The sequence below is a fragment of the Lemur catta genome, chromosome 1 (genome assembly GCF_020740605.2).
Source record: "Lemur catta isolate mLemCat1 chromosome 1, mLemCat1.pri, whole genome shotgun sequence".
NCBI lineage: Eukaryota > Metazoa > Chordata > Mammalia > Primates > Lemuridae > Lemur > Lemur catta.
Window position 1 is genome coordinate 127349613 of NC_059128.1, and position 72089 is coordinate 127421701.

A 72089-nucleotide genomic window follows, 5' to 3' on the forward strand; every position below is an offset into this window, starting at 1 on the left:
ACTCAATTGAGCCATAATTCAGGAAACTCAATGGTCTGGACGTGCCAAAGCACAATGCATCAAAGCACATATGTGCTCCTGGCCACGCAGAACAGGGCAGGGAAAGGGGGGGGGATGATGGCCCCCCGGGGAGAGAGAGTTTTGCAAAGCTAGCGTTGGGGGAGGCGGTAGCAGGGGAGGGGACAGTCCGCCGGGCTGACATGTGTGTGTGCACGGGCAGAAGCAGAGTGAGGCCATCGGCTGTGCGGACGCCGTGCTAAACAGTCAGTGGCGGGGAGTGACCTTCCGATGGAGTCCCGGGCCCTGGCACCAAAATGAGGACTGGGCATCGCAGCCCAGGGGGAGCCTAATGCACTGGCCCCAAATGTTTACCCAACTGTCTGCCTGGTGCCTGAAATCCCCACTGGTGGGCCCAACCCTTCAGTCCCCTGGAAGTCAACTCACATGCGTTGCTTAGAACTGTCGCTTGCTGGCGTTAGGTAGACTCATTTGCACTGCAGAATACGAAAGAACGGGTCACAGGACAGCGAGGTTTTGTCTGGGGACGTGACTGAGGGTGCACTGTATGGTGAGTGTCCTAGTGGCCCTTAGGGGCAGGGGCCAGGTGGAGGCCACTGTGAGCCCCAAGGGGAAGGGGCAGAGCACCGTGAGCTGGGAGAAGAGTCGGGAAGGTGAGCTGAAGAGCCCTTCTGGAAAGGAACGGCTTGTCAATTAGAAAAATGGACCCCTCATCTTTCTGTTTCTTGTTCTTTCTCTTGCAAAAGGTGAAATGGCGCTCATGTGAAGGAAACAAAAACAACACAAAAGCTGACTTCATAAATGCCTTTTCTAACTTCCATCTCAAGCCGTTATTCCTTGTACCATCTGCAGGATGTTAAACAGGGCCCTGTCGCAGGGTTGTTGGAGGTCTGCAGGCAAGAGGTGACAACTCTTCCACCTTCTCCCACGCACCATGCAAGGGGCCAGGGCTCTAAGCGGGGCTTGCAAAGAGGCTGTGTGAGAACCAGATTTGAAACCCTATCTTGACCTTGGCCTCTAGGCTGTCTGAGGAGGGGGAGGAAGACAGATGAGTGAAGGGGGTTCGGGGCCTGTGGGGGGCCACAGTGAGCTTTTTGAAAGAAGAGACTGGCCAACGCAGCTGGTGGCAGGAAAGGGGCAGAATGAAGAGCCCATGGGGAGCCACTGGGAGCCCACCATGCTGAGCCTGGTGCAGGTGCCTAAGAGTTGGTCTTGGTTGATTTAGGCATTCAGCATGTTGTGTGCAGGGCCAGGAAACCACAGTGGGGAGAGGCTGGGGGTGTCGGGACCAGGCAAAGAGAGGAGAGGAACCTCAAGTGGCTCATTGGAAGAGGGACTTCACTTAAGCCAGGGAATTGCAGGGAGAAATCCCAGCAATGGAAACGGAGCAGGAAGGTGGGCAGGGTCTTCAAAGACCCACAAGGCACCCCACAGGGACAAGAGTTCAGTCCCAGAGAGAACCAAGGTCAGCCCATGGCAGCTCAGGACCTCAACCCTGGAGGGCTGGAGGCAGCCCGCTGAGCAGGGCCAGGGGAGGTGAACACATCGCGGAGGACGTGGAGATGGAGCCACCCACCCTTCCCACGGCAACCGTCACCCCAAACCAACCCCCAACGGGGGACGATGGGAGAAGCTGTAGCTTTGAATGAAACTTAGGGTTTTAATTATCATCTTGTGAAACAGGGAAGAGGACAAGTAGGATGAAATTGAACCAAACACACACAGGAAGAAAACACCTTCTTCCTAAACACCCTGACTTAATCATTCAACAGTCTATGCATGTGATAAAATATCACATGTGCTTCACAAATATGTACAAATATTACATATCAATAAAAAAGAAAAAACGCAACCTAAAAAATAAAAAGCATATTCTGAACAAATTTGGAAAATTCCTAGCATCAGAGGAGGGGGTTTGGGAGGGAAGCCCTGTGTTTCTTCAACATTCCATCACCATTCCTGTTACCTGGCAACCCAGCTAACCTGGGTAATTCGTGTCACGTCTTATTAGAGGAAGCTGGGACAGAGGTTCGGCAAACCGAAATGCTGCCTCCATCCATAACTTTCTGTTTGAAAAGTGGCTGGAATTTAGGCCAAACATGAAACCCTAGAACCCTAAGAACAGGACCAAGACATCAAGCAACACTCCCATCACCAGACCCCACATGGCCGGGGCCCGAGAGATTATTTCCAGCTCGTTAAGTGTGGGAGAGTTTAGGTTTCTCTGGATTTTAACTAAGGTTTGCTCTGACCCCGAATACTGCTGACAATGTCCATCTTTGGACAGACATTTCCTCCCCCCATAGCATTTGGAAGACTCTGTAGGTAGAACTGTAGGTAGCCTGGGTGGGCAGATAAATTTTTCTTTTCTTTCTCTTTCTTTCCTCCCTCCTTCCTTTCCTTCCTTCTTTCCTCCCTCCCTCCTTTCCTTCCCTTGCCTCTTCATTTAATACTTCCCCTCCTTGAGCAGCCAGCCAGGCAAAGAAGATAGAAGAAGTGTAGACTGAATTGTTCAGCGAACTCCTGATTACTCCTGCTGGGAGAAGGTGAGGGGCTCTAGGATAGACCAGGCAACGTCTTGCTTCTGAGATGACATTGTCTGTACTCTTCTTGTATTCTATACTAAGCTCCAGGATAGGGACCTTATCCTTGTCTAAGACAATTTTATCATTTCCTTTGGTCACTTACGCTGCATCGTTCATTCAACAAGTATTTCATGGAGTGTTTAGTAAAATAATGCCACCCCCTTCTACGGCATATTCTATCGCAGGAACTGTTCTAAGGGTTTTTAAATATATTAATTTATTTCGTGTTTGCAATACCATATTATCAAGGAGATGCTCTTATTTTCCCCAGATGAAGATGATGGAAGAGGCACAGAGACATGAAGGGACTTGCCCAGGGTCACATAGCACATGGCTCTGAGGCTGCACGCTCCCGTATCACTGCTGTGTGACACAGAATGGGGGACATGAGGAACCTGTTACTGACAGGAAGAGTTACCTTTTTTTTTGTTCCTCAAATTCAGCTCCTCTCTCTTATGAGGTATCCAGGGTGACGTGAAAGACGCCCCCGGCCTTATACTGGAGTCTGTATCTGGAAAGTTACTGGGATGAAATGAAACAGCGTCTGTGAAAATGCTTTGTGACAATGCACATGCGCATGCGCAGGTGTGTGCACGTGCATGCGTGTGCACACCCCCCCCATCTCTTCCATTCTCACTGCTGCACACTCTTCCCGTCACCCCGGTTGCTACGACAGCCTCCTGTTCCTCGTCATCCAGCCTCTGCCTCTTCACGTACGTTCTGCCACAAGTTCCTTGTTTCATCCATCTGAATTCCTCAAAGGCCACCCGGCTTAGCCACATATTTTGGGTGGTCAAGAGACTTCTTCCTGAACCTTCCATAGCTCCCTGTTCGGTATGTTTCATTTGAGTAACTAGGAGTAGAGAATTAATCTGCCCAGAGTAAGATGCCCATCCTCAGCAACTCAAAAACTCACATCGCAAAGGAAACCAGACCTTACACTCTTCCAGGCAGGAAGGAGTCTTTGCTGCATGCAAACCTCACGTGCTAATTGGGCATCCCAGAGTCTTGCTCCATCTTTATGGCAAAGACCAAGCCATAGAGAATGTCAAATATTAGTGACACATGGAGGATTAGTCTACGTTCTGTTTTAGCATGCCTCACCACTTCTTGGACATCAAACACAGGGCACACCAGTGGGTGCAGACGGTTCAACCTGCAGAAAGACGGAGCAGACAGAGGTCTTGCTTGCAAGCCTTTGGGCTTCTTTTATTCCTCCAAAGGAAGATCCTTCACATCTTGGCTTGATGTCCCCATCAGAGTTCCACTTGCCCTTCCCAGCACGAGGCCAGGTCAGGCCAGCAGTGGCTGCAGCCCGGGCTAAGGGCTATTCTGCATGGTCCTAGTGGCTTATTGTATGCGCTCTTAGGAGTGATGTCACGTCGGAGGACTCAATACAATTGCAAGATGCCTGTGTGATTAAGCAGGTAATAAGCTGACCCGTGTGGGGTTAGCTGTGGAGGAGATTGGCTTTCGAGATCATTTTGCAAAGCCCTTTTTCTCGTTCTGTCAGTTGTGGATAGATTTTGATAACGAGCATTGATTTGCCGTGTTTATGAAGTACAGTTTGCACAGGCTAAACTGTGTAATTGCGCCTGCAATGGCAAAATAAATAATGTCCCTATCTACGGTATCGACTACCCAGGATTAGCCGAATATATATAGTGCGCCTCCAAACAGAGCCAATGCAGGCTGGCTCCGTTTTTACTAGGCTCAGCTCTCAAATTTCAGGTGTCTTAGATAAACATTGGGTGGCAAACGATCAACTTTTACATCTGCTTCTAATTTCCATGCTTCCTTTTTCTAGGAGGAGAAATTTAACACGTAATTTTCTTCAACAGAAGAGTTCATCTTGGTTTAAGTAATCCCTCTGGTGTTGCAAAGGACAATGGCTTTCTTTGGGGGCCATGAGATTGCTTTCTCTCTTGTGCCCAGGAATATATCACTCCCAAAGGCAGCTGCCTATTTGCCCAGGCCCCTTGGGTTAAGCCACATGGGCTATATTTTTCCAAGGAAGCTATTAATGGCTTGGATAAGCAGAAAATTTTTTTCTTTAAAATTAAGCACCTTTTTTTTTTTTTTTTTTGAGATGGAGTTTCACTCTGTTGCCCAGGCTGGAGTGCAGTGGCATCATCATATTAAATAGCTCATTGCAACCTCACACTCCTGGGCTTAAGTGATCCTCCTGCCTCAGCCTCCTGAGTAGCTGGGACTATAGGTGTGCACCACCAAGTCTGGCTAACTTAAAAAAATTTCTTTTTTGTAGAAATGAAGAATTTTCTTTTTTGTATCAGTCTCGTTTCAACCTTCTGAGCTCAAGCAATCCTCTTGTCTTGGTCTCCCAAAGTGCTAGGATTATAGGCGTGAGCTACCACGCCTGGCCTGAAAATTAAGCATCTTGAATGTGCTAGAAAGACAGGCACCGCAAAGCTGCACATCATGGGAATATGGTTTATGCTGCGGGTGCTCTACAGGACACCCAACATCCCATGAATCAAAATGCCAAAGGGGTCCCCAGTACACATTCGTGGTCAGAATGGGTAAAACACCTTCAATGGGCAGATCCCGCTGAATGCAAACCCTGCACACCGGAACTTGAGAAAAACACCTTAAATCTTCTGAAACAAGAGGCAGACAGACAAAAAGAAACAGGACAAAGACATCAGTGAGGTCACTGCCAACAATTTGGGAGCTAGTCCTGAAGAGGCATTCATGCACTTTGACTGTTCTCACCTTTTGCGCTCTCGATGTTGGTGCAACTGTGTGCACATTTGCGTGTGCATGCTCGTGCACACGTACATGCGTGTTACTTCCTCTCATGCACCCTGCAGCAGAGCAGCAGCTAGAGAAGCCCCTGAGTGGTGACAACTAATTATGAAACTCCAGGTCTGATATGTCCCTTTTATCTCATCTAGCGGCAGCCTTGCGTTCCCAGAAAGCCCCCCAGTGGCCCTTTGTAATCCCGGAAAGGAAGTGTCAGTCTGGAAACAGCTGTTCTTGAGATAGTGGGATGACATCCTAATGAACACGCCATAAGCTATAGAGGAAACCCAAGGCTAATGGGCCTCTGATGCGAATATCCTTTCTAGACAATTAGACTCACGTGAGAAAGCCCATAGTCCCCAGCAAGGCTGAGAGAGAAGACACCGGCCCACAAATGGCAGGTCCTCTTTTGTTCTTATTTAGGCTTTTATTTTCTCACACCCTGTGGGTGTCAGACACTCTCCCTGCCTCTTTCTGGGAGGTGGCTCTGGAAAGTCACATTGCCAAGTCACCTTGCACTAGGGAAGCCAGCTGGGACCCCCAGGGCTCCTGCCATTCTGGTGGCAGGAGAAGCAGCCACAGGTTGCTGGTGCTCAGGTAGGGAGTGCAGGCTGTGCTTGGAAAGAGCCCCGATCCCCAGGAATTCCAGGGGAGGGTTAGGTGGTAATAGTGGGAGAGAGCTTTAGAGGTGGAGGGAAGAAAAATGACTTTTTGCAGTAAGAGACCTAAAACAGATGTCTTTTCTAGGGGAAGGGCAGGGGAGAAGAACTAGCTTACGCAGCGTCTTCTCAGCATCGGACACACCCCTGGGCACTTGCTCTAACTTCCCTCTTCTAAATCTTCCGTGCAATCCTGTAAACTGGGTAGTCTACACTGCACTTTGTTGACTAGCAAACTGAAGGTCTGAAAGATGAAACCCCTGCCAGCGGTCTCCCAACTAGCAAGTGATATCAAACTGGGTTACAGACTCAAGTCCGTGCGACTTCAAAGCTCACTCTTAATTTTCCTTGGGATGTGCACATAGCTGGGGAAACTACACAGAAAATCAAGAAAATGCTTATCATAAAGCTGCGGGGGGCATCCCCTCTGGGGGAAGGAGGGAATTGTAACCTGGAGGGGGTATACTGAGACTCCCGGAGTATTCACTCACAATATTCCATTTTTAATCTGCGCGGTGGTTACACAAGGTGTTTTGCAAATGATTCTTTAGAATGTACATATATGTCTTATGAACTCTCCTGCACCTCAGCTGCACCTACAATAACAAATTAGAAACAGACAAGGAGTACCCCTTCTTTGCATTGTATCTAATGATTTTTCCAGTATTTGTCACCATGGTAGCTTTTGTAATGACTGTGTCACAGTCTGGAATACAATCTGCTAAGAAACACATGGAATTTTGAGAACTCTTTCTTTTGCATCTTATTGCCCCTGCCAAAAATTAAATTTTCCAATGACAATAAAAATATGTTAATTAAAAAGCAAGCAATTGCTGTGTATCCATTGGGGTTGATTTATACAATATTCTAGGTGCTATGGAGGCTATGACGGCATCCTTGCCTTTCTGGAACTCGGAATCACCTTAAGGAGGTAAGAAAAAGACACAGAATGAGAGAATTAACTAACAAGGTCAATGAATAATAAGGGGTACAGAGGGGAATTGCTGCAGGAATCCATGGGCCTAAATGTCACAGAGGAGGGAGAATTTCATTGAGGCTTGAGAGATGGGTGACTTCAGCCAGGTGGAGAGGAAGTGGAATTACAGGCAGAAAGATACAGTAACGAGAAAGGACACTTTGTCGGGGAGAGGCAGCTGCTGATCCGTTTGGCTGGAATGGGGGCTCATGATGGGAAATTGTAGGAGATGAGTCTTCAAGGAGAACTTGGTCTCGCAAGCTTATGTGATGTGGCCCGAACCTTTGTCTGGTTGCCTGGATTTGTTTGGATCATGTTATTTAATTTAAATGTTACCTAATGCTAAAGAGGATTTAAGGTGCTTTTCACAGGGGAAATATGGGTGCAAAATGTCGCTACAGAGGGCAGGCAAATGCTAAGCAAGTAAGGACTTTAAGACACAGAGTGGGGAGAGTGAGCTAGAGGTAACAATGGGGGATGAACTGGAGGAGAAATACTGGATGCAGGAGAATAACTAGAAGGTTAGTTCAAGTGACAGCTAGAAAGATAGACTGTAAAATGATAGACTGTATGTACAGAAAAGGATGGAGCGTGCGACCTCATTCCCTCTCAAAGGCGAGTGCATCTTGGGGCTTTGAACCAAGATCAAGGTGGTGAAAGTATTGCAGGAATGAGGTGGGGGTAGGGGAAGTTCAAGAGAATTCATTAATGGCTCTGTGATATTTAAATAAAACAATTTCCTAATTAATTTTTTCCTCTGAAATGCCCAAACTCACACCAACCCTTTGGCACACCATAGACCATCCCTAAAAGTGACCCTACAGCCACCAGCCACACTCCCTACCATCCCACGCATTGGGGGCTTGGCAGAGGAAATCAGCCACCAAAGAGACGTCCCCATCCTGCTGTTCAAGCTCTGTTCATACTCCTGATAAAGCGATGGCCCTGGCCGTGAACCTCCCGTCCCTGGAAGTCCAGGACGCTCATCATTCTTGACACATTCCTCCTTCAGGCACAACTTCCCACTGCTGTGGCCGGAATGAACTCCAGTCGCTCCGATCCCCACACCCGGCCCTAGAAAGGGTGATCCCCTCTGGGAATTCTGCCAGCACAATGTTGCCTTAATTTGCAGAAAAATTATAAATTAATAAAGAATAATAAAAAAAAAAGCCCCAGACTCTCACGTCTGCCAAAACACACCATTCCCTGAAAGGTTCCTGAAAGGGACCCAGTGACATAGAGTGAAGAAAGCGCCAACCCTCTCATGGCCTTTTCCAGACCCCAGACACAGTCCTCAAAATGGTAACACGGCCGCCTGCTTGCAGCCAGCGCCAGTGTTGTTCTTGGAATGAGAACACCTTTCGGCTGCCTTGCCACCTGCATGTTTCACAGCCTATAGTTCCCTAAACCCCTATCTAAGAACACAAAACCAACAGACCTGTCACCAACAGAAAACCCCGGGAAAAGTGTAAGAATCAGTGTGGTTGATCCGGGGCAGAAACGATGTTTAGGTTGCAATGAATGCCAGCGGTTTGCAAAGAGTGCATTGCTAAAATCATCACGGGAGTACAAGTGTCCTTGTCAGCGACTCTTTTCTTTAGAGGCGAATCACTCCGGCAGCCTCATCTCATAACATCGAGTCCTGAAGGACTCTCGGGGACCGAACACCTATGACAGTGGTAAGACTCTAGGCATTGGGATTCTAACAACAGAGACTGTTCACAAAACAAATGTGGTTCTCCCTGAGAACGCCTATTGAAGCTGCTTTGGTCTCTTCTGCCAAATGTGTTCTATTTCTTCACCCCATTCATTCAGACTTCTGCAAGTGGCTTGGTTTTAAAAGCCACATCTGTGCTATTGAATCTGTATGGACGATGCTGGGCCACTCAGGCATTTAGAAACTTTATGGTTTTCTATCCTGCACCCTGCAAGGCACATGAGTAGGAAGAAATAATGACGCTATATGGGAACTGAACATTTGCAGATTAGAATCAGATTCAGCAACGGGGACAGAGTCCCGAGGACTTTTGGCGTGGTGGGAGAGGCTCTCGTGCGTGGAATATGAAAAGCCTTTACTTACAAACACATCCATAAGCAGGTGTTCCAGCGTCACCTCGAAGTCTTCCAGTTTGGCAGCTAAAGTCATGATGAACGTTCCGATGTGCTCTCCGGCCCCAAGGACAGCCCAGCCCTGCAAACTCCTGAAGTCGGAAAACACTGTCGGTGCCCGATCTGGTCACAAGGCAGAGTTGCCACTAATGGGAAGTGGCGACCCTTAAAACAAAATAGAACATCGCAGACTGGGCTGCTAGAGCTTTGTAGCCAGAAATTATAAAGTACCAAAAACAAAAAAACACTCTAATAACGGTGCCAGGCACAAAGTGAGGTCACCAGGTGACAAGTCCAGCCACTGCCTTCACACAATGCCACTGTGCGAGGTGCTGGCCAAAGGCAGAGAACCTCGCCAGAGAGCGGAGGAGAAAGACGACGAGAGGAGGTGAAAACAAGAGTGTGCAGAATGGGCTACACTGTCTGCCTCTGATATTTATAGAGCCACATGTTTTTGACTCGAGCCCATTTCTCAGTTCATATCTGACCTTTCGTAACTGGCCAAACACACTGGAGCGTATTGTGGAGCAGGGCAGTGGGTCCCACAGAAGTTGGCTGTGACCAATGCTAGGGCAATTCACACAGACACGCCATCAATAGTTCTTTGTAAAAAACGCATCAGACCTTGTTCTGTGTGCGATGACAGAAAAGCACATAGTCTTGTGGAAAACAAGGAAATGAAAGTTGTCGGGGGACTACATTTTCCCTCAGAATATTATTAGATCTCGTCCACTCTCCTTCTTCCTCCATCCTACACACCCCCCCCCTCTGCTGCAAGAGTAGATAAACATCCAGGAAAAAATTGAATCTCTAGTGTCAACTCCTCGAGCTTCTGCCAGTTACAGAACATCCACAAAATCTTGCAAACCCCAGTTCTCCTTTTGTGCTTCTAAAGGTTCGCCTTTTTTTAACTTAGAATTTTTTTTTTTTAAAAAAAACATTGTGGTCAAATATATATAACATAAAATTGGCTGTCGACCATTTTTAAGTGGACAGTTCAGTGGTATTAAATACATTCACATTTTTGTGCAACCGTCATTACCATCTATATCCAGAACTCTTCATTTTGCAAAACTGTAACTGTGTATCCATTAAACAATAATTACTCCTTTCTTCCTCCCCCAGCCCCTGGCAACCACCATTCTCTAAGAGTTTGACTACTCTAGGGACCTCATGTAAGTGGTATCATACCACATTTGTCCTTTGGTGACGGGCTTATTTCATTTTGCATAATGTCCTTAAGGTTTATCTATCTTGTAGCATGTGTCAAAATTTCTTTCCTTTTTAAGGCTGAAATTGTGTATCCTAAGAAAAGACCACTGCTTTGGACAATTTTTCAGGCCTGAGAAAAATCTCTCAGGGACACTTGGTTGTCAAGGTGCTGAGGGCCATTCTTGCTGTGACTGTATGAACAAAAACACCCTTGACCTAGGCAAGTGAGTTCCAAGTTCTGTTCTCTCTGTTCCCGAAACAATTTCCATTAAACGCTGGTCTCTTGATTCTGACCAGGTGTGACCACGTGACAGTCAACATTGATGCCAAAGAAAAAGGTAGCCCATATGAAATTGAGAAGGAAATATAAACATAAAAGTTTCTACTTTGCAATGAAACTCCCCTCCCTTCGTGTCAGAGTTCTCTCACATGTGAACGGTAGGATTCTCCAATTTAGTATCTTTCCATGAATTTTCATTTTTCCCAAGGGAGATACACACACACAGACATAAAATTCAGCTTTTAACACTTAAACAAAACTATTATAAAATAAAGGACAAAGAGAAGACTGATAAAAAGCACCAGATGATTTTAAAAGCAGATTTGGAGTCTGTCAAACTAGTTTAGCTTGATAGTTGGTCATAAAGTGTACATCAATGTTCTTTGAGTGATGGTTTCTATTCTGTTTTTAGGTCTCTAATAGAGGAGTTAGAGTGGGCTCATGGCAGGTGTCTCTGGCACCAGGGAGTGGACGGGCAAAGCTGTGATGAATGGCTTCCATAGCCAGAAACGCACAGAAAATATATTTCCCTCATTCACAGAACTTCCTATCAGCCAGTGCATTTGCCACATCTGAAACTGATGCAATAACTAGAACAACAACATCAGCAACAAAGATTCAATGCAAGATAACTTCTTGCCACTGCTGCCATCTTTTGTTAAAATTATAGTTGTCCTGAAAGAAGAGACTGTTGGTCACAGGGAACAAGTAGTCAGTCTCCCAGTCTCAACAGTGATTTTACATGGCTATTTTCTAAGACAATTTGGGGGGCTTTAAGGACAGTCCATGCTATTGTTTCTTTTAGAATATAAACAGAAAACTTCAGGGATAAGAAACTACATCATTTGGGCAGTGTGAGCAATTAGTACTCTAGAGCTAGGGCTCTAAGGAGAATGTATTGAGAACATCCTATTTTTAGGAACAAAGTTACTTTAACAGTTTCCAAAGGGGAGAAATTGACCAGAAGGGACTTCACCTGAAGAGAGCACAGGAAATGAGTAAGTGGATGTGGCTGTCACCCAGAAGAGATATTTATTATGAATTCTGGTGCCAGTTAATGAGAGTTAATGGTGTGAGCCAGTTGGAATATTTGAGTACCACGGAGCCAGTAGGACTACACCAGTGTCAAGACAGGGAAACCACTGACGATTCATTATTACAAAGCAAGTTCACTGCGGGGAGTGCTTACCAATTATGAGAATATGGTACAGGCTGGCTTGGGCAGATCCACTGTGGATGTTTTCTTGGTAACTATATACTGTCTATTTGATATATATTTTTGATAATTATGGTCAATATTTATTGATGCTTATATCAAATCTGGACATTCAGTTGTTCATTCATTCAGGTGTCCTTTGGACAAATATTTATTTAGTAACTGGGCCAGATAAGAGGATAGGTGCTGGTGTCTACTAAGAAGATTAAAACACGGTTCTTTCTTCAAGATCTTGCAGTCTTGAAAAGATGAGGCATGATGTGTTGATGTAATTATAAACGATCTTTTCTTGGAGGATATGAACATGGTTTGTACTTCCGTATCAGGGGCACACACTCTATGGCTTGGAGGATGAGGGCTCCCACCCTATGGGGAAGGGAATGAGCAAGAAAGAGGGAGGGAGGGAGAGGTATGTATTGTATGCCTTCCGAGGATGGGGTTTGCAGCACTAAGTGGCAGGGGCATTGGGCTGGGGCTGTGATGGATGGTAGGGGGTCTAAGCCCAGGGGCCATTGGGCTTAGGAGATGGCAACACACGATCTGGACACCATCTACAGACACCACTTTGATGGCATAAATCTCAGTTGGAAAAAGATACACTTTAACCACTGATTTAAGCTTAGTGGCCCCCTGAGAATGATCCCACATGAATCACCATGCTGGGGCTTTTTGCTAGGATACAACAATTAATCAGCAACACACCTGACACGGTAGGCGAACACTAGAATTTGTTCTGCACATTTAGATAATAACATTTGTGGGCAGGTTCTTAAATCTGGAAAGTTTAAATTACTTTCTGTTCCAATCTTGGATGGCCATCTCCTTCTCCCTTGTCTATGAAACGCCTCCAGGTGGCTTAACATTTTGGTGATAGGATTTAAATAAAATAAAAGTCTTTGGAGGGTGGGGATTGGCTGAATTCTCTGTACAGACATGAAACTGGTCTCCCCTCTGTCTTTCTTAGGGAATCATTCTTCTAGAGAGTCCTGTGTCATTTTGCATTCTTGAAAACAAATCATCTACCTTAAACGCATGAGTACTCTGCAAAGGCGAGGTCTTCTGGTTCAACCAGATCAGTTCAACTCCTGTCAACCAATCTCTGTTAAGCACAACCGTGTGGAAGCCCAAGGCAGTAGGCAATTGAATATACAAAAATGTTTTTCTGGAAACATCTTTCTGTTTACCCTAGAGCAGGAATTTTCTACTCTGCAAGACCATTTATCTGAAGGTCGGGTTCTAAGCACTACATCAGACGACTACACAGTTGATCAGAACTGGTTAATCAGATAACCTACTGAACGGTTTTAGTGCCAGGACTGGCGAATCTATGTGGCAATTGGATCACCTTATTAAATAATTACTGAAATATTTTCTCAAAGCAAAATCTTTTATTTTCATCACTCAATGAGTCACACAGACCAAGTTTATGGTGCAAAAAACACTCAAGAACTGTTTTTAATCCCTTTTGAGTAGATGTTTTGTATATGGCTGGGGGGTAAAGATCTAATTTCATTCTTCTGCATGTGGATATACAGTTTTTAAAGAGAATGCCCTTTCCCCAAACCTGGACGACATCATGCTAAGTGAAATAAGCCAGACACAGAAAGACAAACACTGCGTGATCTCACTCATCTATAGAATCCAAAATAGTCACACAGAATTACGGAGTAGAATAGTGGTTGCCAGGGGTTGGGGAAGGGGGGATGCAGGGTGTTAGTCAGGGGGTACAAAGTTTCAGTTATGCAGGATGAGTAAGTTCTGGAGAAGTATTGTGTAACAGTGTGAATGTAATTAACAATGCTGGACTGTATACTTGAAATTTGCTAAAAGGGTAGATCTTAAGTGTTCTCATAAAATTAAGAAAGGAAAAAAATGGTAACTATGTGAGGTGAAGGATATGTTAATTAGCTTGATTGTGGTGATCATTTCACAATGAAACATACATAGAAACATTTAGTCTTATACCTTAAATATATACAATATTATTTGTCAATTACACCTTGATAATGATGGGGGAAAAATCCTCAACCATAGGTGTAACAGCGACTGATACTACTGTCTATTGATGGACTTGTCTGTCAAGCTTCTGCCTTACCTTAAAACTAGAAGAAGAAGGGATTTTAAAGATATTATGCCTGTTTTAGTAAAACAAGCCCTTTTGATGGCCCTGCAGACAGCTAGCTGCCTGTCTGGGTCTAGTTATAAAGGCTGGCCTGTCTGTTCTAGCTATCTCTTGGAGAACAGACATGTTAATTTAAAGCTTTGCTTTTATAGGTCCCCCCGCCGACCCCCGCCACCCTGCAGCCTGGCACTATCTGGGGATCAGGCAGAGGTTCTCAGCAGACCAGGTTTATAGTGTGTGTCCTCATTCTCCCACGTTTGTGTCGCACGGCTCACACAGCCAACCTTGTCCCCCCACTCACCAGGCATTTTCAATCCTGACAGCCCCTCTGACAAGTACAAAGCCTCTATTCCCCTCCATCTGCCTCTCCACCCCGCCACAGCCCCTGCCCGTTCACAAAGCTGAATTCCAAGACTTTCAAAACTCACAGGCGGTGAAATCAGTGTCAGGCACGTGCCGCGGTGCCCTGGGCTTGTGATGGACAGAAACACAAAATAACTTGTCTGGTCCTCTCTCTGTCTTGCCACCTGTCACTTGCTGTGCCATTTAGAGTAAAAGAGGCTTGTAGGGACTGCGAGGTCACCACCACGAGAGTGCGTTTGGAATGTGCCAAGAACGACCGTCTCAGCCCCATCACGTGGACTTCCTAAGGCAGCTTGTTTTCTAGAGTTCAAGTGCACATTGTGGAGGCACAGACCCTACCACATCCTCCCGAACCTTTTACAGATTAAAAAAATTTAAAAATAATTACTATGGGTACATAACAGTTATATATTCTTATAGGGGACATGTGATGTTTTGATACAGGCATACAATGTGAGTTAATCAAATCAGGGTAATTGGGTGCAGATGTTTTTTGATGACCCTTTTGCATCTGTAACAGATACATGGGATTCCCACGCCTTCTGGGGTTGTTTTGAGAATACAGTGATAGCTCCAGGTGAAGCACTTAGAGCTCATCTGAAACGAGAGGCTGTGACGTAGGAGCACGAGCTCTGAGACGGGTACTGCTGTTGCATGTTCTCCGCTTTGGGCACCTTCGAGTGAGTGGGTTTGCTCACTTAAGTCATTGCCAAAATGTGGAACTCTGCTGGGGGCAAACGAACGCTCCCGGGAGAACCACTGTCCATTCCATGTGACTCTGACTTAGACTGGGCTTTCTCTATCCAAAAGCCTTTTCCCATGGGGCCTTGGAATGATCAATGGCTCTTAACCCTTTCAGAATCAATGTCCCTTTTTTCTAACAAATATTTTTAAATGCTCCTTATTGTCCTCAAATAAAATTCATGGATAATGTAACCTACGTACACATATTTTTAAAATATCAGCATAATTCTTTGTCTTGTAGTCAAGAAATGAAAGTACTCTATCATCAAATAACATATGTCACAATATGTAAATGTTTGCAGATAACACGATTACACCAGACATCACTGGAAAGCGATGGATCCTTAATCACGGTGGGGGCCAGGGCTACAAACGCTCACTGCCAATGGCCACTTGTGTGGGGGACTCACATGCCACTGGGGTATTGCCATTATTGAAGCACTTTTCCTGGAACGTGAATAATTGTTGGTGAAGTTCCAACTAAAATGAAGCATTATCACCTCCCAATTTGCAAGACAGTTGCATTCCTGGAAGAGTCAGTCAGTGGTAAACAACTGCAGGTACCACAGCCCACACCGGCCACCTCCTCCTGCCTTGCTGCTGCTGCCTGGGCACCATACTGCCACCACTCCCATTAGGGCTGGCAGGGGGTGCCGGCCAGGGAGGCTGCAGGCGGGAGCCACCTGGGATGCTGCAACACCAAGGTGATGTCACCATCACCCCCTGGATGCCAGCGTGGTGTCCCCTCACCCCGTCTGTGGCTGCGAGTCAGCGTCCCTGGTCTGCTCTAGTGCTGAGAAGCAGTGGGGAGCCTGGAGGGAAGGAAACGTGGCTGTGTGTCTTTGTGCGCTTGACCAGGACAGGTGGTGACTGCACGTTCTTCCTCCCAGTCTTGGAAGCCACCTGGCAGTCCCAGACAAACCCAAGCGCACATCCTGAGCCTGCAGTCATCACCAGGCAGGGCTGGAAGGGAGCCGAATATCTCCCAGGATGTCCCTCCACAACGAGAGCTATATGTTATAACTTGGGCATGTTCCCATGTGGTCCTTAGCATGCTCCACCAAGGACAGGCTGGGAGGCCGTGACACTGTGCACCTCGCCTTTTCCCAGGAGCTCCCCAAATGCGTCTGTGGCATTGCTCATGTCCTTGCCTGCTCCCCGGGCTGCAGGGGAGCCGGTGGGGCCGGTCCTCTGTGGCAGGCTGGCAGCAGGTGAGCGTAGCTCTCAGAGTGCAGGGCAATCAGAATGCAGAGAGACGGGACCCCAAGTGTTGCCCCAACCTCCAGCTGGCAGGGCCCTGTGTTTCCCACGCCCCCTCCCCCACAGCCGGGAAGAGCGTTCTGGGTACAACTGGCTGAAGAACGCAATGGGAGTGTATCTTTTGACCTTTAACCTTCCACATGATGACTATATACAATCCCCATCCCTGAGAAAAGTGAAGCTCAGACAAGACAACAGATAAATATTTTCATGAGAATTACTCTGAAGCGAAAGGACGGTCAGATCTCTCCCCACCCCTCGCAGCTCTGATCAATACATAACCTGAGCCCGTCACTCAGTTTACAAATCCCTGGTCAAGGTTAGCTCAAAGAGGGAAGGACAGGCAATGACCTGAATTTATCTCACAGTGGCACCACTCTGCCTGCGACACATAGATCTTACCCAGGCCGCCCCCTAGAACAGAAAAGGAGGCATTTCTCATATGCCATTTGAAGGTCCTGTCACAGCTACAATTTTGGGGGCGATTTCAGGGTTGGGAAGCTGTGTCTGCAAATAGTGCAGGTGCCTGCAGAGACACTGGTGTCACCTGGCTAGTGACTTGAGGATCTCAGGCTCAGTTTCCTCACGTGTCAAATTCAAGTTTTCAACTAGATGAGCGTCTCCAGACCTCGAGTATCATGAAACAGTACAATTTGAAAATGAAATTAAATATTGGGAGGACCAAGCTATAAGGTTGCCAATATCGAATATGCTATGTCAGGACCATTAAAAACAAACAAAACAATACAAGCCAAATCTTGTTTGCTCTCACCATGATCTTACTAAAGAAAAGCCATTCGGACACACCGCCAAAATAGGAGAGAGGCAATCTCAAGATTTAGAGTGGAATACATGTAGGTTGGTAGAAGACTCCCTGTGTTGTATGTATTTTTCTCCTGGGCTGCACACCGGTGAGGACTTTATTACAGTGGAGATCGGGGACTGGCGTTTGGGACCAGAGCACCAGTGGATCGTCACCCTCAAGCCAGCTGTGACATCTGTGATTTGATCTCTAGTTTGCAATATGTCCTCACACTGCTCCTCTGAGATAGACTAAAGATAAGCAGAAACCAACGAGTGAATGGGTCCCTGGAAACAGAATCCGGCACCTTCCTTTCCATGCGTTTTACTTCTCTGACAACGTCAATGCCAAGTCACAGGACAGAATGCCAGCAAGGCAGAAAGGGAATGCCAAAAGAAATGCCACGCCTTCCTTGTCAGGGCTGCAGGGAAGGGACAAAGCCAGACAGAGGGACAGCAAAATGTCTTGATGCATGTTTCGCTACTTGATCAAATTGCCTGCGGGTGCGTTGTGGGTGCGCCTACCCATGTCTCGTCATGACGGAATCACTGATTTCTATTCTTTTCTCTAAGAATGTGCTTGGGAGGAAGCAACCTAATTCCCACCCTCAAGACTGAGGCCCTCTTTTTTTGAAATTCTTTTTGTTAATTATTTTTGAATAGGTAATATACGCAGATGACACAAAATTCAAAATTAGTAAGAGAATAGAGATAAAAAGTTGATCTCTCTCATCCCTCTGACCAACAACCACCCAGTCTCACCAAAAGCAGCCACTTTTATGTGTTTCTTGAGATATTTTAATCAGATTCAGGTATAAAACATTACCATTTGTGATTTTATACACACACACATGCACACACACAAACATGCAAATAGTAACACACATTACAACTGTAAATTGTGCTTCACTGGGATATTTCATTGAACCAGTCCCCTATAGGTGGCTACTTGAATTTGTCACTAACACAAGTGAAAATGTATTTTGTGTATGTGTCAATGTGTCTCTGTGGTAGACTTCTGGAAATGGAATTGTTGCCTCCAAGGTCATGTGTATTTAAAAAATGAGCTTTAGTTAATTCGGCTATGCAGGAGGTTGCACCAACCCACACCCCCACAGCACAGAGAGTGCTTGGCTCCCTGCACCCTCAAATCAGCCACACAGTGTCATAGCAAACTTTCAAATCTTGGGCCATGTGATGGGTGAAAAACGACATCTCATTTTCATTTCAATTTATAATCTCCTTTCATAAGCCAAAAGGCTGGTTCACAAAACGTCCCTAATACAAATCCCCTTTTTGGAACCAAGGATTCATTGATCCAGATGGATCCCAGTGTGTCCCCTAAACATCCGAGTGATGGACACAAGCTAATGATTAACAGAGAGATGTTAGAAACTTCCACCCACTGAAGTCCATTAAAGGCAATTGAAGAGAATCTTTATTAATTGTTCCCTTATGCACGTCTGTATTATATACCCAAAGCACACCTGTTAGGGTGAATGAAAATGAAAACCACACTAAGCAAGAACAAAGGGTAATTCATCCAAATATTTCCCTTTAGTCAAATTTCCCTTTGACCTTGAAAAGAGATAGCCAAGCAATGAAAGGGTCGAATCTTAAAAGACCTGGTATCATGTCACCTGATCCCATGTGGACTGTGTAAAATTGATAACAGTTGTCAGCCACTCAAGCTCACATCTACCAAGCTCAGAAACTAATCTCATCAGCGATCAGCGGTGTAGGCAATACAGATTCCCAGAATTTCCACCATGTGCTAAGATATATGAGAGCGTCAGCCCCTCTAAGTGAGGCTACAGATTCCCCTGTGACTTTGTGAAGCGAAGTCTTGTTACCATGGACTTTTATCAGTCAAGCCGATCCCAGGGTCCTGCTAAATTTATGATTGGCGTCTGTTTTACTCTGCTGTGAATATATTTAGGTTTCTACTTGCTCTCAAGGTCACTAGCTGTGTTTAGACGAAACAATGATAATAGCAACCTTTATGACACCATTTCTTGACATTTTGGAAAGGGCCAGCCGGGATTGCATTCATTTCTTGGACAGTGTAAAAAAAAAAAAATCACTGTAGAACAACAGAAGCCAATGACCTAAATAACTTAATGCATTTCACATATTAAATATGTACTAAGCTTGTTGTTTTCTATTGAATTTGCATCGAGGTTGGGGTGATTTTTGTCATGTCCTGCAGCCATCAACCTCTTAAAACTGTGGCTGCAAATGCTTAGACTCATGAGTTGTTAGAAAGCTATTTGATAGAACGTGACCTGTACTTAGACTGTGTACTTGTATTTCTGTTTAGTAATATCCTTTTTGCTCAAAAGGGGTAGGTGTTATATTTGCTATAGCAGAGGCAGTTCTTTCATACTAAGAATTTGCAGTTCGATTTCCAAGTAAGATCTATGGCTTACTCACATCCTTATCTGTCTGTCTGTCTCTCTATCTACCTACCTATCATTCCCCGTATCTATCTAGCTATCATCTCTTCTAACCTTTACTCTGTGCCAGGCCCTGTTCTAAATGCCTGAGAAATATCAACTTATTTAATCCTCACAATAGCCCCATCAGGTGGTTAATCATTTTTACCATCTTCCTTTTACAGATGTTGAAACTCAAGAACAGAGAGTTTAAGTCACTTGCTCACAGCCACACAACCAGCCAAATGGCATATGAACACAAGCACTCTGGCTCCCCAGCCAGGGCCATCACCACCACAGTGGGCTTGTGTGTGCACACCATTCTAGCTTTCGTGAACAATCACTCGCTCCCTGTCACTGAGGGGAAAATCATTCTTCTGTTGGCTGAAACAGAGAGAGTTCTTGTGGGGAAGCAAAGCTGCTGGAAAAGTGTGCAGAGCAGAGCTGTAGGGGGTGGTTACTGGAAAATGTTTGGTATTCATTTACAAGATAATCTTAATAGCATCTCCATTGTGTAATGGAGAGATTCATTAAATGGTACTAAAGGAATTTAGTGGATGTTGGAACAAAAAACAGAGAATGATGCAATTCTTAAAGTTGGGAAGAGTGTAACATTCATTTGAGACTGACTGCGTTTTGGAGATGAGGGAACAGACCCTGTGGACCTTGGCCTCACTTGACCTGTTTGCTAAAGGCCATGCATGGAGCAGTGACCAGAATCCAGGAGTTGTACATTCAGGTAGGTCCTTTTTCTTATTCACTCCTTATTAACAGGACTGGGATCTGGTCAGACACCATAGATTAGGTTAGGTTTCTCCTCCCCGGCCTCCAAATGCATTCTGCACAGGGAGTAAGGTCAGATGGAGACACAAGTTTAGCCCTGGGGTGGACACAGTGGTTGCAGCGTCTTGTACACAGGTGGGTGTTCCATTTAATGAGGTGTTGATGGAAAGGTGGTTCAAAGAGAAATATACAGGGTGCGAGGAGAAGGCAGGCAAGATGCCTATTACCCACAAGCATATATAGAAATATATTTCTCCGGGCTGCAAAGCAGCTTGCACCAGGACTGCAGAGTGGAATCACTGTTCTACTTCCTCTTAATTAAAGGAATTATATGACTCCCCTGTGAGAAAGCAGTATGACTTATTTTACTGTAATGAAGCTTTTAAAAACAGCAACTCGCAGTACTTTGAAAATGTCGTGGAGTAGATGGAGTTACATGCGTTTCTCCTTTTTCATTTTGTCTTGTTTTTTAGTTTTTGTGCTGAAATTGGGCAATCAGAGCAAATGTAGAACACTTCTGCTTTCTCCAAATAACACAGAGCTCTTTCTGTCCTTCGGAGTCCTCAGAGCTGCTTTAAGGAAGCCTAACTTGGGTCCTTCTTCCTTTTTTTTCAAAAAGCCTTTCTCAGGACATTCTTCAAAAAGCATCGCTTTGTTGTCGTGTTCCCAATATTTCAACATTTTTATTTTACATTCCATTGTGAAAATTCGGACTAACATCCTTTCTTTCGTCTGTTTCTAAATTAGTTTTTCTGCACCCAAAGGGAAACAACGTTATGATTTTCATACCTGAGCTATTTTGTTAAACAAGAGTTAAAATTAGGGAACATTTTTACAAAGAAATTCCATGTCTAGGCATAGACCCAAAAAAAATGAGTCCCATATGAGCTGCAAAAGACGTGACCTGGGGTTTTCAGAGCAGCACTGTTCATAATAGCTCCCAAAGGAAAACAATCCGAATGTCCATCAGAGGTAGAACAGATAAATGTGTGGTCTATTCGTATTGTATAATCATACAATGGGATAAAAAATATAGCAATGGGAAGGAATGAACCACTGTTGAGCTTAACAACATGAATCAATCTTATAAATATATTTTTGAGTGGAAGATGCTGGACACCAAAAGGTAAGTATTGTGTGGTTGTATTTATATAAAGCTCCAAAGCAGCGAATACTGAACTATACTGGTAGAGGTCAGAAAAGGGGCTACATTTGGGGAGAGAGGGGGATTGTGGTTGGGAAGAGTCCAGGGGAGCTTCCAGGGTGCTGGTCAAATTCTCTGTTTCTTGACATGAGAGATGGCTTATGTCAGTGTGTGCACTTCGTGGAGATTTATCAAGCTGTACTCTAGTGATTGTGCTCTGAGCACAGGTTATACTTCAATAAGAAATTTATTTGGAAACAAAATGAAATAAAACACAGAATTCTCCCTGGTACAGAAAAAGAAAAATCAACTTGTACAATCCCCATAACAAAAATCTATATATTTTTTACCAAACACTTGGAAAGTGTTAAAGTTTTCGAGGTGTAATGACAGGACAGGAGATAGGAAAAAAAAAATTTTTTTAAGTATACTTTTACTTCCGGAAGGTCACTATGTTATCTGTGCATTGACAAAAACATTTTTTTCCACCAAAAAATGTGAACAAATAACATTAAAGCTGCTGAGGATGGAATACAAAGATATTTCTGAGGGGCTTTGTTTTTATGAGAAATTCTGGCCATAGGTTCCACGTTATTTCTGAAGGAATTCTAAAATATGATGTGCGTTGTGCAGATGTGAAGGTGATACTCCAAGGAAATGTCTGAGAATGCAGGTTTATATTGTGTAATAGGATTAAATCATGTGATTTATCCACCAAACTATTTTTTTTCCTTCCCTTTAGCAGCCTCTTCCCCTCCACACTGGTTTCCTGAATTCCCCCATTTCCTTGGCTCTATGTCTCTCTGATTTTGCAACTGAGCTATTCTCCAAATTCTACCTTCCGCTCTTTCCTAATCTGTCCTCTTGCCGTCTGGGATTTTGTCCATTCGAATGATGATTTCTCTATTTTCTTTTGATGGATTATTCCTCACTCCCCATCCTCTGCTCTACTTTCTGCCCATCACTCCAGTCCCAAATGCCCACTGTGGGATAGCCACTGCCAGCTACACCTTTTGCCAGCATTATGCAATGAGACATAAAATCAGTCTAATTTCTCATCACACTAGCTATAGCTTTCTACTGCCTTATCTGTGTTGGTAGTACCATCATCCACCCAGGTGTGCAGTCCCAGGTCTCTGGGTTATCTACCTGTGACTTCCCCCCTCCCCAATTTCAAATCAGTCATCCAACCCAGCTGATTCTGCCTTTGACATTCTCTGTCCTGTCCAGCCCCTCTTTTGCACTCTCCAGCCACAGTGTGGTTACACTAGTTTGGGACCTCCTTGTTTTATCTATTTGGCTCCTTGCCGATCTCTCCGTTGCCATCTTTGTCCTTAATTCTTCCTGCATTTGGCTACTTGACTAGGTTGAATAGCACCTCCCCTGCCCCAAAATGTATTAACCTGCAATTCATGTCCGCTGGAACCTGTGACTGTGACCTCATTTGAAAATAGGGTCTTTGCAGATGGAATCAAGTTAAAATGAGATCATCCTGGATTAATGTGGGCCCTGAATCCAATATGATTGGGGTCCTTATAATTAGAGCAAGTTTGGACGCAGACGCACAGAAAGAACACTGTATGAGGACACAGGCAGAGATTGGACGGATGCATCTGCGAGCCAAGAAATGCCAAGGATTGTTGGCAACCAGAGGAAGCCACAGGGAACAAATTCTCCCCTAGAGCCTTGGGAGGGAGCATGGCCTTGCCCAGTCTTTGATTTCATACTTGTAGCCTCTGGCACTGTGGAAACACAGATTTCTGTTCTTTTAAACCACCCAGTTTGTAACGATTTGTTACAGAAGCCTTGGGAAAAAGTGACACAGCTACCACTATCATCTTCATACAACATTGTTTTCAACCATGCCACTTCTCTATTCAAGAATAGTCAATGCCTCCCTCTTGTCTGCTAGATTAAATGAAGTGATACCTTCTGCTGCTACAGTTTCACGCGAGCTATGCTATAGCCGAGCAAAACTGCTTGCGTTCGATCTTCCTTCCGGACACCCTGGCTTTTTCCACCCCATATATACAAAGTCTGGTGTGACCTTTGACCTCTTCCTGCTGAAACTGTACTACTTTGTCAAGGTGTTCAAATGCCACTGTGTTCCTGAAGCTTCCCTTGCTTCAGCCAGGTTTGGGTATACTCTGTTAATATCTACTGCTAATACCTCTCCTATGTGTACATTTTGTCCTGTGTTATAGCGATTCAGATACTTAAATTTGTTATGAAATATGTAAGACATAACTATAAATAAATGCTATTTTAGTAATTTGGATCACTGAAATAGACTTTCAAGTTTACTAACCCCATACAATAGATCTTTCTGGATTATCAGATCTGATATATTCTATCCTGCTCATAACGTCTGGTTCACTTTCCTCAACATTTGTTAAATAGTTAGTTGAAATAAATTTGTTAAAATAATTCAAATATTTGCTTAAAACACAATGAAAACTTGACAATCACTACTGCTCTAAAGTGACTACAGGGATTAGAAGTTGACACTTTTCTCCGTATAAAACCCTGAGGTGAAAACTTGGTAATGTAATAAGAAGAACCACTATTTTCCTCTCCTTCTCATATGTTACCCTGTAGGAATGTTTTATAATATTATAAAAAGACACTCAGAAACATGAAAAGGTGTTTTATATCTTTTATTTCATTTCCTGATCAACTGAGCCCAAAGGGCCTCATTGAATGACATTTTAAGAACACGAAAGGTAGAATTATTTTAGTATTTGTTAATGCCAAGGTGGAAGTCATTTGCAACTCTACTTCTTCTCTGGTGATTTTATGCCTGGTTCTAGCCTTCCTGGTTCCTGACCTAATAGAGGAAATCATTTCCATTTGCTCAGAGCAATGTTCAAACCTTTGACATTCATGATGGTGCTTTGATGGGCAGGGACTTAGTGTCCTGCCTGGCTCTGTCCTGGAGCAGCCGGAAGACTGGGGAAGGGAAGGATTTTGTGGCTGCTCTAATGAAGGGAAAGAACAAGGTCTCCATCAACTGTAGGGTCACATCCCAGGGCCATGTTATCCGCAGCCCCTGGTCTATCAGAAGACAGGGTGGTTGGGCTTCTGTCCCCAACACCACTCTCAGAATATGGTGGAGCGACTCCCTGGGAGGCAGAGGGACGTCCTGATCCGAGCGATGGCTAAACGTGTTGGTGGAGACAAAAGGTTCCAGCCCTGAATACTGCAGACCACACTGGAAGGTAGCCCAGAGCTTCACATCCCATGGGCCCAGAACAAAGTGACAGGTCATCTTTGGTCATAGCTTGGACCTTCTGGAGCCCAGACCTGGAGTAACCTGGTGCTGCTTTTGCCGATGATCAGGAGGGAAAGAAGTGGGTGTCAAAGCTAGAAACGAGGTGTCACACCTTGTCTACTGCCTGAGCCTGAGTGTGATCACCCGATGGCTTTGGGGACATCTCTTTTAACAAATTGTGGACTCAGTGTTGGTCGAGTTTCCAGGCCTTCTTCCTTGGGGCCTTTAGCTTCAAGGGTGCTGGGGAACCTCAAAGACCATAAACGAAATGTGTGTAAATAAATGCATGTGGGGTTCCAGGTGGAGAAGACATAGTTTTATCAACTTATCAACAGGGCTCATGATGCCAAAAAGGAGAACAACATCAATGACAACAAAACAAAAACAACAGAAAGACAGAAAACAGAAGTAAGCGAAGAAGACAGGCAGGACAGAAGACACAGGATTTAGTGTGTTAATTTCATTCTTTCAAACTGGAGCTCGGTCAATTTTCAGCCATTTAAGAGGCCAGAGGGTCTCGGGGGATTGATATAAACTCTACTCAACCTTTACCGCATTCAATCGTTAACACTCACCGGCTGATTATCAGTTGATGTGGAAGATCATTCAAATATTCCTGTAAATTTCTCTCCCCACTGTGTTCCAAAACCCAAAGAAGAACCCCATTGTACCAGTCCTGAATAATCCAGAAAGCAAAACTGACTGTAACGTGAACAGTGAAACTTTAGGGCTGAAAAGTACTTTTCATCTTAGAAATGTTTTCTTTTGAGGGATTTCCAAGTCCGGGAAGTATGGGCGAAGGGGACCCTTTGGAGTTTAGTCCCAGCGAGTGGCAAGGTGGTGACACTGAACAGGAAGAGGCTTTGAAGCTGCGCAAGGCGGGTGAGAATTGGGGTTGGCTCTTCCCAGCCGCGGGTTGGGCAGACTCTTGAAGTCGGAGCTCAGCTTCCTCCACCATCAAGTGAGGATGACAGGACCCCCTGCATAGAGCTGTTCTGACCATTTAATCAAACATGTATGAGGCATTTAGCACACAGCCTAGCACGCACTCACTCAATACAAAGCAGACATTATTGTGTTTTGTTAATCAGTAAGATCCCAAGACAAGGTGGAGGGAGGAGTGTTCTTCTGCAGGAAGAAAAAGAAGAGGACAAATACAGGAGCAGCAGAAGCAGAGGAGAACAACACCCAGTCGCTCTGAATCAGGGTGAAGCATGCACCAGCCTGCTGAGCTGTTCCTCCTATGGTCGCCACTGCCCTGAAAGTCCCAGCCAGTCACCAGACCCAGAGTGGTCCCCAATGGATATTCAAGCCAAGAGCACACGGCTGCCAAGACTGGAACAAATTTGCACGGAGAAGCAGGGCCTTTGGGGATTCTGGCTGGCAAACTGTGAGCGGCTTTACTTATTTCATTTACCTTTTAACAGCACGTCCTTCCTTTTGGCATGCTGGATTTTTGGAACCCCCTCTCCCCCACTTATTGCATTATGATAGTAGTAGAAACAATCATTTTTGTAAACAGAATACGGCTCTCCTTGCTGGTTACTGAGACAAAGATAGTTCTTTCCTGCTGGCCCTGGAGGTCTCCATTCATTCACTGTCCCTCCAGGTGGCTTAAGTTTGTTCAGAAATGTGGAGGAAGTAGGACTTGGCCACCATCAACAAAATGTCTTATTGGCAAAACATGGAAAATCCACTGGTAGTTCAAAAAGCAGGAGGCTTGCCGTGGTCACCGCCACGTGGCTTCTGTGTCCAGGAACACCCTGGGGCTTGTAGAACCGTGTAGTAAGAAGTGGAGAAGCCAGTTGGTGTGGGAAGGAAGTCGTGGCTTTGCCTAGCGCTATACTCCTGTCTACTGATGTGGCCGGTTTAGTGTGTCCCAGACCCAGGATGAGAGGACCCCAGACCCTTGAAAAGGGACCTCATACCTTTTTCAAATAAAGACGTTTCAGACAATACACAGAGCAATGAAACCAATTAAAATCACAGACAGCACAAGGGGGACTTGGGGGGCGGGGAGATAATTGTTAGTGTAAGTAAGGAATTAAGGGTGAGGTGGAGAATTTCCCACTAGATGGGGTTTTCAAAACAGGTGGAGAACAGGAAGTTGGAGCCAGAGTGCTGGCAAGCATTCCAGAGCTTTAGGAACCAAAGGTGGCCCGTGACCTTCTAAAACTGGAATTCCCCCCTGCTGCCCAGTGTGGTTTTTGGCACATTAGGATAGAAGTCAGCCAGATTGCGTCCTTCCTGGCCTCATAATTCACAGTGCCCTAAAGCCCATCTCGTTTCCTCCCAGATTTCCTTAGGGGCCGTTGGATTTTATCTTTCCAAAAGTTCGGTCTTATTGTGTAAAGATTTGATTCGCAATGAGGAAAGCTTTTGCTTTTCCAACCTTTTTGCAGTTGTCATACCTGGCGTGCTCACCATATCTCTGTCTGGATGATGCTTTCGTATCAGCAGGTGTTTACCAAGAGCCCCTGAGGGTAACGCAAGAGTGGGTTTGAGTGTAGGCTTGGGCTCCATCAATTACAAGCTGCATGGTGTCAAGCAGTTCTGGAACTTTCCTATGCCAGTTCTTTTTCACAGAGTTGTTGTGAAGATTAAATAAATGAATACATGTGAAGCACTCAGGGCCTGGATGAAATGAAGGCACCTTAAGCAGTTGCTTCTCTTACTGACCTGTGCCAGGCGCTGCCGTCCTGAGAGCTCTGAGTGAATGAACTCTTTGAATTCCCGAAGGGCCCTGTGAGACACGTACTAATATTACCCCCATTTTGCTGATGGTGAAACTGAGGCTTACTGAAGGTAAGTGATGCTCCGGTGATTGTAAAGACGAACAGAGATGATAAAGGAGTAGCCAAGAGTATAAGTAAAATACAGATTAGTATTGTGGTATAATAAGAAAGAAATATTATGTCTTTGTACCCAGTTCTTAGCACAGAGCTCCTAAAACCTTTGGAATTTACTGTCTTTTGTATGCTAACGAGATGGGCTGAGGGAGAGGGCTAGGTAGCTTCAGGATGGGGGCTGGTCACCAGGAAGACCAAGGTCTGGTTAAAGGTTTGGCATGTTCAGGCTCATCTCTGACCTCCAGGGAGGGCAGAGGGTCTGGAGATTAAGTCTGATCACCAATGGCTGGTGATTTAATCAGTCACACCTAGATAATGGAACCTTAATAAAAGCCCTAAATGAAAGGGTTCAGTGAGCTTCCAGGTCGGGGAACACATGGAGGTGCTGGGAGGGGGGTGCACCCAGAGAGGGCGGGAAGCACCTTGTCTCCCCACTATACCTGCCTTAGGCATGGCTTCCATCTGGCTCTTCCTTATAATAAACCAGTAAGCATCACTCACATGTGTTCCTGAGTTCTGTGGGTCATTCTGGCAAACCATTGAAACCGAGGCAGGGGTATGGGAAGCCCTGATTTATAACCAGTCCGCGGGAAGGATGGGAGGCACCAACTTGCCATCGGCATCTCATGGAAGTGCCTTGTGGACTGAGCCCTTAACCTGTGGCATCTGACACTAACTCCAGGTAGAGTGTCAGAATGGAATCGACTCCTTGGACACCCAGCTGGTGACAGGGAATTCTAAATTGACCAAAATGCAGTGTCTTGCCTTTAGTGTTTTCTCTCTGTTTCTTTTTAACTGAATCTGTACCTCTTCCACCTTGGGACGGTTTCTTCTTACTAGATATAGTGGCCCATCCTGACCTCTGAAGTCACACTGTCAGCTGCATGGGCATGCTCAGCGGTGGCATTATTCCCGCTGTATCTTGAGTGTTCCTCCTGGGATTTAGACCCCCTGAGCATGTTTGGAAGATGAGAGCCCTGCCGGGTGTCCTGGAAATAGTTCTCAAGGAGGAGGGAATCGAGTTCTGGGAGAGGACACCCAGGAGGGCGGCCCTCCGCCTGTTCTCTGGCCTGTCTCCTAGGGACCCCTGCTTGGGTCCCAGGGATGGGAGCTGCAGTGAAACAGAGCACAACAGAGAGCAGTTTCCCTTCAAACCTTCAAGGTTGACACCCAGGCTCAGCGGCCTGCGGAGCAGTGGTGACACCTCTGTCACAGAGGCTCAGCCCTGTGGGACAGGGGTGGTGCTGCGGTTTCCCAAACAACAACTGAGACCAGGATGGAAGGTTTCATTAGGCTTTACCAAAGATTTAATGATTCCGCAAAGAAAAATTAAAATTGCCCAATGAGTGTGGCTCGGTGCACGTCCAGCAGCATCCCTCGTGGTACCTTCATTCTCCAATGAATGAGGCCAGGCTGCCCAGCACCGACAGGCTCAGGTCTCTGCGTGCCTCAGTCTCCCAAGAAATTGCCTCCTTGAACACCAAGAGAGGGAGTCTTCTCTCCCATGCCTCTCTCAAATCCACTTTGTTGGATCTTCCATTTCTGCCTCTTCCCAGGAAGATGGGAGGCAAGAGCACGGATTTACTGCAGGGAAAAACCTCAGCTCCAGCCACATAAGTAATTCAACCACGGCCACTTTGTTCATAAATTAATTAGTAGATCAATGCTCCATCATCTTCCAAAGAAGATTCAAGGAGCCGAGGTTATCGGGTTACCCTATATGGCTTTGCGTGAGTGAATCTGTTCTTTCCAGATGTCAACTTCATCTTTATCTTCACATCTGTATGATCAGTTTCCCGTTTTCCCATTGAGGCATCCTCAGTGACAGAGAGTGAGGCTTGAATTCCCTGTCTTCTGACCTTGCTACTGTCTGTCCCTGTGCTGGCCCAGCCACACACACACATGCACACACGTGCACAGACGCACACACTCTCACACTCATACACACACGTGCACAGATACACACACACTCACACTCAAGATCTGAAGTAGTGAACGGCAAACACAAGCAGCCACTGAATGGTCACTAGATTTATTTATTTTCTCATAAACCTTCTGAAACAAAAGCTGAAGGATTCAGAAGACCGCAAATATCGCCTGCCTTCCTTTGAAAGACATGTGCCCTTTTTAGTTTTACAATACCAACTTCATTTCCTTTTTATAATTGAAAAATGTTTAAAAAGAAAAAGTTATTCCCCTCGGATTTCTCCAGTTGCAGCTTCAGCCCCAGCTATTCCTTCCTTGGACCCCCGTGGTGTGCATGGCGTCACTTGTCACTTACTTGCTATTGGCTTTCTAAATTGCTGCTCACTCGTGCTCCACCCTAAGAGACCTCCCAGCCATCTGCTGTGCTTCATTCATGTGCAAATGGTCAGACATTTCATATCCCGGCTCTTTGCTGATGCTTTGTTTCTTCCAGAGACAGAAAAGAGCTCATGTTATTTAACGTTGTTGTTCTCTGCCTCTCATACATTCAAAAAATAAAAAAATAAAATAAAAGGTATTGCTTGTGGGATATTTGGAAGAATCCTTGTTTCTGGTATCTCTCCAAGTAGTGAGTGAGTTTTTCTGTGGTTCTCTGTAGCTCTTGCTAGGTCTGGCAGATTCTGTTTTGTCACAAAACCTTGAAGCCTTGGTCAGTGGCGATGTTCTGTGTCTCTTTCAGCTTGTCATAGCTAAGCTGCGGCAGAAGGTAAAAATGCAAGGGTCTTCTCCAGCCAGGCTTAAGGATGAGGGCTCAAAGAGCTTTGCAATTTAGACATTTTGCTTTCGGGTCAGCGGACGTTATGTAATGCAATATTATCAATATAGTTCCTAGACTGTCAAATATTTGCCTCTTGGCTATGGCAACAGTAACAGAGGACACACAGCCACCTGATTTTCAAATTCCAATAAATACAGGGACATTCTTCACTAAATGAAAACAATAAAAGAGAGTCAGCACAATCTGACTATGTTCTATTGGGCAACACAAGAAAATAAACACTAGGGTGCATGGCTATTTTACATTTTTGCTTCAACTTAAGAAATTTCAAGGAAAGAGGGACATGAGTTAAGCAAGACAAAAGTCAACACATGCTGCAATCAGTTTTGAAACTGAAAGGCCCCCTTCCCATCTACTGTGTGTATTTAGACTCTTAACTTTCATTGGATGTGTCAGTTTCTCTTGGAACCAAACTCAGTTTGCTTGTCTGTGTTAGCAGATATAATTAAACAACAACAACAAAAAAATCACTCTGAAATTAAAAAATAGCTTTGGTCAGGGGAAGTTATATGCAAGTAAAAGAATTCACTCACCCTCACCTCACCTTACACTGAACCTAGTATAGATGCGTGTTTTTGCTGGTTCCCCTTGGAACTGGGGAGAAATGGTTAGAAAAACCCAGGCTTGGTTGAAGGAGGTGATGGCGGATGGGGGAGATTTGTCTTACCAAATACACTAACTCCCCCCAAATGCTAGTTTCCCCTTGTTCTTCTTTTCCCAACCCTACAGGGATAAGAAAACAGGGGATCTGGGGCATTTTCATGCTGAATTCATCCTCCTATAACATTCATTTCAGGGCAATCTGAAGTTTGAGACTTACACATCTTTTGCTTTTTTCGAGGACCAGCTGTTGTTATATGTTTGAAATGCACACTTTTACTTTCAAAAGCTTCATTTCTCATCCTGAATCTTTTCCCCAATTATCTTTGAGGCGCATTGGCTAGCCGAGATCAATAAACCACTGGCAGAGGATGGGAGAGTCTGAGAAAGAAGAAACGTAAAAGGTTTTTTTTTTTTTTTTTTAAATCTATGTTACTGTTCCTATCCAGGACTTTCTATTTTCTATAGTGTGGTAAAACCTAGAAAACAAATTGACTATGTTTCCCAGAAAGCATAAATGTAGAATTCACTATCGTCTGGGAACTGAGTCTAGGGGGCATAGATTGGATTCTTGTGGTCCTTTCTCTACTTCTTCTATGACCAGAAGGAACTGGCTGGTGGGAGGGCTGCAGACATCCCAGCGTGGTGGCCTTTGAGCTTAGCATGAAGCCCTTTGGAGAAGGGACATATGCCACAGTGGTCCCTGCGACTACAGGGTCTCCAGAGGACAGACTGGCTGTACATGATCACACACACCCACCAGCTAAACCACAGGCCAAACGCAATGTCCGGCACTCAGAGGTCACATGTGGAGTTTTACGTGGCCGCAATCACGCGAAATATCTACCCTTGATTTAGAAGGTGGGTGAGACCAGAAAAAAAATGCCTCGCCTGGTCAAATTAAAAATGGTTTTCGTAGTCAAAGCAATAATGATATTTTTGCATATAACTGAGGAGAAAAAAATGCAAAGCATATCTTTAATAATTTCGATTACAAAACAGCTAGCTAAAAAGCAAAGAACTTATTCCAAGTCATGTCAGGATGGAAATAAAGAGCAAACCTAGTCCAAATCTAATTCTGTTTTGTGAATGTCATTGTGGAGGATAATATTTGTGTGCAAATAAAATCATACAGCTACTGTTAGCTCAGCCTCCTCTAGAGTTCCAAGTGTATAGGCTAGCAGTAGAATTTCTTGGAAACTATATGCTGTGGACTGAATTGTGTCCCCTCCAAGTTCATGTACTAAGCTCTCGCCCCCAGTGTGGCTGTATGTGGAGATGGGGACTCTAAAGAAGTAATTAAGGTTAAATGATATCAAGTGTAGGGCCCTGACTGGATAGGATTAGTGTCTTTACAAGAAGAGACACCAGATCTCTCTCTCTCTTTCCATGCACCCAGGAAAGGCTATGTGAGCACCCAGCAAGAAGATGACCACCTGCCAGCCGGGAAGAGAACCCTCACCAGGAACCGACTCAAGTCAGAACCTTGATCTTGGACTTCCAGCCTCCAGAACTGTGGCATTTTGTTACGGCGTCCGAGCAGACTAAGACACCATCCCCCCGCCTGTTTAGCTGGGTGATTCCATAATGCAAGTTTCCCATGAGCACCTCAAAATCGTTCTCCCTCCTCCTCTCGTCGGTGGGCAGGATCTGACAATTGTTTGGAGTCAAGTGACGATATCCCCTGGATAGTGAAAATAGTTATCATGCATTTTGCACTCACTGTGTGCCAGGTCCTTTTCCATGTGTGAATTTATTTAATAATTACAACGACCCTGTAAAGTGGGTGCTATTACTATTACATCATTTTACAGAAAAGGAAACTGAGGCATCGGGGAGTTAAGTAGCTAAGTAAGATGACTCAACTACATATTGGGAAGAGGATTCCAACCCAAGTAGTCTGGTTTCAGGTCTGTACCTTTAACTACGCTGTGATACCCTACCTCTAAGTTTAAGCAATAGCTCGCATTTATTGTGCCCTTGTTTTGGGCCAGACTCTACGCATCTTATATGAATCCATGTATTTAATTATCTTATCAACTCTATGAAATAGGTACTATTTTGCATACGAGAAAATGGAAGCGCAGAGAGGTTAAGTGATGAGCTTAAGGTCACATAAGGTGATTACTTTTACAGGTAGACTCCTTGGCAGTCAAGCCGGGCACCCTTGCTCCAGACACTGCACTCTTTTCTAGAAGGCACACAGATGATCAAAGACAAGCACTGGCCCTATTTTATCTCTGCTTCTACTTTCAACCTCAAGCAAGGTGCTTGCAACACTGGAGAAAAATCAATAAATGGTTGTCAAAGGCCTCATTTTTTAAAACTGGGATACAAAAATCATTTCTATAAATGAAAGCTTAGTTATGTGATGGAGACGACATACTCCAATTAATGGGAAGAAGATGAACGATTTGATTCATGTTTTCTAGGACAAATGGTTAGCCACTTAAAAGAAAAAATATAAGTGTGAATGTCTTTCGATCTTTGAGTTCCCATGGTTTTCTAAGCATGATAACAAAGCCAAAAATAATATGAGAAAAATTGATAAATTGACTACATACAAATTAAAAATTCTGTTTGGCAAAACCTACCGTAAGTAATTTTAATAGACTGACCAATTAGTGGGGAAATTAGCAACATCTGTGATCCTGATATACAAGATTTACTTTTCATGATATACTTAGAGCACTTACAATCCAATAAAGAAATAAAATTTGAACCAAGGGCAGAGGATATAATCAGGTAGTTTTGTAAAACAAGAGCTGAAATAGCCAATAAATATTTGAAAGCATATTCAACAAACAAAAAAATTTAATATAAAAACAAGGTATCATTTTAAATGCATTATTGAATGACAAAGGGTGGAAAAACAGGTGCCAATGACAAAAAATTCAGTAAGTGCAATCTTTCTGGAGACTAGTTTGTCAATATCCTCCCCAGCTGAGACTTTTCTAGCTAACAGATTTGTGTTTGTGCTCAGCCCACTCTGGCTAAGTGATACAAGAAGGAATTTGTGGGAGCTTCTGGAAAATACTGTCCTTATGATAAAAAGAGACGCATGGTAGGAAATATCCCTTTTCTTCACACTGGTGTTGTCATGTGATGGCTGGAACTGTGCTGCCATTGTATGATCATGAGACCCAACCCAATACATTGGAGACACCATGTGAGTAAGAGAGAAAAAGACCTTGTATTTGGTGAAATTACTGAGTTTCTGACTTAACCCAAATGCCCCAACTTCTAAACTTCTTGTCCTAAGACATAGTCAATTCCTTATTTTTTAAAAAATTCTTTAATTGGCTCTCTTGTTCTTTGTAGCTGAAAGAATTCTGATAAAATGAACCAAAACTCAAAATGTGCATAGCCTTTGAACCCAAAATGTAACTTCTAGAGCTTTATCTCAAGGAGATAATCAGAAAAGTAAACAGAGGTGTATACAACACACTTATTTATATTAGTGAAAACTAGGAAACCACTTAAATGCTATTCGAAAATAAATTGGTTAAAAACGTGGTGAAATATTAATAGTACACTTTTATAGAGTCAACAAAATGATGATGTAGATTAATATTTACAGACAAAAATTTGAGACATAGTGTTTGGGGGAAAAGCAGATTACAAAAGTTCATATACAAGTAAGATTTCGTTTATGTAAAATTATGCATATTTGATTAAAGAGATGTGCACATCAAGGAATACATCAAATTGGGAGTGGGGGTGACCAGCCACAGATGCATAGAAAGGAGCCCCCCAAAGACAGAGTCATGGGAAAGGGAGTCTTGGCCATTGGACTTCAAGTATTTTTATACCAATGCCAAGGCCGTCTCTAAGACGGTGATAAAAATCAGGCCTTGTAACCAATGAGCTTCAAGTATTTCTGCTCTCGTTGGTGAGATCTTCTCTCCTGAGATAGGGCATCAGTCTAAGCAGGTGCCATTTGTTTCTGTTTGGGTGTCTTCAGCTGAAAGTTGCAGAATCCCCAATTTTCAACAATGCGGAATTATTATCTCACGTGACTGAAGGCCGGAGTTGGGGTGGATTTCAGGTGTGACTGATCCAAGTGCCATTGATTCTTCAAAGACCGGCCCTCTCTTTCGTCTCCACTCCGTCATCCTCAGTATGAGCTTCATCGCCAGACGAGTCCTAGTCACCAGACCACCAGAGAGCTTTGAGCTTCAGGCTCAGCTTGGTGACAAGAGGCCCACAGAAGTTCTGGGTGTCACCTCCAGCCTAGACACTGCACAGAGAAAGCGGAGAGGCCACCTCTTCCTCCAGCTCCTCCCAGGAGCTTCCCGATGGACTTCTGGTTCGTCTCGCTGCTCACATTCCCACCACTGAACGTGAACTAATCGCTTGCAAAAAGAATGGCATTACCCAGCTCAATGTACCTTCAAGCTGGCTTTACCAGAGAGCTGGGGACCTGAACAAAGCCAGAGAACGTTAAGAAGGAAGTGGGGGATACATGGGTGCTGGGTGGGTAACCTACAGTGTCCACCAATCCATGACACTGGTTCTCATTTCATTCATCTTTCTTGTTTTAATTCCCAGTAGTTTAGTCTATAGGGACACAATGTGCTGATGATATAGATACTGCACGTTTCCTGTTTGATTGACAGTGTTTCTCATGATAACTCTAATTAGACCACTTATATCTTAGTGATGGTTTATGAAGCACTTACTATCAGCCAGACAAGATTTTAAGAGCTTTATGCATGAGAAGGAGAGAATGTATTTTGCAACATGAATATTTCCATTTAAAGGGATAAATCTATTTTTTTCTTTTTAAAATTAATAGTATTTTGGTGTTAGCTCAGTCTCTTGCACTCTGGGGTTAGTGTGTGTTCGGTTCCAGCTTGAATGACTCCCAGACATTGCTGAATGTCAATCTCTGACTCTTCAAAGCAGAGGCAAGATCTAGATTCTTCCTCCAGCTTCAGCCCTCATTTGTCTCATCCAAATGAGCCAGACATTTTGCTATGCCATTTACATTTATTATGTTATTGTTCTCTTGACAACATTGAGGTGGATTTTTATTATCTCTGGATATTTTATAGGTATGGAAATTGAGGCTCAGAGAGTTCAAGGAACATATCCCAAATTAAAGAGCTTACAAGCGTGATAAAAGCCAAAGTTCTTTACACTACGCTACTCTTCCTCATTAAAAAAAAAGTATATTATGTTGAAAGCTTTAATTGTATCACCTTAAAGATACACCCCTTGTAATTCTGTTGAAACCTACCAGGGCTCAACTGAATTTTGACACACAGTTATTTCTTAATAACTATCTGGCTATTATCCAATCGAACAAGGATAGACCAGGGATCACCGTTTTAAACCGCACAGTCTTGTACCTGGATTTAGCTAACTCCCAGCTGGTGCACATTCTCCTTCCAGCGCATTCTAAACTCCTTAGAATTTCTATCCACCTCAGTGAAAAAGACACTGCAGTCAAAACACGAGAATTAACTCTACTTGTTATATATGTATCATTAAAAACCTGCCCCAGGAGTTTTAAGCCCACGAAAAATTAAGAATCTGAAAATGGAAATTTTACAGCTTCCCTGAGACTTTTGAGACCCCACTGAACAGTTCAAAAGCGTTAGAGCAGCATTATGTCAACCAGGGATTTGAAAAATCAAGTCATGTTCTTCCTGCTCCTTAAGTCAATACCAAGGGTAAAGATTTTGCAATCAGAAGCTCACTAGCAATTTCACCAGGAAGTGCTCACCAGCCGGACTCCACTTAATTCCCCCCCGCAGCTGGATGGGAGCTACAGGCCAACAGTAGCCAAGTGTGTCGCCCCTGTAAATATGACTCAGAACATTCACGGGGCCGAGATACTGAGGCCTTAAAAATAGGCTATTTTTATACTGGTGTTTTCCCTAACTACAGCCTCACTGAAAGAATGCGTGTGTTCACAATTCTGCTTTTCCTTCTACAGTGTTTTTAAATTACATGTCGTTATGGTCACTTCCAGTAGTCTCAGAAATATTTCTCCTTGTAAAATGGTGCCCTGTGAAAGCTACCATCAAATTCCTCCCCCCTGCATTGCCATGGCCACCTGAGGGGAAGGCTTTGGGAAATAATACATGCTCGTTCTGGGGAAATGATGAATTCTTCTGCATGGACTTTTCAAGGCACTTTGCTGGTTCTCTGCTACTGAGCTCTTCCCAGTGAACTTGAGAGTGAACTTGAGAGTGAACTTGAGAGTATTGTGCTTATTTTTAACAAGAAAGAAATGGATCATTCATCGAAACAGCAGCAGAGGCAGGATTAGAATGCAGCACTGCAGAGATGACAGTGTGTTAGAGTGATGCCACCACGTGTTTGTTGGATACCATACCAACTTTAAGGGTTTTCCTGCATACTATTTAATTTGAATGGTGGGAGTGCTAAATCCATGTGTTGGGCTCATGGGGTCCTTGTTGTCACCCACCACTGATGTTTTATTCTACGAATAACAACAGGAGCCAGATGGAGAACGATAGCCTTGCCTAATTCAGTTGAACTTTGTCTTTCTCATTCTCCTTTGAGTAGCATCTGGATGGTGGCTTTGTAATAGCCTCTTCCAAGTCCCCACTGAAATATCTAAGATACAGAGAATGGCAAGAACTTGCTGAAGCTCCCCAAGCTAAAATATCAAGAAACAGAATCTGGAGAAAAATATCCACTATCAGAAAGGTCAATGGAACTAAAGTTAAAGAAACACTGGCGCAATGGTGCTTCATTCTATTAAACAAAGAAGCTCTGCCTCCAGGAAAGAAGACAAGACACACTGTGTCCCTCCCCTGTGTGCCCCTGGCTCATAGTTGCAGGGTCTGAATAAACCAGGAAAGGTGGTCTTAGTACTGTCCTCTGCACATAGTGGCTTAGAGGTGCCCAGAATCCTAGCCCCAATTTCTCCCTGGTGACATCATCATACTGTCATCTGCATCCTGCAACTTCCAGAAAACAACAGAAGAGAGGTAAGAAGTGTGTGTGTATTTGTGTCTGTGTGCATGTGTGCGTGTGCACTTGTGTGTTGGAAGTGGGGAGAGGACTTTAATGAAAACACACAGAAGAACAAGGAACAGGGAGCATGGGCACCCCCAGGATTCAGAGCTGGAACCCGTGTCCCTGTGCTGCATGTTGAATTCATGGCCAATGGGTTCCCAAAGGACGACAAAAGTCAAAGCGTATTAGAAAAGGATACAGAAGTGACAATGGCAATAAAAGTTATGAAATTCTGTGTAGCAAATAACCTAGCATAAACACATGCAAAGCAAAAACTATCAAAACATATAAAGAGAAATGGAGAGAAACACGATGGTTATTGTTACAAGAGACTTAAATGCACTTCTTCCAGCTTCTGACTGATAAAATAGACAAAATGCAATAATAACATGGGAAAACGTTAACTATCAGAGGGGTATATCAGTAGATGCACACTTAACCTTCCATCCTTCAGGTAATAAACTCCCTCCTCGAGAGCCCATCCAAAGAACTTTAATACAATAAATCAAATAGAAAATCTTAGTAAGTCTCTCATGCAAATCAATCACAAATGTTTAGATGACAGTAATCAGTATAGAGGAGAAACAGGAATATATAACAGAACTTAAAAAAAAAACTAAACTTACAACAATCAGCCTTATTTATAATAGCAGAACGAGGAAACAACCCAAACATATCAGCTCCCTTGCCTGCTGCCTTGTATAATACGGCCATGAGTGCATACCCAAACACAGATACACAAATAGTCATCTCATTAGTAGCAGTAGTGGTAGTAGCACCAGGACAAATAATAACCAGCTTAGCGAGACCTAATTTGCGCTGGGTAAGTTTTCTTTTGCTCCAAATGTCTTCTCCATCCAAATGTTATTCCATCTGAAAGTCTACCACTAGAAGTTTATTTTCAGAAACTAAACAGTGTGCTTTCTAGCATCATCTTTCGGAGTATAAATATGCCTGAGGGGCGTGATGACCTCAGTCATTGACACCCTAGCTGCGGGAATGACATGTTATGCTACGAAGTCAACCTCTCCCAGGTCCAGGCTTCAGGGCAGGGCAGAGGCTCAGCTGGCGTCAACACGGGGACATGAGTGCCACTGCTCTGATGGCTTCTCCAGCTATACCGATACAATGTTTCTGAAGGGAAGGTTCTGGAGAGTGAACCGTTTTGTCAAGAACTGCTAATACATATCAGATCCCCAATGTTTATTTGTTTTCCTAGGAGTTGTCTATTTCATCATCTTAGTGTGGTGCAGGAAGAGTCTAGTTCAATAAAGCTTTGATTACATTGAACCTAGTACATTTATATGTTACAGTGTTTTGTTCATTGCATTTGTATTTAAGCCTTACATTGGATTGTACTAAGTAGCTACAGCCGGCGTTCTGAGCCTTGCAATCTGAGAAAGATTATGCATGGGAGTTGGGAGGAAAGTTTTTTTCCCTTTCTCACTGAAATTCATTAAGTTGTACAGAAACGAGAATACCTTACATTTGACATCATTTGTATATGCGTGAATTCAAAGTGCTTACACATACGTTATCATACACCGTTCCGTACTAGCCAAACTTAAATATTCACATATTAGGATGTTAATTTTATCAGGGTTAATTGGAGTAGTTTCCTGTTTTTCTCCCTCCCTGGGCTAAGTGAGGTGAAAGAAGAAAGCTATCTTATTTAGTCAGCACTCTCTCTCTCTCTTAAATGTCCCCGAATGATTTGTGGGTGTATTATTCTTGCATGTCAAAGTGCACTGCTTTCGTCCTCTGTCCTCAGTGACACTCTGTTTCCAATACCTCCACCCCCCACCCTTAATCTCCACTCTTGCCTCCAGGGGAGGGAGAAAGTGGATTTGCTGATTTACTTTTCTTTAGTGTTGGGGACATATCATTTGTCCTCTGTGTTATATTGTTAGGGTGTTAAGTAGTTTGGCTAAGTCAGTGTTGGACTTAGGTCATGTGAATTGTATTCCTTGGTTTGCCACTAATTCACGCAGTGGTAGACCGTAAGTTACTGAGCTGCCATGCCTTAGTACACACAGCAGTAAAAAACTCTGAAATCCATGGTGTGTTTAATCGAAATGGCCAATCTCTACCAAAACAACAGCTGCTCTGTGACACAAGTGCTCACCTTAGAGATGAACCCCCTGAAGTTCTTCACAGAAGCTATGTACATGTGCACAGTTTTTTTGGAGAAGGTTCATAAGTTTTGTCAGAGTTCACAGGGACCTGTGCACCCTGGAGCTTCAGGGCAGCTGTTCCCAAACACTGGCCTGGGAACCCATGAAGAATTTTTCATGGATCTGTGACAGCATGTGAAAAACACTACACGAATCATTTTAAAGGGGTTTCCACAAGGCTAAATTTACTAAACTTTAAAGACTGTACTTTATTTAAAATAAAAAAACATATTTTCTGATTTGGGGGGTTGTTTACATTTACTATTCTATGACAGTGTCACTGTAAGTTAGTTCCACCTCCCCCTGCCCTAGTGGTTTCCCTTGACAACATTTAAAAGTTAGATTGTAAAAAACTTAATAATATTTTCCTGGCCCATGCAACCAAATATTTGGAAACTATAGCTTTTATAAAGAATTCTCCTGGTCATTTACTTACCTTTCTAACTTCTGTTATCTGTCCTTGGCTATTTCGAGAATAATCTTAAGTATCATCGAGCTGCCTCGGGGGCCAAATCCATAGCCACTGGCTTGAAGAGCAAGGAGGTCTTCACCACGGGTGTTCTGGAAGGCACGCCTTACACAGCCATCATTGCATCTAGACTTTTTCTTCCTTCAAATTGTACATTGACCAGAACTGCGCAGTGTCTGTCCCTCTCTGTCCTCACACTGCTAACCTGCCCCTGCATTCTCCACCCACTCTGAGCCCTACCCATGGCCACCCCTGGGGACCCTCCACCCTGCAAAGGTCCCTCTGAGGTGCGATTCCCCCCCGCACCTCCTCCCCTCAGCAGGCCTCCGGGAATTCTGGAAGATGAACTGCGCCATCTTGTAACGGACTGTCATCCAGGTTGTAGTATTATTCTTTGTTACATCTTGGTTCCTTTGTTTATTCTACAGCTATCTACTGAGTGCCGACTTTATACTGCGGAAGTGGCAGGGAACAAACGCAGGCATGGTTTCTGCAATCATTGGGCAGCTCATACTGACCCTGAATCATCAGGATCGGGGAGCAGAGTGCATTTCAAGATCACTGAGCTGGCAAATTCATTGCCAAAGGAAGTTCCCTTAGCTTCTTAAGAGAAAGATTCAAAAATGTTAGGACAAGATTGATGCATCTAATCAAATAGAAGGAATGCAAGATTAGGTTCATGCTGGTGAATCTTCAGGAACTCTTCACTGGGAAAGGGCTTACACTGAGGTCTCTGGCGTACCAACGCAAACGTCCCTTGCTAGGGAGAGAGCCCAGCTTCCTGGACATTTGTGTCCTCTTCACTTCCTTGATTTGCCTTTCTGCTGTTCCATGTGGCCATGTAATGCATGAGGGCTTTTAGATCTCCGTTTCTTGGAAGCCAATCAAGGGCAAATGCAAGTCCAAGGTTAACTTAGACTCTAATGAAACTATATACCACATTCAGAAAAGATGCTAATTCTCTAACAGACCAAGGTTAAAGCAGGCCAGCATCTTGTGTCTGCTAGGGAGGAAGTCTATTTAACGCAGATGATCTCTAAACAGAGTTCCTGTGAACTCTGATCACTGTCTAAATCCTGCTTTCAGCTGACAGGTAGACTCCCCCTTCCTACCCCATGCCTCTATTCCCAGAACACATGACAAAACTTTGGTTTAGGAGGAATTCCATTTGAAAATTCAAAATGGAAAAAATCTTGGTAAATGATCTAATAATTTTCCATGATTTAAAAACACTTCATGCACCAATGTTAGTAGGAAAAAAAGACCTACTTTGGATTGGAAAAAAAAAAACGTTTAAATTAGGAGAAAAAGAGGTGGCGATGGCATGGGAAAAAAGTTGACATACACATTATTATTGTCCTTAAACTCAGTTCTAAGAAGGCAAGTGGAGGGGTGTTTGTTGTGGCTTAGGACAAGGGTGGCAGTGGGGCAGAGAGGACCAGACACATATGTGGAAAGATGCACACTTAGTGGGCATTCTCTCCAAGGAAAGTACTGAATGTAAGAGAATAAGATGCAATGAGAACACTGGGCAAGGGTCAACACTTAGGTGGACCCTTGGATGAGGTGGGAGCTGGTGGCTGGGAGAGCCAAAGGAGGAAGTCGTAAGAAAAATTTCTTTCCCTGCATTACAAGGCTGCTTCTCTTAATTTTGTGACTGTGCCACAAAGCACAAAGAACTGTGACCAACATTTAATAAGCCTTCAATAAATGTTGATGTTGCTACCTAAAATTCCACCCATTAGACGTTGACTGATGTTAACAACTTCCTCCTTAAAATAAAAATTCTCTTGGGAAGGTTCAAATCAATTGACCATTCATTCTTTTATGATGAATGGTTAATAAGACTGCTTTCTTTGGGATATCTAGTTGGGACCGGCTGAACAATGAGAGTTTGATGACCAAGAGGATAAGAAGACACAGGCAACTTAGGGTCGCGGAGATGATGCTGGGCTGAGTTCAGGCACAAGAGGGCTCTTGGGCGTTCAGAAAAATTTTAATTCTCCAGGATAATGTGCTGGAGAAGTAAAAAAGTGCCAGGGGAAGGGGACCATGGGAAGAATAAACCAAAAATAACAACCGTGGCTATGCAGTTTGGGACACAGTGTAGGATTCATATATCCCTCACCCTTCTCATATGGAAGCATTCTTTGGAAAACTGAAACTCTAAAATACTGTAAGATTAAAATTCTGTGAGTTGCAGTCAACTCATCTTCTAGTGCTTTCTGAGCCTCAGTGATGTTACCGTGCACATGCAAACCCCCAGATTTGTTGTCCAGAAACCACGAAGCACATCCTAATTTGCAGCAAGATGTAAAGTAGGCGCCTGACAACAGTTGAAGCTGCACCACAAACATCCCCACAAAGGATCGTTTATCGGCTATTTTGGGAAAGGGAAGGATTTTTTTAGAAGAGAGGAAGCCAGGGTAATAAGCTTTTTGTCTGCACTCATTCCCCACTGAGATCCCATATCAGTGCATCTCTGCTACATATTTAGATTTAAAGGAAAATGAGGTGAGATGGAGATACTTGAGTCACAAAAGTAATAAAACATGCTTCTGGAAAATAGCTTTTCTACCCTTCCCCAGCCCTGCACCTCCTACTTAATGGAGTTTGTTTCTTCAATGAAAGCCTCGGGAGAGTGTAGGCTAGAGATACTGATTATTAGAAAAATATATACAGATGTTTGTAATTTATATGACAAGAAAGAGAGAAAGAGCCAAAGAAGGGGATAAAAGAAAAATAGCAGCATTAGAAAAAGAGAAAAGAAACAAGAACAGACTTGCCCCGTGATCTACGCCCTTACCAACTGTCCAGGCAACCTAGGCTCCTACATCTCTTGGCTCAGAGGTTGGTGCCAGGTGGTGTCTTTTGTTCATATGCCCTCCCTGGGGCTCTTGCTAATGAGTGTACTTCATGCAATCCCTTTAGTAGGCTGGGAGTAGGTGCGAGTGAGGGTGAGCCCAATGCTGGGCTCTAAGGAGATTGATGCTATGAAGCTTGGAAGTATCTTTGGTGAGAAAGGATGGTGTTCTAGGTTATGAAGCACTAGATCCAGGTTATCTGCATGAAATGTCACCATTCTTCAAGCTACCGGGTGATTAACTTAATTTGCCCATCAGTCTTTGTGGGGTTGTGCAGTTGAAATTAGACACCAAGACCACTGAATATACTCTCCAAAACCAAAATAGACCTGGGGGCTGAGGTCAGTTACTATGTGGCTGGCGTCCATGATGGGAGGATCTCAAGAATGATGGCTGATGGGGTCGGTGGTGCCTTGGCTTAACACATTCACTGCCACACTAAAAACAAATTTTTTACCTTGGGGCCATGGTGTTTTGTTATGGAAATATAATAGGAACTTTGAAAACAAAATGACCCTTTCTAATTTAATGAAAAATTTGTTATTTTTTATTGTTTTCTGTATGTGAGTTATATGCAATTAAATCGTCAATATTAATTGTAACAATAAGAACATCAACAAGTAGGATTTTCATGAACCTACTGCAGGGTTTTGCCCAGGGGGTCACCTATCACCTAACACATGCTACAGCATGGCAGCATGAGTTGCCTGCGTACCATGTGGCTCCCAAGGTAAACAGACGTGTGAGTTACATATGCTCCATGAGGCCCTGGGCTCAAAACTACCATGAGTTAGATACAACTCACATGGCAATACATGTGTTAATGGCTGCTGTAGAAGGAAGAAATGGAGTTAGGGGCAGTTCAGGAGAACGAGTGTGACATCTTCATGGCTTTTTTTTTTAACCACCACCATGATCCTTTTGTGACCAACCAATGGTAAAGTTGAAATCCACAATAACTCAGATGTTGGAAGACTAGAAGTTGCCCTGTATAAGTTGGGTCATAAAAAATTCCTTCTAAATTTTGTGTGGATAGTACCATGGCACCAACAAGGTACTTAGGTGGTAAGTGCAGGGGTGATCAATGTGAGTTGTGAGGGTGCAGGTTACAGAATGGCGTCTCCATGGACAAAGCAAATAAGGGTGTGGTGGAGGGGGAGGGGGATGGGGACACGTGCCCCACGAGTGTGCCATTCCCCCTAGCCCAGGTCCTGTGCTCCAGGCTCCCACTTGTCCAGCACGTGAGGACCAGATTCAAGCAGTGCAAGTGTTTGAGACCTGGGTCTTCAGGAAGATGAATGATGGGCTATTTCATGGCTGACAGGTTCGGTGCACACAGATGATCAAAGCAACAGCCATCAGAATCAACAGCGGACAGGCCATCGCAGCTCCTGTGAATGCCATAAGCTGCTCTGCATGGTGCACAGGGCAGCAGGATCTCTGTGTCCCGGCACCACACCCGTGGGGATTCACGCTTCAGGGGTCACGCCTAACGAACATGCAGGGGAGGAAGCGTCTCATCCGGAAGGGCAGCGACTTGGTCTGCATGCCTGTCTGGTTGCACAACTAACTCCCCCCCTTAGCAGTTTTTTGAGACTCTACAGATTCTGGAAAGTGTCCAGGAATTAGGTGATTAGTTTAACTCATGGTGACACACAACCAGAATGGAGGCTGACTCCCATGAGAAGACTTACATGGGGCAGGAGGGGGTTTTAAGCAGATGACACTGGTAAGCCACAGGGGACCACGGGGGACTGAGTGAAGCTACGTAAGAGAAGAGCCTCCTGGCCTTCAGGAACTTACTCATGGACGGTTTAATCTAGAGACTACAGGAGCTTGTAACACAGCAAGTCCTGAGGGTAGGGAGAGGAGATCACCTAGAATTAGCTGACAGTCTACTTGTCCTACAGAGCAGTCAAAGAAAGATGCCCTTGAGGATTTTTTAAAAACCTCTGATAACTCAAGCCAATTTCTGGTACTAATACAGCACTGCCAAGAAAAGCCCTGCATGGTCATCACCGGTGACTAGATAAGGCTTATTTTAAATTACAATCAATTTGCATACAACCAATTCATGGCCAACATCTCTTAAAAAATGGTCTTTCCCTCCAGTAAGCACTTTATGTTCCAGTGAAATCTTGCCTACCTGATTATCTTACTATATTGGGAAGAGGAGAACAAGGAGGGGAGGAAATATTGCTTCTTTAGCAACTAATCAATCCGGGAACATCTTAGATGCTTGGACTCCATTATTATAATTAATCATCAGAACATTATTTATGTGTTATTGATTATTATTGCTATTTTGCCAACCAGGAAACCAAGGTCAGTAGAGATTACATAGCTTTCCCACTAAGAACAGAGACAGAAGGTGAAACTGTGTCTATCTGCTGCTCTCATTGCTCCTTCTAACATACCACGCTGTTTCTCAAAACCAACAGTGAAAAACCATACTTTAGCCCAATGGGAGCAGAAATATTTTAGGTATGAATGAGTAAAATTTCATGGGGTATGCATGATGCAAAATTCTTAAAGATAGGCCATACATATGCATGTGTGTGTAGTATATGTATACATGTGTGTACGCTGTATAGTATACATACATATATATAGTGTGGATGTGTATATATAATACATATACTTGTGTGTGCATATATATATATATATATTTCATTAAACATTAATGTTGGAATCACAAACCTCCTTTGATCATGTGCCTGCATTACTATAAAGCTGCAGCCTCTGCAAGTTACAGGAACTGGTTGTGTGTTTGTATCTGTGCCCACTTGCTGGTAATGTCTGTATGTTGGGCAGAATTTGGCCTTAGACTCATTTTTATTGTAGTATATATACCAGTTACCTCCAACCACAGGAGGATACTAATGTTTGCCAGAAGAATCCAACCAATCTTAGCTGATGGCTACCTCATCTTGGGCCCGTCTGCCCATGTGGACTTTGAAAAACACCAGGCCTATGAGGCCAGCCCACCCACACCCACCATGCAGGCTTGTGACATGCAACCATGTCACCAAGACCCATGTGTGAATCCCCACCTGTCTTTCTCAGGTTGTCTGCAAGCTCACCAAAGATCTGGAATTTTCTGAGCGTGGCAGAAGAATAAAAAGTGCTTAGGTTTACTTTGTCACTTCCAGGACTGGGTTAAAGCCATCATTTTATGAAGCTAAAATTTTAATGTGTATAGTCGTTAAACACATCACTATTAATTTGGGGTGGAAAAATGTCAACATGGATAAAATCTACTAAATTTTCCTTTTCCTACACTTGTCTGTATTTCTCCCAAATAATTAAGGACTTAATTAATTTCTGCATTTGTTTATTCCACAAATAGTCCCTGAACATTGACACTGACCACTTTCCTTAGAACACAAAGCTGAATGAGATGTGGTCCCTGTCCCCGATGAGCTCACGGGTCAGGGCTCGGGGGAAGAGCCAGAGTGACGGCGGAGGTGTTGTGATGGAGGAGCTAGCAGTGGGAGGAGGCTCAGAGGCTTAAGGAGAAGGTAGCTTTGGGAGCGTTGCCCTCTGACCCTCTTCACCAAGGGCCTGAGCCTAGTACTTTTCAGTTTCCATCAGGGCCAGCCTGGTGTCACCCAAACACTCAGAGGAATGAGGGGACACCAGAAATCCCAGGTTATGTGACAGAACCTGGGTGGGCACCACAAGAGGCTAAAGGTGCTGTCTGGAACCGAGGGTGGTCTGTGAGACCAAACACGCATGTTACTGGAATTGTATTCTGGGCAACGAACTTCTGGTTCTATCAAAAGCTATTGACACTGACTAGGGAGTGAGATTGGGGCCTGGGTAGCTGGGATTCAGCTTCTTCATTAGTTGCTTGATGTCTGTGCAACCTTTGACAGGAGCCCGACCTCTTGGAGCTTTGGCCTTCTGATCCATCAGGGATGATGATGATGATGATGATGATGATGATGATAATGCATACCCCACTGACCTCTCAGGGCTGTTATGAGGCTAAAAGCGTGCTTTGCGAAGTCTGAAAGTGTGCTGCATTTGCAGCCATGATTAGTAGTAGTGGCAGAAATGTCAATCTCTGCACTACTGTCACTCTGAGTGGAGAGCTTTTCCTTGCCCTGCTACTAAGAGGTCACTCATGTCAATGCTGAGAGGCCCATTGCAACGTGGCAACTTGACGCTGCATCGCTTTGTGAAAAGTGATCTATTGGAGCCATCTTCCCTGAAGGTTTGCTGAATGCATTAATTTTTAGAAGCAAACACAAAGAGAAACAGACCTTTTTGGATGGAGGCTTTATGTCTAATGCTCAGAGGATTGTATCATTGAATCACAGATGCTCAATTCCATCTTCCAAAATGCTGAGAAATAGCCACGTTCTCCTATAGGCTCAATGTCTGTCTTGAACATTCCCGTTGCTTGTTGCTGGGAGACACACACGTTTCATGGCGTGCGTATGCTCGTGTAAACTCACCCACATGTGAGCAGGGCATGGGGCAGGGAGGCAAAGGTGAGAAAGGTTTTATAAAATAAACCTGATTCTGAAAAATATGACACATTGGTGCATCACTGCAGCTTCAATTCACCTTCAGGAATTAACGACCCTGTCATTAGGTCTCTGAGGCAGACAGCGTCTCATTGCAAGGAGCCATTTCCATGAATGAATAATCACAATAAATGCAACCACCCACCAGAGGTTCAGCTTCTACCGTCTGCTTGGCTGAAACCCGAGTGAATCATAGCCATGGTTGCAACATTCTCAAAGCCATTCTTTGGGGATCCCAAGAGTGGAAAGTACCCAAAGAGTCACTATGCTTTTGTCCCTTGTCCCTTGTGCTTTTGGGGGCAAGATTACCCCCAAACTAAACCCAATGATACCCCCCTGGGAACATGCTCGAGGCTGTCAGGGAGTCTTCTGCTTGTGTGTCAAATTTAACATCTATCTTAACATCCCGTCGGAGCCAGTCTACATACATCCAGGTCAAAAGGAAGCTGCCTCTACCCTCTGGAAGACACGGGAGCAGTGGCTCAGGTGACCACCATCCAAAGTGGAAATTGCCTCTTTCAACAATTATTACTGAGCACCTATTATATGCGAGGTGCCCTCCTGGACATATTTACGGTGTTCAACACTTGATTTCTCATGTGACCCTCACAACAGCTTCATGTGCCAGGGCGCGGTGAAGGTCAGGACTCCTACATGACAGATGGAGGAACTGACCTGCAAAGTTATGCAAATTGCCTAAAGACCAAAGATAGTAAAGCGCAAACTCAGGTCTCTGGCTCCAAACCTGCGTGTCTCCTATTCTGCCACGTCAGCCTCTGCCGACCCCGGGCTGCCCGGCAGCTCTGTCCCTCTCTCTGGGGACAAGTGCATCTGCTTTAGCCTCTTCCAGCTGCCTATAGTTTGCAGAAAGTCTCCACATTCCAGATGAGTGCTGGGACTTCCCCACTGGAAAGCAGACACAAGGCTAACCCCAGGTCTCAGAGGATTTCCCTTAGAGCCTGCAATAGTGTGAGGAAAGGGCTGACCTTCCAGGGTTTGGTCATCTCTCCATGCCAGGGACACCAGGAGGTCTGGGCATCTTCTTGTGGACCAGGTGCAGCAGCAAAGAAGAAGGAGTGTGGGAGCCTGTGGCCCCCAACACAGTAGAGAGTCTAAGAGCACATCCTTGGGAGGTGGTTCAAATCCCAACTCAGCCACTCACCACCGATGTCCACAAAATCCCTGTGTTTCACTGTCCCCACCCCCATACAGCAAACACCGTACAAGGTCAGTGTAGGATCAAACAGGCAATGCCCCAGAAGGCACCTAGAGTCAGTGCCCAACAGGTGTGAGGTGTGCTCCTACCTCAAAAGTGAAGGGACGGCCAACGGGACAAAGACGGTAGAAGTGTTTTCTGCTATTTTCATTCATGAGAACCATGATTCCTGATTGCACCTTTCAGACATCCTACACTAACGTTCAGACGATCAAGCCTACACAATAACGGTATTTAATGAAAGGGGTGAAATCTGCCCTGCTTTTTGGTAACAAGCTGACTGTGCCCAGAGCATGGTGAGCTGTGTTGACTCGATTCCGTGTGTCCCTGGGTACCTCTAACACTCGTGGTGCTCAGTAAGACCGCATGACAACAGCGCTCGGCAATCTGAGTGCTCGTAACCCACTGCCCGGGACCAGGCTGAGAGACTCAGAACCGGGTGTCTTCGCTTTGCCAGGTTCACGGCCGGTGATGGTGAGAAACTGGAGGTGAAGGTGGGTAGGGAGAAGACAGAGGAGACTATTGAATGTGTACAGAGAAAAGTGGTGAGGACCGGGGGTAAAGGACACAGAGTTTCTGTCCACTTTTCGGGGAGAAGGGACATCAGGTCAACCAATGCAATGGAATCACACCCTGTGTCCAGCTCGCTTGGCACAAACTACACCACGAGTAGCTCCAGGTAGGAGGAAAAGACCCAACTTGCTTGAATCTCTCCTGCTCCGAAGCAGGAACTGAGCATACAGCACTCTCCAAGCCAGCCCCACCTGGGTCCGGGAGGGGGAGGTGCTTCCTGGGCCAGCTCCGGGCAGCACGATGGCCACGATGCCCCGGCAGGTGGGCTTGTCACCCACGAAGGCCCCCTCTCCAGCCTGCCCCCACCCTGCACCTGGCATGCCTACGGAGAGAGGCATTTCCTAACAGTCTACTCCCTGCCGCTTTCCCATTTTTTTTCTTTATTATGCACCAACTAAAGGCATTTATGATCTCTCCATTGCCCTGTTCTTTCTTCCCTGTTGTTTTGCAGCCTGCAGACCTTGGAACTGGCTCTGGAGCGAGGGACAGTCTAGGAAGGGAACCCGGCCACGACGCTGTGAGCCTCCCAGTGCTGCAGACTCTTTGCCATCCAATGCATGGGGAGCAGCGATTTGACGGGCAGGGAGCCTCAGGCCACGTTAGCGCCCTGGCCAAGATAACCCTTTCCCGGGGCGGGGACTGCTTGCCAACAGTTTGCTGGACCAGATGGCCTTTCGGATCCTGGCCATGGCTGCAATTATGCGAGGGACATTGGAAGCCACGAATCCAGCCCTGTCATTTCACAGATGAAGAAACAGAAGCATGGGAGACGAGTGTTCAGCTTGAGTTTAGAGTCAAGAAGAGGATGATTTGGGAAAAGAACCCCGGGTGGTCCCTGCCAAGTTGGGACTTCTATGCCTCCTTGTGCTGTCTCCCTGCCCATGCGCCAGGCTTGTATCCTGAGAATAAGGGACTGAACTCCAGGAGATAAATGTGTCAAGTCAAAGAGAGGCTTTGAGAAAAGAAAGGCGCTCAGGTTTGCAGTGGGGAGTGCCCCACTGGGCACCCACACTGGCTCAGACGTTGGCGGCGGTTGTCGTCATCTCTGTAAGTGGAGACAGCAAGCATCATCCTAACTAAATCACAGCTCTTTGCCGCTTTTATATAAAGATTACTCATGTTGTAACAGTAGCCCATAAATTAATAAGTGCCATTAAGTTTATGGGCTTCTCCTAGTCAGAGTCCTTTTTAGCTATCAATTTAGTTGTTAATAAACTCTCTGTGACTTATAAAACCACAGTAGTCAAGTTTTGGTCTGTATGGAGTGGCATTTCTGACATAGGCTTCCTTCTGTACATTGAGCAATAACAGCAAAAGGCCTAGTAACAGAACAATTGGTCCATGGGACATTTGTTAACTTATGACATTAGGCAACTGCCATAAGGCTAGGGTGTCTCTCCCAGGGTCTGGGTGCCTGGGAGCACCGGGGGTCTTGCAAGCACCCAGCTGGACAGACAGATAGCTCAGATGGAAGCACAGACAGGAAGGCCACCACCCACTGAGACCCCTTAAAGCAGGAGCTGCGATGCAGTGGCAGAATTGGGACCCAGCAAGGGACTTCACTTCTCAACTAAAAATAATCCCAGTCCTGCATACCTCAGGGGAGTGACTGAGGATAAAATGATGAAGGTTTGGTAGCAAACTCAATCTCCTGGAAAATGTAAAAGTATAATAATACAATAATAATAATAATAATAATAATAAAAGAACTATGATATCCTGAATGTCTTGTCATGCAAGGCACTGTGCCAAGGACTAGACATTTGTCATTGTTTCGATCTCCACGGCACTCGGAGAAGGCAAATCCCTCTTCCCAGCCTCAGAGAGGATGGGAAGTTGCTTGTGGTGACACGGCCAGCCTACTGTGGCAAACTCACACTTCCAATGCTGGTCCTCTAATTCCAAAGCCCATGGTCTTACACTGCTCCATGCTATTCAACATGCCATTTTTATTAAGTTACATTTGTCTTCATTCAAACCAGACTTTTCAAAGATTTTCTACTCCACGTGAACAATACAAATACAACCTAGGATATCTGGATTTCTGCAAGAGATTTGCAATCTCTGCTGATAACCGACATAAGTAGTTTCATACAGAATGTAACATTTCTTTCCTATGAGTAGCTTGATGTGGGGAGGGGGAGGGGTTGGCATCAGGGACCCTGGCAACTGCTGAGTGCTCTTTCCTCGATGCTATGCTCTCCCTTAGGCAGGGGCTGCAACCAACGACCCACGGCTCTGACACTTCACTGCAATCCAAGCTGCAGGGGAGTGGAGCTGAGGCCTTGGCACTGAAGCTGGGCGAGCAGAAGGCATCAGAAAGTCAAGTGCATTCGAGTTAGTGACTCGTCTTCATGGGCACTGCTAAAATGTAAAGGGAATGGCTTTGTAGCACATAAACTGAGTCCAGAAATCATCTCTCCCATGGCATTTTCAGACCTACCGATGACTATGATAGGTATTAATTATTAATAACAGGGGTGGGTTTGATTGTGAGTGATCTGTAGTACCCTGCAAAAGTCTGACAAAGACCTAAACAAATAGACTCTTCGAGGCTATTCCCTATTATACCCCCAGCACCTAGCAGAGTGTCTTACACATAGCATGCACTGATAAATATTTGTTGAACAGGCAGATATCAATATCTCAGCTTACTGAAACAAAGACTCCCAGAAGCTAAATCCAGTAGCTTGCTGCACACTACACAGATCTAGCTCAGAGGTGAGATTTGAAGTTAAATCCATCTACCTGCAAAGACCGTTCCTTTCCTAGTCACTAAATTGGATACAACCCTAAATTCTAAGATAGGGTTCTCACACTCCAGTGGGCTGACAGCCAGGTGGAGTACAGACTTCTGGAACCTTCCCTAGAGACTTTAATTCTATAGGACCCTCATCACAAGCACCTCGGGTAATTTTGGTGCAGGTGGACCATGAGTCACACTTGGAAAAAGGCTGTCCTCGTGATCATTTTAACGACAGCTGACAGTTTGAGCCTTCACTCTGCCCTCGGCATAGTTTTGGAATCCTCTCCCCAAAGCTATGGTGTGGGTTCTATTATGATCATTGGATTCTAGAGATGGAAAGGAACAACACCGCACCTGAAGCACTGCGGGGTTAGAGCATCAGCCGTGGTCATGAGCTGGTGAAGTGCGCAGCCAGGAGAGGAACCTGACTGTCGCGTCGCAGGGTGCCTGCTCTTGGCTCCCGCTCCAGGAGAAGGGGAGGGAGGCAGGTGGAGCTTGAAGGATTCTGATTGTTTCCATTGGGTTTTGCACCTTCGAGTAAAAGAAACTGAGTCCTCCAGGTGTGGGACGGCTGACAAAATCAGCTCCTCCAGCCATGGGGTCAGACTGGGGACACACCTCAGGGCAGAGCTAAGTTGTGAACGTGTCGGAGGACGTGGATAGCATCTCTAACTGGCCAAGTGTCTGCTACCGTTCAGTGCCCACCAATGGATGGGCAGATACTTTCAACAAATTGCTCTGTTAGCCACGATTCCCTCATTGATGGGAGCAAAACAGTCTGACAATTGCAAAAAACAGAAAATAAGACAGGAAATCTCGGAGAGAACATCATACTGTCAATAACACATAACGACATCAATAGCTTTGTCAGGCACCTTCTCCCACCTTTGTGCAATTACAACTCAGGTTGTTGAAGAACCAGAGGATCGTATTTCTAAAGAAGCCATGTGGTGACTCGAGCCCTGGGGCAAATGAAGACTCATTTATGAGCGGTTACACCCAGAAAAAATGGCAAATGGGCACCGTGTTAGCCCTCCAAGACCTGGAAGCAGTCCCTGTGCAGTGGGCTCCAGAGATGGCAAAATCGTCCCATAAAATGTTCACGGCTATGACTGCTACTTCTGTCATCATGGGAGACAGTAAAAAGGCTTATGCACAGAGGGGTTCCATGCACCCTCCTGTAGGAATTGTATTTTAAATTTTCTATGTTTTATGATGTTTTTATAACTTCGGCCTTGCAGACTTGGGGGAGACTGCCCCTCCCAGCGTTGGCTAATTCCTAGAGATGGCAAAGCAGCTTGCCCGTGAGCACAGCCAGTCCAGCCTCCATACCCCTGCCTGCCTCCTCCGCCATGCTCCTGCAGCCTGGGACACCATCCTCCTGCCCTGAGTGGCCGCAGGGCCAAGTAGCAGACAACTAGGACCACCACCAACCCCCGCCATAGCCTAGAGCTGCTGAAATTATTTAAGCTACCCAATCCTAGGCCTGCTCAGATGTTTATCCTGCCTGGACTCTTCCTTCTCGTGAAAACTGAAATGAAGCCTCTTTCTCATGCTTTCTCCTAACTCTCTCCACCTCCTGACAGACCCTGCTGCTTCTCCATGTGGCCCTGCATGGTGTGACGTGGCCTCCTCTTGGTAACTGTCAATGACAAACTACCTTTTCAATGGCAATTGTCTCCTAATCTGGTGGCCTTGCCATGCCAGAATAAAAACACGATTCTGGGTACATTTTGAAATATCTCCGTACTAAAAGTTAGAATACATTGTTTTTTTTTTTTGGAGACACAGTCTCGCTCTGTTGCCCGGGCTAGAGTGCTGTGGCATCAGCCTAGCTCACAGCAACCTCAAACTCCTGGGCTCAAACAATCCTCCTGCCTCAGCCTCCCAAGTAGCTGGGGCTACAGGCATGCGCCACCATGCCCAGCTAATTTTTTCTATATATTTTTAGTTGTCCAGATCATTTCTTTCTGCTTTTTTAGTAGAGACGGGGTCTTGCTCTTGCTCAGGCTGGTCTCAAACTCCTGAGCTCAAATGATCCGCCCGCCTCGGCCTCCCAGAGTGCTAGGATTACAGGCATGAGCCACTGCACCCGGCCTGGAATAAATTCTTGTATTTTTTACTGAGGGAGTCACTCCTCTGTCTGTTTGGAAATCAAGAAGGGTTGGTGGCATGCTCTGAAAACTTTCCTACACAGTAGGTCACCTCGTGCCATCACAGGATGGTGGAGAGGGGAGGAGTGGTTGAATCCTAACCCCTGTTTACTAACCAGGTGACCTTGTGCAGATCATCCCCTTTAAGCCTCAGTTTTGTCACCTGAAAATGTCAATGCGAATGAATGGCCACCGCCCATGGTTGCGGGGTCCACGTGAGACAGTGTATGTAAAGAACCCGGCACGTTGTTTGGCTTCCAGTTAGCACTGCACAAAATGGCAGCTTTTAGGAGTTGTTTCTTTTTCTCCAAATCAGCAGTCCTGGTGCTGTCCCTGGACAGCCCCTGCTGGGTGAGGCTCTGAGACTTTGCAGAGAGGACACACGGCCTCATCAGAGAGCCATTCTGAGACAGGGAGATCAAACGGGTCCTGGAAGCTCATGCTCAGACAGCTTGCCTTGCAACTCCAAGCCTCCAGGTCCACTGGGAACATGGGCACCACACACACCAGCAAGAGCTCAGCCTGCGGACCAGACAACACGCTGTGGGGAGCTATCTCCCCATCTATTCATTTGCGCTCACTCTCCTGTGAAAACCTCCTCTCTGTGAAATTGGGGGAGCCACGATGTGGGGGATGGACCATCTGCCTGGTCCCAGATGTAATTCATGAACTTGGAGGGATTTGCATGAACTGTTCATTTCAGCAGGAAGAATTACCAGTTCATTTCACAGCTTTGAGAATCTGCACCTTTTTTTGGACTGTAGCAGGCAGAGATGGGCTCTGGCATTTTGATTAGCATTGCGGCCAATTTTCCCTTTTTTTGCAAAATCCTCTGCCTTCAACTTTAACGTGATTGCCAGGAAGTATTTTAGGCGTAGGTCTTTCCAGAGCACTCCATCACATGTAAAGGCATAGACTTCCCTAGTAAATGTACACATTTAATATATGCACAAAATAAATGAAAGTAGGATGCTTTTCTCTTTAGTGCGAAAGAAGTTAAACTAATTAGGTAGACTGGGGAATGGGATAGGCTGATTAATTTAATTATCTGCTTAACTAAAGGCTAAACAGAAAGCTCATTGTGGTCTCCATCCTCATAACAAAAAAGAAAAATCTGTCAAATGTACAGCCCACTTTTCTGCCTTTAGTAGACCGAACATGTGATCAATTTGGATAATTCAGCTCTGACTGAGCCTCAGATTCACTCATGTGAACTTCCCTTTATCGATATAAAAGATCTGATTGAATTTTCATGTCTTCTAAACAAATGTCAGAAAAAAACTTATTTAAAAAATTCTTCGTAGTTTATTTGTTATGATTTGTATCTTACCCTCTATATAAGTGCAAAGTAGGGTTATTTTCCACTAATAGCATTTGGGATAATCAAGTTTGGTTAGGAAGTATTTATCATAAATTCTCTTCATCTTCAGCTCAAAGGGAAATGGCTATTTCCAACATTGATTAAATGGATTTACCACTCTTTGGGGGCCATTTTTTGGGCAAAGTTTGTGGCTCTCCTTAACCAGGGTATGGTTTAACATTTCAAAGAAAGCCAATCTTGAACATCATTTATGCATCAATCCCCTATGAGAATTTATTTATATACTGTATGGCTTATAAGTGATCACCATGGCATAAAGAAACAGCACCAAGTGGACTCATTCTTGGTCTTCTGTCCAATTCCAGGAGATCCGTAGCTCTGCCTTTGTTACTAACAAAGGGAGTTGGATGTATGATTTCACTGCTCTTGAACTTGGCTTCCTCTTGGGTGGGTCTTTGAGGTTCTCCCCAGTTCCAAAATTCTGGCACTATATGGTGCCTATGCTAGAGGGGTGTGTGTGTGTGTGTGTGTGTGTGTGTGTGTGTGTGTGTGTGTGTGTGATAACCATACATTCTGGTTTGCCCAGAATTGAGGGAAAGTTTCTGGGATTTGGGAATTTTAGTGCTAACACTGAGAAAGTCCAGGGCAGACTGGGACCACTTAGCCACCCTGGTGGGGAATAGGCAGGTGGTTTGGTGTATGTGAGCACAAGCTCTGATTTATGGGATGTGTTATTAATTGTTTTTAATTATGAGGGTTGGGGTGAGGGGAAAAATGAGATTATATAGGCAAAGTACTTCACATCCTCCCGGGCACAGCACATCAAGCCAATGTTAGCAATTGTCATCACCGATGTTTTTCCCAAGTGTTTCCACACCATTTATCTCAGATTCTCAGCATTTCTGTGCAGGGCTGTAGCACTTAGACTCTGACAGGTGACATGACTTCATCAGGGCCGGGGTTCCCAGGGGATCAGAGTGGAAACCAAGCCTTCCAGTTGAGGGACTAGAACAAACACCAGCCCGGGCGTACTTACCTCCATTTGCCTCTGTGAGAAACAGGAATTAAAGGTGAAAATCTATTTCATATGGAGTCATAACTTATGGCTATAATTTAAACAGCACATGCAGTGTAGATTTCAAAGTAACTCACAATCGATGATTAATCTAAACAATGGTGCCGCATGCGCCGCGTTATTAAAACAGAAGAGGAAACAAAACCGAGACGGAGAGAGGACGGCCTTTGAAGGCTCGTGCTGCAGTGGCTTCTACTGGATACTAAGGAGCAAAGGACAGTCAGGGATTGTTTTGTCATTCACGAGAGCGGGCACGGGATTCCTTTATGTCTGCAAAGTCACCTTGGTGTCTGGAAGGGGCACAGGCTATCAGAGACTACTTTGCAGTCTAGGATGCTAATGTATTTGGCCTTTTCTCATAGTAATATCATTATCTGTGAAAAGGGGGAAGAAAATGGGGCCACTGTGAAAGATGTGGCTGAGACCATTGACAAGGACAATCAAAGTCTGTGCACACCAGACGCAGCCTGGGAGTCCCGGGGGCTGATGTCACCTGCTTCCACGCCAAGTGGCTCCTGGCTCAGGGCTCCCACAGTCTCTGCTGCCTTGAGGAAGTGCACTGCGGTTGACCCTAAGCCCCACGCGACCTAGAGCTGAGTCCCCACTCACTTGTCTCCCTGGAGCAAGACTAGTTGTAATAGACTCTTTTGTGTTTATTTCTATTGGACCCCGTGTCCTACATCCGTCCGTCTGTCTGTCCATCCTTCTACCCACCTGGGTGCCTCCCTACCTGTCTGTCTGACCTCCTACCATCTACTCACCTACTCCTCGCTGACCCACGTCAGCACCAGGGCTCTCAGCAGCTGGAGGCAGGAAGGGGGCTGCATTGCACCTTCGGGTCCCCTCCCCTGGCCGTCAGCACCTGCACCCGTGCCCCGGACAGTGGGTAAGGCCTTGTCCTGCCAGCCCTCCAGGAATTCAAGCAGTCTTTGGAACATGTTGATGGAAGGAAAGTTCGAGAAGGACGTCCACCCAATTCCCTTCCACGCAGCCTTCCCCTCATCAGCTGCACACCTGTGTCCCTGTGACAGTTCTTCAGCTATCTGAGGACAGTCGTCCTGACTGCCCAAACTTTTCTTGTCTGGCTAAGCACCCCCAGACCCTCCAATCCCTCCTGCTCGCGTGTACGTGTCTCCCCTAAATACGCTCTGCAGGTTGAGCGTGCTCCTGCCGGGGCTGCGCACGGAGGCCCGGCGAGCTTAGAGTCCACGCAACTGCTCCCTGTACGTAGTATGCGGAAAACGAGAGTCCCATCGACGGAGCTAAAGTCTGTGTTAAGGTTTGTGACGGTTTCAACCGTGTGTTGCTTGTGGCGGGCCGGCTTCTCCGTGCCTTTCCCACAGGCTGGACTGTGCCCGCGGGGTCCGTTAACCTGCCTCTCCCACGCTTGTCCCAGCCTGTTTGGGCCTTCCAGAGGCTCATTCTGTCACCAGCGGATTCCCCATTCCTCCCGGCCTCGTGGCACCTGCCCAGTGGTATCACCCAACTGAGGAGCAATACTGGGAGTGAGATAGTCACTGTGAATGCTGCCACCGAGACCGGCGTGTCTGATGATGGCAACACAGAACGGGCTGCCCCTGTTCCCGGCATACTGGGGAAGAGGTTGAGACAAGGAGCATGCCGCTCACGGGGCATGACCGGAAGTGGCTCCTACAAATGTGCTTTGTGGGTCCCCTGGGCAGCACTTTGTAGATACGTGCTCGCTCGATGCTGACACCCATGCTGCAGTGTCACTGCTGGGATTCTCCCCCTGTCACAGACACCTCTGCCAGGGCCCCAGCTCAGTCCCCTCTATCTGCATGCGCCTGTCCCCAGCTTCTGTGCACTGTGCTGCTGACAGTTCCCACCGGCTACCTTCTGCAGAGGATGGTCCTCGGGCTCCGGGAGCTGCTTTGGTCAAAGAGAGAGAGAGCCCCAGGTACGTGGGAGTTCAAGTCCATGCCTGCACCCTGGCCATGACCTGACTGCTGAGAGGGGGTGGATGCCTGGATCCCTTTCCTGAAGAAGGGGCAAACTCCGAGATGCAGTTTACACTCCAGACATCCCATAGGATTGGGTGGCAGCTGGGATCTGCCTGAACTTCTGGCCTTGCATGGCTTCCTCCCCATCCATCTAGCTGACCGGGCTCCTGCCTGGTTTTCCTAGGAGCACATGCTCAAATCACTTCTGCTCAAATCCTTGGTTCGGGGTTGGGTTCCAGAGGATGGGCTGGGACAGTGGGTTTTCCACACCATCCAGGCTCACACGGCCAGTCTGTGCAGGGTCAGGGATGGGGACAAGAGCTGTGGCTGGAGGCTGGGCACGGTCACTACTTGCTGCTGTCTCCAGTGACAAGCCTGGTGCTGGCTTGCCCGGGAAGTACAAGGGCAGGTGCAGGGCGGGCTGGGAGGGGCTGGGACGGGCGTGCACAGTGAGTCCCCATTGATGAGGGGGCCAGCCGTGCTCCTTCAGCCATGCTCTTGTCACCACCACTTCAAAGCCTCTCTCTTGGAATGTCCCCAGCACTTGAAGTCCATTGACTTTCCCAGCTGACTTTCCCATCACAAAGCTTGCCTCTGACTTTACCTGTTTTCCCACGGGCTCTTGGCGCTGCTCTCTGGAGGTTCTGTGTCCCGGGGGAGAGGAGAGTGTCCACGTGACAGCTACTGGCCGACTTCCCACCCATTAGTCCTTGTTTCCCTGATTGGAGCTGCCAACCAGCCCCGTGCCGGGCAGAGCCACTTACCAGCACGGTTCACGCAGAGCAGGGGCTGGTCCCACTCTGCATTGTCACCTGCTCTGGGGAAAACAAAGCCTCTTTCCCCACCTCTCCCCCAGCGCGCTGGGAACAGGGCCAGCCCGTCCTGTGTTTTCTGTAAATTTTCAAACATGTTGGTTTCGGTGGCAGGTTTCGCGGTGATTATCTCATTAGGGTCTTGGCCTCCAAACACCTTATTTATTGTGGATTGAAAAAAGTTCATCCTTTCAAGCATTAAAAAAAACTGGGCTATAGTTTTACTGGAAAATATTCACTAGTGGGAAAATACCTCCCTGGCCCCTAGAATGATACGATCATCAACAGTGTACATTTATCAGAGGGACTGGCCCAGTGCCACCAGGCAGGGACACTCAGTCTAGGTGTCCTGTTAGCTTCCAGACCTTGTTTTGTTTCTTCCATCCTCTTTATAAGTCCATGGATTAAACTTCATGGGCCCACGAGTTGCTGATTGTTTTGTATACACCACCAAAAAGAAACATAAAATAAATCGGGCTCTGTCCCGGCAGAGCAGGGGTGATAGTCTCTAGGAGAGAGGAACTGTTGAGATGGCTCTAGAATGGACGGCAGTGCTGGGGGCGGCGGAACTCTGCCTCCTAAAGCTCTGTGCCAAGTCCCAGAGCTGAGAGCCGGGACTTGGTAACAAGAGAAGTAGTAAGATTGTTAGGAGCAGAACTGGTGAATTGTGGCAAGGCAGAATTCCAGCGAGAACTGCCCTCTGCTGAGTGGAGAGCCAGAGCCCGGGAACACTCTGCAGTCAGCATGCTAGCGGATGTCACAAAGGCGGCACTTTGCAGGGACCCGAGCGAGGCAAGGGAAGGCAATGTAGACCCAGGTCAAGGAGAATGGGATTGGGTTAGGGTTAGGAAGCATCGCCCAGCTTTGCACTAAAGCCTTCGTCAACGGCCCAGAGAGTGGGAGTTCTCAGTTCCTGGTGCAACCACACTGCAATGAACCCTGGATGCTGCTTGGAATTTTCTGTTTATCTCTCACTTTATGAGCTGCACCAAGTATACTTCATCACACGGGTTCAGTACTTTGCAGCGAATCCTGTTGTCATCAGTATAAATTCCTGTGCTTCAGTTTTCCCTCAAGAGAAGTACTCAGATTAAGTACCCAAACTAACATTTCACTACCTACCTAGTCACTACCCTCCAACAGCGACCAGCAAAGCACCAGATGGCTCCAAATCTATTATAACTGTGAGGCCTGAACTAGATTCAAGAAAAGAGAGAGCAGAATGTTCAGATTCCCTAAAAGTCTTCTTAAAAGGGAACTCCTCACTCTCTGCGGAATTTACTTGATTTTTTTAAGTAAGACATTTTATCTTTTAAAAGCACATTAAAAAGCAATCAAATGGGGAGTGTGTGTGTGTGCGCGCACATGTGTATAGCAGAAAAGGTATCTCTCACTTAGCATTAAAAAAACCCCAAATGAACCCAACACACTACCGTAATTCAACTTTGGAGAAAATAGCTGCATAAAAAATTGCATCATGTCCATAACGTTTTTTTTTTGTTTTTTTTTAAAAGAGCATCTCTTCCTAAACTGATATTTCAAATCTTACTTTTTTTCCTAGCATATTTTTCCACGTCTGCCTCATTTCAGTGGGAGAACCAAAGAGAAGCTTGGCACTCCCTTATTTGCTTTCTAGCTAGCATACTAGGAAGATCGATCATGTGTATCTTTAAGTCCCAACTGGAATCACCGATGTTCTTAACAAGCCAGACTATTCACTTCCAAGATAATTAACACAGTATCACAAGCACAGCTATTCTGGAAAATGCACCGTCCACTACACGGAGAAAGTTGGCCTCAGAAGATTTCATCTTCTTAGCAAGGGGTAGCTTACACACGCCCGAACCCCACCTCGAGAGCCCTCGATCACGCACATTATTGAGGCTAAGGCAAGGTCACTCTACACCCCTGACATGCTAATCGCTCCTACTGCAAGTTAACCAGGCAGAGCCCGAGAGGTTCAGTGTTTCACACCTCAAGCCAGGCAGGCTCCTCACGCCTGCTTCTGTGTTGTACTTGCTGCTGGGGACTCCTGATCACGTCCACCCCGGGAGACAGTGACTAGGTGACTTTGCAGCACTTGGGGTCCCTTCTCACATTGAATAAAAGTAGCAGCAACCTGCCTGGTGTCAGCCATTGAGAGAGTTTTACTTGAAACTGAGCTGGACACTTTTGTGTCCTCAGGTACAATCGAGGCACGGCCCAGGGGAGGCAGGGTTGGGAACTGACTCTGCCGCTGGCCTTAGGAGGACATTCCAGGGCCAGACACAGCTCTGGAGGTGGCTGTAAACTCTCTGATGACAGGGACCATGTCTTCCTTCCACCTTGTCTCTGGTACCCAGCGCAGAGTCTCGCACATGGCAACCCTCCATCAGTGTTTTCTGGGGACAGACATCAGACAAAGCTGGAGTTTTCAGTGGTGATCCTCATGGAAGGAGGATGAAGCCCATCATGGAATCACGTGGTGCCCAAACGTGTTAGTGGAGGACACTATGGGGACCCGGAGGTTAGCAACATCCAGCGACTCAGAGGCATGGAGGGGGCATGAGAGGATGGAGTCTGCAACCAGACGGGGATCCCGGGACCAGGTTGGGACACAAAAGTAGGACTTTAGACCTTGGAGAATCTGGCAAGAGCAAGGCAGGAGGAGGCAGGGTCAACTGGTTGCCAAGAGGGGACTTGGGCCTAGGGAACAGCAGAGACCTAGGTGCACATAAAGAGCCGGGAATGGGAAGAAGTCCAGTCGTGAGACCTGAGGTGTGAGGTCAGGGTCAAGGCAGCGATATGACTGACCCAATGTGCTTCCCCGTCCAAGGACATTTGGCTACAAACACAGCTCCCTGCAGCTCTTCTGTGAAGGACCCAAGGCCAAGGCCAGGGTAGGGCCGTGGAATGACAGTGCCTGCCTTCCTGATCCCAGCGAGGTCGGCATCTTAGGCCATACACACGGCTCCACAGTTCCTGCAAATGGCCTTTTTGGTTGATTTACAATTGTTTTCTTCCCCTCTGAGCAAAGTGCATTTAGGTTCAAAAACCAAAACAAAAACAGGAAGCATACAAACAAACTAATTAGAGTATATGCACTAAGATTTTAGTGTCCTTTAATAAATTTGAAGTTTTAGAGTCTTCCCAAAGCAGAAACAAGATCTCAGGCTTTGCCTGCTGGGACAACTGCAGTACTGAGTTTAACAGGATGAAAGGAAGATCTTTCATCCTTCATTGAGAAATAAAAATGAGGGTTATATGGGGAAATTAATCCAAGAATAATGATACAAATCCTTGAGTTATCAGGAGGCTCCGGTGCCTTCTGAAGAAAGCACACATTTACGCACACATTCACACCCACTCATACACAATAGAGACTTTGAGTAAGTAGGATCTGCTTTGTTTTGTTTTGTTTGGAGGCAGAGTCTCGCTCTGTCACCCTGGGTAGAGTTCAGTGGCCTCATCATAGCTCACTGCAACCTCCAACACCTGGGCTCAAACGATCCTCCAGCCTCAGCCTCCTGAGTAGCTGGGACTACAGACCTGCACCACGATGCCCTGCTAAATTTTCTATTTTTAGTAGAAATGGGGTCTTGCTCTTGCTCAGGCTGGTCTTGAACTCCTGAGCTCAAGCAATCTTTCCGCCTCGGCCTCTCAGAGTGATAGGATTACAGGCGTGAGCCACTTCGGATCCCTAATTTCTGTAAAGGAAATTATGTTTATAGGCAATAAATAAATATCTGTGATTTTGACCATATTATGAATAAAATTATCAGTGGAGTGCTAAGAGGAGGTTTGACCATAAATCTTGGTATTTCATCATTTAATCGGGACTAGGTCTTCCACTTAAAGCTGCAGTTTGTCTTCTATTAGTTAAATATGTCAGAGACCAGGGCTCCTAGAAAGCTTTTTAAAATTCATGATTAGATATCCTAGAATGTTTAACTCCACTTGCCTTTGAATTTCTTTTCAAAAGCAGCCCTCTTTCCCTCACTGTTCACTGCCACCTAGTGAATTTATTTGGGAAAGAAATTAGAGCTGGGAAGGAAACGCTTTTTAAAAGGCAACAGCTTCAACTAGTGACTTCCACAGACAAATTATAACAGAGCAGGAGGGTGGACTCTCTTGCCGAATAGACCATGGGATGGGGGATAATGAAATTCAGCCCATGAGAGCAGAACACATAAACAAAGCCCCTGTCTGGGGGAAGCTTCTGGAAGGAGCAATTCAGGTGAGCAATTCAATGACAGCTCAGGGCTTCTGACCTGACAGTCCGGCTCAATAGAATCAAAGTCTGTTCCGCTTTGATTCCCCCTTGGTTGAACCCAAACGCAGGGCAACATGGCGTGTTGCCCACCCCATGCAGATGTTGGGGCTTGGTGCAGAGAAAGGGTGTGTGCAGGATGAGGCCTGGGTGGAAACCTCAGTGCACACGGGAGGCATCAGAGCCGTGTTAACGAGGCCCCCTGGGCGGGCTATCACAGGAGTGAAGGAAGCGGTAATTAGAACGGAAATGTAATAATGCACAGCTATCCTACTGCCCAGCTCTGGCTGGGCCAGTCTGCCCTCAGTGGGAACACAAAGACTGTAATCTCCCAGATGGAGAGCAGGCCTATGCCCAGGGCCACCCAGGGCCACCCAGCACGGAAAGGATGCTTGTTCCTCCAGCACGCACACACAAAGCTGCAGGAGAGAGGTGGGTGTGGTACCGATTCAGTGCACCCTGCCTGGCTCGATCCGGCCACACTGGAAATATTCTGTCTGTGTCACAATCCCCCCTTGTCTCTCTCTACTGGGCATGAGGTTTGCCAGAGTGATCTTTGGCCACTCAACTCTGCCCAGGTTTTTTGCAGGTGCTGGTGACGTGGATGCTCAGGTTGGAAGTGTCACACCTATGTAGCTCCCAGAAAGAAACACTGAAGGTTCTCAGTGGCTACTGCCATTGGAGTGTGTGTATGTATGTGTGCATTTGTATGTGCACACATGTGCATGGCTGTATATCTGTGCATGTGTACGTGCACAAATGTCCCTGGCTATATATCTGTGCATGTGTGTGTGTATACTTGTGTGTGCGTATACTTGTGTGTGCACACATGTGCATGACTGTATATCTGTGCTTATGTGTGCACACATGTGCATGGTTATATATCTGTGGATGTGTGTATACTCATGTGTGCACACATGTGCATGGCTGTATATCTGTGCATGTGTGCGTGTATACTCGTGTGTGCACACATGTGCATGTGTGTGAACACTAAGGGACAGATGACACTGAATTGCTTATTGACGTACATTGTTTCTGAAAGGCTGCATTTTAATGACTGTGATATTTAAGAAGATGGTAAGGCTGATTGGCTCAAGAACTAAGACAAAGAACCCAATGATTTCAATAATTAAATGAGACCAAATGAAACCCTAAGATCCATTTTTTCACTCAGGAGACCACTGACCACGGAGCTCATGACATCTCTCCCCTCTGGCATCTTCCGGAGTAAATGTTTCTCTTCTCAGAAACTAGTTCAAGTTTTAAAAGATTCTGCCTGGAACTCCATGCTTCTTGCTACCCACCACTTCCACACTCAGAAAAGATTTGCCCCACTGCAAACGTGGCGATGTCATTTGACACTGGGCCGCTCACTGATTCGATGCCATATTTATTGTAATTTACAGTTGTCTATTGAACTGGAATGCTTGAACTCTCTGTGGGGACAGAGCTATTAATAGAACAATGCATAAAGAGCCTAAGCACATCGCAGGGGATGGCTCGGTTTGAATCATTTTATGTACACACTCCTAACAACACTCTCAGCCTCAGCACTTTGCAGCCTGAGGGCCAGTGTTGCAGACCAGATCCTTCCCCCAATCACCGTTCCTGTCCAGCATGGTGGGTCAGCTCTCTGTGCAGGGATGGAACAAAGAGTGCACGTGGAGGTTTTAGCCCATATATGATGCGGCATGTGATAAGCATAGCTAACGTGCTTCCCAAACAATGACCAACTCCTCTAGAGCTTAGTCACACTGGGGCCTCTTCCCGAGGTTGGGGGTCTGGCCCCAGGGCGAGCCCAAAGTACACCAGTGGGGAGTGGCCAGAGCCCCCTTCTCCATGAATCGATAAAACCAGAAAAAGAACAAGAAGACATAAGGAGTGAAAGTTGAAAACTGGGGCACTCCAGGAAGGTTCTGAATTTGGATCACATGTACCCGATTGTGACAGGCTGTAAAAATAACCCTCATCATCCTGTTCTTGGGGAAGAAAGGTGCCAAGCCTTCTGCTAGGATCTGAATGTTTGTGTCCCTCCAAATTCACTAAATCTAATCTCCAATGTGTTGGTATTAAGAGGTGGAGGTTTTGGGGCATGACTAGACCACGAGAGTGGAGCCCTCATGAATAGGACTAGTGCCCTTATAAAAGAGGCCCGAGGGAGCCTGTTTGCCCCTCCTGTCATGTGAGGACACATAGAGATGACATCTGTGAAGAACAGGCCCTGGACCCAGGAGGGACACGCGAGCAAGAGCCGCACGGGCAGTACAACAGGGACATCTCAACAATTCACCATCCCCACACACAGCTTGTGCAGCTGCGTTGCATTTTACCCCTTCTATAGAACAAAAAACTGTCATTTGTGGAAGACACCACGCTATGCCCCATGAATTCTCTATTCTGCTGGTCTGTAGGAAATGTTAGAGATATAATCTGTGACAAATGTTATTAGTTGTTGAAATGAGTCATAATGACACTTTAAAAAAATCCATTCATTCTGATTCTCTGCAGGCCTTTGTTCTCTGGTTGACAGGAAGGACTGAGGCAGTAAGGAATATTAATAATTATTGTGATGGTAATAAAGTAGGTAGTATTTAATGAGCACTAACTATGTGCTAGGCCACTGTACCAAATACTTTTAAGTGAACCATCTTTTCACCTGAATTTCACAATACTCTTTTAAGATAGTATCACTCTCTCTCTGCTTTACAAAGGCACAGTAGAAGTTGAACGTCCAAGGTTAAGCAGCTAACCAACACAGGACAGACTGAGATCAAAACTTTGGATTGTTGGATTCCAACTTGAGTGTTCTTACTGGTTATGCTTATGGATATATTATGTCTTAGGGATTTAGTTATATACATAATTTCTTTTCTTTTCCCATTTTCCTAGCCCAGGATGCTCTCACTGGATTAATTTGTTTGCCTGCAAACTGGGCACCCTAACCCCTGTCTCTGTTCCAACAAATCCATCCCTGTAAATTGCCATTAGCGTTATGGTCTTAAAATGCAAGTTATAGCATTCTCTCCAGTATCCAAAACTTCTCAATCTCTCCCTTCACTTGCCTGTTAAAGTAAATACTTCCAAATATGGTTCTCAAGTGCCCCACCATCCAGCCTTGTCTCCTAGCACGTCCCCTGCATCCATTTGAACATCTCCGTTCAATGATCAAAAGGTCGGAGACCTTTGCTCATGCCATGGTCCCAACTCGCCCTGCCTTCCTGGGCAGTACGGCACGGTGGGTGTGAACACAAGCCTTGCAGTCAACTGGACCTGGATTGGAACCCCAGTTTGGCCAGCCGTGGGACCTTGCACTACTGCAACTTCTCTAAACCTTGTTTTTATCATCAAACCCTGCTTTGTTGAGAGCATCCAGTGAAATCACAGATGCAGCTCCCAGCACAGCGTATTTGGGAAACGAAAGCTGTTTTTATTTGCTTCTGTTTGTTTTCATTTGGGGACCTTGAGGCCCTTTCTTGGATCTGCCTTTCGGGGACACCAAGGCGTCTAAGTCTCGCTCCGTCTCCGTCAAGCCTCAGACTCCGTTAATGTCAGATTCAGGCATGACCTTTGGCCTAAGCCCCAAGCCTTCGTCCAGCTGTCCTTCTAGTCCCAGTCCTGATGTGACCTGAATCGCCTCTCCCAAATGTATCCAGTAAAATACTCATTATGGTCTAAATTTACAGGGCAGAGTTAGGAAACAGATGAGAGGTGGAAGAAGAGAAATCAGAAAGTGATGAAGATAAAAATTATGATCAAAATAACCAATACTTACTGAACGCTACACGTCAAACCCTGCTTTAAGGGTTCATGTTTACCGTCATCCCTTGGCTAATGTGGGGAACTGGTCCCAGGACCTCTTGAGTGTAACAAATTCTTCCAAACCAATTCAGGCCTCTGCATTCTGGGGTTTTGCACCCCGGAATCCTGTGTTTTTGATAGTGTTTGGTCAACAAAAGCCACATGTAAGTGGACCTGCACAGTTCAGACCCGTGTTGTTCAAGGCTCAACTGTGTTTACTTATTAACTTTTCAAGAGATTGGTGCAATGTTTAACATCCCCCTTTTTCAGATGGGGGCATTCATGCCTAGGTTAAATAACTTGGAAGTGATGGAGCCGGATTTGAACTGGGTTCTGAGCGAGCATCCTCTCCCCCCAACCACTGTCTGGGTCTCTCCTGAATTCCCTGTCCCTGATGTTTATGCAAACTCAGGTAGAGTACGTTTCTCTTCACCCAAATGCACCAGCCTTTGGTGGTCCATCCACTCCTCGTTTTACAGCGAGCTCAGCAAAGCTGCTTGCTGTGCCAGAGTTGTTCTATCATTTATGTCGACTTAATCTCCACTCTCATCCTGATGCACCTGACCTTATGAATTTAAAATCACTTATTGCATGTGGTGCAAGAAACGTTTCCATTTTCTTTCACTATTTTATCTGAAGTGGCATTCACGCTAGAGCTTCAAAGAATTCATTAGAAACATCACGCTGCGGCCCGAGCTTGAGACACTTGGACCCTTGGAGGAAATGCCTAGAAAAATTCCGTCATACGTATTTCCAAATTAGTCTGTCGTTGTCGGTGAGGATAGGCTGGGTTTGGGTTCTGGGAAACTTGAGTTAGAGAGGTTTTAGAAAGCACTATCCCAAGAAGACTCTTCTACCATATATTTGTTCCCCCTAAAAATCTGAATAAATGGAAGAAGTTAGCCTTTCTGTACACAGTTATAGTCTAGGGGCCAGGACATCTTATTTTATAAACTCACTGGGTTTAAGGATCAGCCAAATATATGAACCAGTATGAGAAAAGCCAGATCTGTTTAAGGTTGTCAAAGTTAGGCTGGGCGCGGTGGCTCACGCCTGTAATCCCAGCACTCTGGGAGGCTGAGCCGGGAGGATCGCTCGAGGTCAAGAGTTCGAGACCAGCCTGAGCAAGAGCGAGACCCCGTCTCTACTAAAAGTAGAAAGAAATCAGCCAAACAACTAAAAATAGAAAAAATTAGCCAGGCATGGTGGCGCGTGCCTGTAGTCCCAGCTACCCGGGAGCCTGAGGCAGGAGGATTGCTTGAGCCCAGGAGTTTGAGGTTGCTGTGAGCTAGGCTGATGCCACCAGCGCTCTAGCCCAGGCAAGAGAGTGAGACTCTGTCTCGAAAAAAAAAAAAAAAAAGATTGTCAAAGTTAAGATTATTGAAGATTAGTTCATGGACTATAAATAGAACATATATTTTTTTCTGACTGATAGGATTTTAGATGCATTTCATTCCCTCCTCCTCCTCCCACCCTCACATCCTATACTTTTTTAGGCTTTCTAATAATCAGAAAAAAATAAATGTCTAAGGGAACAATAATTAGTTTATTTTAGTAGGAAAACTCTGAATTAGAAATTTGGAGTGTTAGATCCAGTTTTCACTCTATCCTTCCTGGCTGTGTAACTTTGGGAAAATCTTTTAGTATGCACTCGAGTGTCGGGGTCCTCACGACGTGTGGGCTGCACAGACTCTAGACCCCAAATCCCAGGGGTTCCTGCAAGAATCTCCAGCGTTCCCTCACCCCACCCCCCATGCCCACCTTGGTTTCTACGCAAACGGCTCTGCTTTATCTGTTAAATGTTTTACATTTTTGAACCCCCCATACTATTTCTATTAAAAAATAATTCCACTTATAATAGTTTGAAGACCTCTGGGACACGTGATAGCTAGATAGTTATTCACCTGTGATTGCATAATCCTTTTGCCAATATTATAACTCATGATGACTGTAGGATTTCCCAGAACTTCCTAAATTATCCTTCTTGGGGGCAATAAACTAGTGGAACTGACCTGCAATAATTAACTCAGCTATGTCTCTTCCCAGATTTTTTCCTTAAAAGTGTTACTTGCTGCAATGTTAGTCTTACGAGTAAGTAAAATAGGCTTATGTGATCTGCTCCTCAAAAGATCCTCAGATACCATCGGCTGAAATCCCAATGACATTCATTTATACTTTATTATAATTCAGGTGTGAATTAGTGTTAACAGCTCTTTTGAGATAGGAGGAGAGAGGCAAAAAATGACACTGGGAACGGAGCGGAAGGGATATCAGATGAAGGACGAAATGGCGAAGAGAAGAGATGGAAGAGGAAACCAATGACACATTTTACCACGTCACGTTCTATTCATATTTGGGCCTCGTCTGCAAGATCCCATCTCCATGCTAGTATATTGCCCGGGCTGGTCTGGAACTCCTGGCCTCAAGTACTCCTCCTGCCCTGGCCTCCCAAAGTGCTGGGATTACAGGCAGGAGCCACTGTGCCTGGCTGCCATCTCCACGCTCTGAACATCTATCTGCAAATACGTCTGGCCTCTAAGACGCCAAAGAACGAAACACAACACCACACACCTCTGCCCATGCATGGTGCCCATCAACTCTCCCAGAACAAATCACAGAAGTGCATTCTCTTTCCCCTCAATTCCTCTTCATTTCGGTATTTCCTATCAAGGTCATCTCTTCTCATGTCAGACACATTTCCCATCAGCTATCTGATGACCACCATCTCTCAGCTATTCGTAGGACCTGGTGAGAAAGTTAAGTTGCTTTTACTGCATTGAAGTCAAGCCCCATGTTGTAGGGAATAGAAGATGCAGATTTGCTCCCAGTTAAGTGTCTTTTGAGAAAACACAACATGCAAAAGAGCTCAGAAAAAGCTACGCGAAAAGAACACAAGTGACATAGCCCACAGATTGGGAGATTCTTTTGTAAGTGGCAGACGCTAAGGTCCCCGCACCAGCAGTGAGTCTTCTGGAACATGCATTCATGGAGCTTAATCTCTCTCAAGAGACAGACTGAATAATGCCCTGCTCGTGTCTTATTAACCCAGCTCTTGGTCACGTAGGTATGTCAGGGCGCCCTGACCATGGATAATCAAGATCCAATGGAACTTCCCACCATGTATAGGACTCTGGCCCCTATTACAACCCACAATTTAAAACGTGTTGGAAATTAAGGGATTTTTGATGGGAAAGGATACTTCAGAGGTTTTCCCTGCCAATTTTCTCAATTCTATACACAGCAAATATCCGAACTTCAAAAGTTTACTCAATGAGATGGATTCGGCTTCTAGTACAACATTATTGAGTCTTTAAGACAGTGAGGGGGGAAAAAAAAGTCCTCAGAAATGTATTGAAAAGAGCAGGGCTCAGGTGTTCCCATTTTGGCATGTAGACCTTAAATAGATCTGACAGCTCAATTTTCCAATATGATATGCAGGAAATCTGAAATTAGCTCTCAATTAGAACCGGCGCGGTGATTATGTGCACGGGAGGCTTCACACGGGGCAACTTGTCACAGCCACTTCCTGAAACTTAATTTTCCCAAATTCAAAACCCAGCCCATAGAAAATCAAGAGCACTTGATAAAAGTTGGGAGGAGGCACGTGAAGAAATGTGCTGTTTGTGGGTGTCATTTGTGTGCAACTTGATGACAGAAGCCTCTCCTTCACACAGGTGCCTACAGCCGGCCCTACTGCTAAAGGGACAGAGACTGCCAGCACCCAGCCCAACAGTCTGTGTCCCTTTCTCTGTGCAACAAAACATGTGTTCTAATCAGATCAACAATGTGTCCATCTGATCTAAAAGATTATACAAATGCATTTTCACTCAGATATGTCCTGTGAGTACGCTTTGTCTATTGGAGCATTAACAGAAGTCTTCTGAAATGAGAGGGATGTAACCATCTCTCTTTGCTTCGTTACTGCTGCCTGGAATACAGACGTGATGCTTGGATCTCAAGCAGCCATTGGGGGCCATGAGGTGATCCATTGAGCCAGAGCAGCAAAAAGGCAGAGGCCTGGGTCTCTGCTGACCACAGAGACTCCAAGACAGCTCTGGATTGCCTACCTGCCACTGTTTTTTCATGAAAAAGAAATAAATATCTATCCTGTTTAGGCCACTATCAGTAACTCTAGTAAGCCTTAGTTTTTCTATTATATGCAGCTGAATGCAACCCTAATTGATATAATTAAT

General features: G+C 45.4%; 1 long non-coding RNA gene across 1 annotated transcript; it reads left to right on the forward strand.

The window, feature by feature from the left end:
* The first annotated feature begins 20167 nt into the window (after positions 1 to 20167).
* LOC123625335 lies at positions 20168 to 33377 on the forward strand. The gene is made up of 3 exons (XR_006730468.1): positions 20168 to 20282; positions 31286 to 31358; positions 32354 to 33377. It is a non-coding gene; the product is annotated as an uncharacterized LOC123625335 (long non-coding RNA).
* The last annotated feature ends 38712 nt before the right edge of the window (positions 33378 to 72089 follow it).